The sequence below is a fragment of the Rutidosis leptorrhynchoides genome, chromosome 1, assembly GCF_046630445.1.
Source record: "Rutidosis leptorrhynchoides isolate AG116_Rl617_1_P2 chromosome 1, CSIRO_AGI_Rlap_v1, whole genome shotgun sequence".
In the NCBI taxonomy this organism is placed as follows: Eukaryota; Viridiplantae; Streptophyta; class Magnoliopsida; order Asterales; family Asteraceae; genus Rutidosis; species Rutidosis leptorrhynchoides.
The window spans coordinates 243117168-243189256 of record NC_092333.1 but is presented as its reverse complement, the minus strand read 5'-3'; the positions used below and the strand labels follow the sequence as shown (position 1 = coordinate 243189256).

At 34.1% G+C, this 72089-nt stretch overlaps 1 protein-coding gene across 1 annotated transcript; it reads right to left on the bottom strand.

Annotated features, from left to right (window-relative positions):
- Positions 1–47177: 47177 nt before the first annotated feature.
- On the bottom strand, positions 47178–52452 carry LOC139896285 (WD40 repeat-containing protein HOS15-like). Its single transcript, XM_071878887.1, has 15 exons — positions 52244–52452; positions 51732–51880; positions 51402–51633; positions 51087–51224; positions 50049–50149; positions 49904–49950; positions 49592–49742; positions 49440–49503; positions 49204–49362; positions 48995–49116; positions 48650–48724; positions 48501–48554; positions 48260–48333; positions 48089–48163; positions 47178–47642 (listed from the first exon to the last, which is right to left on the bottom strand). The coding sequence occupies exons 1-15, from the start codon at positions 52302–52304 to the stop codon at positions 47423–47425; spliced, it is 1722 nt and encodes a 573-aa protein (XP_071734988.1). The 5' UTR covers positions 52305–52452; the 3' UTR covers positions 47178–47422.
- Positions 52453–72089: the final 19637 nt, after the last annotated feature.

Genomic DNA, 72089 nt, shown 5'->3' with positions numbered 1-72089 from the left:
ATGATATAACGATTTCCATTATTTTAACCTTTAAACAAAATGATTCTTAAAAATATATTTGGTTTTGGAAAACAAAATTATTATATTTATTTGATTTAGTTTCAAACGTACAAAAATGCTTTCAGTTTAAAAAGAACTTTATTATTAAAACGTATATAACTTTTATAAATATCTAGAAACACTTTTGACAACTCATTACTTAACCAGTATGATAAAGATAACGATATTTATATTTTATTTTATTAAATATATATAACAATTTAAATTAATATTATATATATTTATACGCGTATTATATGTACATAGTTTTATACTTTTACTATACTTAAACTTTACCTTTACTTTATTTTTAATTTACTTTAACTTTAATAATTCACTTTAATAATTCATACTTTAATAATTCACTTTAATAATTCATACTTTAATAATTCACTTTAATAATTCATACTTTAATAATTCACTTTAATAATTCATACTTTAATAATTCACTTTAATAATTCAAAAATCTATTATAAATAGAATTCAATAGGTTTCATTATTTCATAGAAACTTGAAAATATTTTTCTCTAAACTCTCTCAATCGATTTACATATATATATTTACTCCGTATTATTTCAAGACATTATTAGTATACATAAAATATTACGTCAGAGTGCTGTCCGAGTGATTTCGAAATTGTTTTTCAAGTGGGATTGGATTAAGGAAATTATGGGTTATAGCTATGGAGGTGATTGGGTATGGTTCATGGGTATGCTCGTGAGGTCAATATAGTGTTTATCATCTCCGTTGCGTCTACGTACCTTTCCTGCAATATTGAATCTCAATATTGATACGTGAGTACTCATAATTTAACTTTTACATACTAATAGTGTATCCCTGACTAGTGCTCGAGTATATAGGATTATGCATGTTTGTACTTTTGATATTGCCTTTAGTTAGGTTATGTTGAATCCTGAATTAGTTATATATGCGACTGAGATAAGGTATAAGATATGCATGTCGTTGGAAAGCTAGCGAAAAATTAAGAACTTTTCATTTAGATATCGAATGATTTCGATGAACGGATTTGAAGTTATAGTCCATCGAATTTTTGTATTATTATTAAAAATGATTATTATTATCGTCGTTATTATCGTCGTTCTAGTTTTATCATATTATTATTATTATTATCTTTATCAATAAAAGGATTTATCATTAAAAATTGTTATTTTTTTTGTATTATTACTATCGTTATTATCGTTAAAGTTATAATTTGTATTATTATTATTATCCAATTATTATTATTATTATTATTATTATTATTATTATTATTATTATTATTATCATTATCATTATTAATATATATATCATTATTTAAAAATAGTTATTGTTATTGTTATTATTATTATTACTATATTATCATTATGATAATTATTAGTATTATCGTTAATAATGTTAGAGTAACTATCATTAGTAATATTAGTGTAATTAAAACAAATATTTGTAACACCTAATTATTTTGATTACTATTATTATCATTATTACGAACACGATATAAAAGACGATTAAAAGCTATTAAACGAAACGATTAGGAAATAATGGGTAAGAGTATCATGATGAAATTAAAATATTATAAGATATTGATTTAGATAAAATTATCGTTCTTATTATTTTTATCATTACTATTATTATTAAAATTATCGTTAGTATTAAAACTATCATTTTAACAAAAATTATCATTTTAATAGAAATGTCATTGTTACTATAAAATATCATTATTATTATTATTTTAAATAGAATTATTATTTTAAAGATAATATTAAAAATTATCGTAAATATTAAAGTTATCATAATTAGAATTATCGTTTTATCATAATGTCATCTCAGTAATTATAAATATTGATATTTTTATAATAATAATTATTATTACAAAATAATACAACTTTTACTTACTATCATTATAGATATTATTTTACCAAATAAATATTTGATACAAACATATTTTACTACGTGTAATAACTTACTTTAATAATACCTATCATATTATCTTTATAATATTAAATGAACCCTATAAATTTTATTACTTAATATATATAAAAGTATATTTTATTATATAAATATAATATAAAATTTTATTTATTAATAAATAAATTATATTATTTACTCTAATAAATCTTTTAAAAATATAAAACGATGATATTTAAACTATATATTAATCATGTATAGATTTTTTGGAAATTATTTTGAGTCAAATTTACTTTTGTTGACTTTTGCATATTAGTCTCGAGCATTAGGATTGTGGTACACTATGACTTGAACTAATTTGTTAGACAAATATTGACAAACACATAAATATATATAATTAATTTAGGTTCGTGAATCCGAGGCCAACCTTGCACTTGTTCAATGACGTTATATGTATTTTTACTACGAAATACAGTATGGTGAGTTTCATTTACCTTTTTACCCTTTATATTTTTGGGACTGAGAATACATGCGCTTTTATAAATGTTTGACGAAATAGACACAAGTAATTGAAACTACATTCTATGGTTGAATTATCAAAATCGAATATGCCCCTTTTTATTAAAGTCTGGTAATCTAAGAATTAGGGAACAGACACCCTAATTGACGCGAATCCTAAAGATAGATCTATTGGGCCTAACAAACCCCATCCAAAGTACCGGATGCTTTAGTACTTCGAAATTTATATCATGTCCGAAGGAGGATCCCGGAATGATAGGGGATATTCTTATATGTATCTAGTTAATGTCGGTTACCAGGTGTTCACCATATGAATGATTATTTTTGTCTCTATGCATGGGACGTATATTTATGAGAACTGGAAATGAAATTCTTGTGGTCTATTAAAATGATGGAAATAAATGATTATGATAAACTAATGAACTCACCAACCTTTTGGTTGACACTTTAAAGCATGTTTATTCTCAGTTGTTAAAGAAATCTTCCGCTGTGCATTGGCTCATTTTAAAGATATTACTTGGAGTCTTTCATAGCATATTTCGAAGAACGTTGCATTCGAGTCATTGGGTTCATCAAAGATTATTATTAAATCAATTTATAGTGGATAGTGGATATTATGAAATGGTATGCATGCCTGTCAATTTTTGATGTAAAGAAAGATTGTCTTTTAAAAACGAATGCAATGTTTGTAAAATGTATCATATAGAGGTCAAATACCTCGTAATGTAATCAACTATTGTGAATCGTTTATAATGTATATGAACGGGTCCTTTCAGTTGGTATCAGAGCGGTGGTCTTAGCGAACCAGGTCTGCATTAGTGTGTCTAACTGATAAGTCGATAGGATGCATTAGTGAGTCTGGACTTCGACCGTGTCTGCATGTCAAAAGTTTTGCTTATCATTTTGTGTCGAAAATTAACTACTTATCATCCTCAGGAAATTACCTGCTTATCATTTTTAGTCTAAGACACGTCTTGCTGCATTGATTGCAAGAATAGTGTATAGACAAAAATTCATATCTTAGCATATCTGCTAAATCATATCTTATCGTATCTGTTACTTTAAACTTTGCCTGACATATCCCGCAAATTCCTTCGTAATCTATGAAATCTTTTGATCTCTATATATAGATATCTTATGTAAATAGAATACCACCCGATAGCCGAAAAATCATTTTATATCGAAAATCCTTTATCCAATCGTACGAAATGGAATTTGTCATCAGTTCAAGTCACTCGGATTTCGAAATGGAATCTCACTCAAGTTCCGAAAGCAGTGTAACCGGAATGGATCAACCAATCAGTCATCACCTATTCTGGATGAATTGGGGATGGGTTCGTAGCCTCCTCAATCATTGGAAACAAGAAGAAGGCGATCCTTTCCATCCACCACATTGCCCTCTTGGCGAAGAACCTGAAGCACTTACCGGCGAACCTGTTCGAAACACCATTTTCTCGCTCATTTCCAGAGTATCTCGTCACGATTATATATTACATCAAATTTTAAATTTTATTTATCCGCTCGTCCGAACCGACAATCACCCCGGTGTAATAGAAGAAGTCAACGAGCTTCGCGCTCGGGTAGTGGCTTTGGAGAATATGGTGCAGAGATTACAAACACCAGCAGCAGCATCAGCAGCATAACCAGTACCACCATCATCAACGCCAACAGTACCATTACCACCTCCAACCACAACCGCGTCGTAATCCTCAACTTCACAATCTGTCCCACGAGCATCAACGTCATACGCACCATAGATACCAAGGAGTACCAACAACAATAACTGACGAAGTATTAATTCATAACTTCATTGGAGAAACATTCCGCGGCGATTATATAATCTCTAAAGTCTTAGAGATTATCTAATCTAGCCCTAACCATAAATCAGTTAAGCGAACCAAAATGATAGAAGGAAGAGTAGAAACACTGACAAAAATTGTGTGTGATTAACAAGTTAAACTTGTTTTACCAACAGCATCAACAGTACCGTCAACGTCACCAGCATCGTCAGTACAGTCAACATCAGAATCAACAACACCTATAACATCACAAACTCCGTCAGTTCAAGAATCACTGTGGACATCATTACGAATCAATAACGTGTATATTGTATCAACAAGTTATGAAGAATTAACTCATTCCCTCTGAAGAAATTATATATATATTTTATATATATATATATATATATTTTGAAATAAAAAAATAAATCTTTCCGTGCTAAGCTATTGTATGTGAATCTTAACTACTCAGTTAATTCATATTACAAATATGCTATAATGTGCGTCCCTCGCCCGCGACTTAACCATCATTAACTACAATATCTGTCTCAATTCAAAAAATTCCAATTCCTAATAAATCAAGTATATATTTGATTTTACACTTCATCATTGATGTAACCGAAACTTTTCAGATAACATCATTCGTACTTTGCGAAGTTCACAAGAATTTAACGAAAACCAACATCACATCTCAACAAATAATGAAGTATTGATTCATAATTTCAATATTATTGAAGAAATACTTATGTAACCTCTAAAGCCTTCAAGGAATTATTCAATTCTAGTTCCAACCGTAGATCGAATGAGTTTAATTTAGTATTAACTCATTAAAATCTATGTTACATCTGAGGAGAATATATACATATATATTTTCATAAAGACTGTAATAAAATTCTTATGTACAAAATATTAATTGTGAACATTTTTTAACGGGTAGGTAATACCCGAGAGATATATATCAATTCACAATTAATATGTTACATTCTTCGAATCAGATTAAGCAAATTATCAATTATACTTCCTACTTTCACAATAATATACATTCTTTCATAGAAATCAAAACAACCATACTCATTCAAACCCAATTACATATTCTGATTTTAAAATCTCAGAATTCAATTCGAGATATAACCGGTACCATCATTTTTAGATTCCTACATCTTTCAAAGCTATACTTTGACTTCAAAAGTGTGTTAGAACATCAAATGTATACAAACGATTACAATCTATGTTCAAACCCTTCGAAAATTTCTGAAGACACTTCAAATAATGAGCAATCGAGATGATGATCCAACTACATATTACCCACAGTTATGTACTTAAAAAGCTCTTGAAACCAAAGTCATAATTCAACACATATCTGTGTCAGATCTTTTGGCATTTATTAGCAAAAATAACCTTGCAATTCCTTTGCAAAGTAGCAAATTATATCACAGCTCCAGCAAGACAACTTCGATTTTTTCATTCGGAGTAGCCTTATCATAATTTTGATACATGTGATTACCCTTTTGTTACCGGAGAACCTTTCATATTCCACCACATTAGCAATAAACTTACCAACAACTTCACTGATCTTGGGCATTCCGAAGAATCTTTATATTTATCGAAACCTCATCATTTACTCATCTGCCTCTTGTAACGAGAATTGCCATACGAATCATAGGGAATTAGCAATCAGTATTTTGAAATCTCACAGCATGTTGATGCCAACAGTTATACATAACGTCTATTTCCAAGGCTTACATACTTCGAATGTGAAGTTTCTGAAAAACACTCTGAACCGCGAACTAGTTCTCGAAATGCTGATGAAGCAACAAAAACTATAAACGACCTTAGCAGTAAAAAGTTTGATGATAAAGATTAGTGTATTAACAAAGCTCAGAAATAGAGAAATTTTGGAACTGGAAAACGGATTGAGCAAAGTGTGAAGGAGGCTGTGGACAAATCACAAAGACTGAACCTGCCTTCAAAGAATCCAAATGATTCAGTATCTGCTGAAGTCATTAACGAATACCTTGCTCCTGACACTAAACCCTTACAGACAATATTCTTCATCATCCTCTGATATTAGAAATTCTAAGATATCATCGTATCTTTCATTATAAATATCCTCCATATTTCTGAAGATATTTCCATAACTATTCTTATCTGGAATCATTTATATCTTTGCGCTATCTGTATTACATCAAAAAGGAAACTGTTTAGTTCATATACTCTGTAAACCTTTGAGTTTAAAATATGAATGTTTTTGAAGTAGTGTTGGAAACTGAAGCATGAGTTAGTATAATATAATGACACTTGATCAACGTGATTATATTACAGTAATTTATGCTGAGTTTCTAAATGGAACGTGATGATTCACAGATCATAACATCATCATGTGCCATGTTATACGACTCTTGTATTCTATTTAACCTCTAAAATATCAAGAAAATATTTCTTGATGATTCGGCCTTTTCCAAGGTATTCTAGTAATTTGACAAGTCAAGATCGTGCCATCACAATTTCCTTCCTAGAACATTAACAATGTTCATTCTGAAATTCGTATCTGTGAATTCTGGACCATTACAAGCGGTGCTTAATCGCAAGAAGAAGAAACGAAAGGACAAAACTCCGAAATAGAAATTGGGGTATAAATTGCAGCAAATAAAAGAGAGCATTAACTATGGATGACAATGATTATAGAAGATAGAAACAGAGACTTTGAAAATATAAGGGAAGATATAAAGCCCAACGACAAACCAAAAATTATAAACCATATATATCGATGCATATAGCAATATAAAGACACGGGAGAACTAGAAACACTATAAAACCAAGAGTATAGTAGAAGTAAATAGATTCTTCCGGCGGTAGATGAAAAAGAAGAATGACCGATATGAAAGTTATAAGTATATCGAGAATCAGAACTGGATGGAGCATTTTGATGAATACTTTAAAATATGAGTTGAGGGGTAAAGAATAGAAGGTGATGAAACATGACTAGGAACTTAGAAATCAACAGATTTAACTCACACAATGACGGAATAAGTGAATCAAACCCTCTAGTGAATAGGTTAAGCTTTTTGGGATTAATTTAGTCATACCACAACTAAATCAAGTGTGATTAGATCAACACCTAGAGCTATTATTCACCACCTGGGTGATTTGGGTTGAGAGAGAATCGGAGGAGCTCACCAGATCTGAGTGTGTGTAACAAATGAGAGGCTTAACCTAAAATGAAGAACATAAGACTATATATACCCCTACTGTTGACTCACCCGTATGATTCATCCATCACACATACGAGTTGGCTTCATCAGCCGTACGGGTGATCACTCACTCGTGTCTTCTCATTTAGGTTGTAATTGTGACTTAGCTCAGCATCAACCGTGCGTATGAGCCTGTCAGCCGTACGAGTGAGGCTTCACTCGGACGTCTGACTAAGTCTAACATAGTCAAACATCCAAATCTCGTTCCTGCAGTTGCTGTAACCACATACAAACACGGATAGGATAATAACGAACGATCATGGTGGCCTATAAACTGTTGTACCTGCAATGGACGTGGGTAGATGTCTAGAGACTTGCATAAAATGCATCAACAGAAGGTGTGAGTTGTAAGAAAATGAAGGAGGTGAATTTATAAAAAAATCTCCGACAGAACAATTAAAATGGACGATCGCATTTAAAGCGGATCCTAATTCCTTTTGTTACCAGAGAATCAAATCTTATTACAAAGATTTTCTTCAAATCCCTTGAAATTTGGAAATCAATCATATCTACGTCAAATGATAAGATGAATCTACACTTACTCATTTCACTCTTCTATGTTAGCTTCATTCGTACTCTTCATATAAATGGATTGTTTATTCAAATTATTCGCTGATGATAAAACTCTAATTTTCAGCCTGTATGCATCATGAAAACATACTTATTATCATTCACGACCTTTCCACTCAAATTTCGGGACGAAATTTCTTTAACGGGTAGGTACTGTGACAACCCAGAAATTTCCAACCAAATTTAAACTTTATCTTTATATTATTCCGACACGATAAGCAAAGTTTGTTAAGTTAAATCTCAAGAATTTTAAATTGTGTTCATACATTCATTATAACCTCGACCAAATTCCGACGATTCACGAACCGTTATATATAAATAAATATGTATATATATGTATATATATATTATAACTTGAGAATATTAATAAAGTATTAAACGTATAATACTTTACAAGAACGTATTTGTTTAAATATGTTTATCGATGGAATTAGAAGATAATATCAAATGATTGATTTATCAGATACATTATGATATGATTACGGGTCTATGTTATGAGGTCCACTGTGATTTAAAAAATCTATTCTTTTTGACAACATTCGAAATATGGTAAAGTGATTTATAAGTAAGAACGTGAAGTGTAAATAACTTAGATGTTGGATATCGACAAGTTAAGTAACTCGACATTTTTCATTAAGATGATTTCATACGTTTATTTAACCTTTGAACTTTATCCCATGCTTCACCAACAAACTGTAATTTAAAAACTTGAAACCTATTATGAATATATATGATTCTACTTTTCTAAAACATTTTATGATATAACGATTTCCATTATTTTAACCTTTAAACAAAATGATTCTTAAAAATATATTTGGTTTTGGAAAACAAAATTATTATATTTATTTGATTTAGTTTCAAACGTACAAAAACGCTTTCAGTTTAAAAAGAACTTTATTATTAAAACGTATATAACTTTTATAAATATCTAGAACCACTTTTGACAACTCATTACTTAACCAGTATGATAAAGATAACGATATTTATATTTTATTTTATTAAATATATATAACGATTTAAATTAATATTATATATATTTATACGCGTATTATATGTACATAGTTTTATACTTTTACTATACTTAAACTTTACCTTTACTTTATTTTTACTTTACTTTAACTTTAATAATTCACTTTAATAATTCATACTTTAATAATTCACTTTAATAATTCATACTTTAATAATTCACTTTAATAATTCATACTTTAATAATTCACTTTAATAATTCATACTTTAATAATTCAAAAATCTATTATAAATAGAATTCAATAGGTTTCATTATTTCATAGAAACTTGAAAATATTTTTCTCTAAACTCTCTCAATCGACTTACATATATATATTTACTCCGTATTATTTCAAGACATTATTAGTATACATAAAATATTACGTCAGAGTGTTGTCCGAGTGATTTCGAAATTGTTTTTCAAGTGGGATTGGATTAAGGAAATTATGGGTTATAGCTATGGAGGTGATTGGGTATGGTTCATGGGTATGCTCGTGAGGTCAATATAGTGTTTATCATCTCCGTTGCGTCTACGTACCTTTCCTGCAATATTGAATCTCAGTATTGATACGTGAGTACTCATAATTTAACTTTTACATACTAATAGTGTATCCCTGACTAGTGCTCGAGTATATAGGATTATGCATGTTTGTACTTTTGATATTGTCTTTAGTTAGGTTATGTTGAATCCTGAATTAGTTATATATGTGACTGAGATAAGGTATAAGATATGCATGTCGTTGGAAAGCTAGCGAAAAATTAAGAACTTTTCATTTAGATATCGAATGATTTCGATGAACGGATTTGAAGTTATAGTCCATCGAATTTTTGTATTATTATTAAAAATGATTATTATTATCGTCGTTATTATCGTCGTTCTAGTTTTATCATATTATTATTATTATTATCTTTATCAATAAAAGGATTTATCATTAAAAATTTTTATTTTTTTTATTATTACTATCGTTATTATCGTTAAAGTTATAATTAGTATTATTATTATTATCCAATTATTATTATTATTATTATTGGTATTATTATTATTATTATCATTATTAATATATATATCATTATTTAAAAATAGTTATTGTTATTGTTATTATTATTATTACTATATTATCATTAAGATAATTATTAGTATTATCGTTAATAATGTTAGAGTAACTATCATTAGTAATATTAGTGTAATTAAAACAAATATTTGTAACACCTAATTATTTTGATTACTATTATTATCATTATTACGAACACGATATAAAAGACGATTAAAAGCTATTAAACGAAATGATTAGGAAATAATGGGTAAGAGTATCATGATGAAATTAAAATATTATAAGATATTGATTTAGATAAAATTATCGTTCTTATTATTTTTATCATTACTATTATTATTAAAATTATCGTTAGTATTAAAACTATCATTTTAACAAAAATTTTCATTTTAATAGAAATGTCATTGTTACTATAAAATATCATTATTATTATTATTTTAAATAGAATTATTATTTTAAAGATAATATTAAAAATTATCGTAAATATTAAAGTTATCATAATTAGAATTATCGTTTTATCATAATGTCATCTCGGTAATTATAAATATTGATATTTTTATAATAATAATTATTATTACAAAATAATACAACTTTTACTTACTATCATTATAGATATTATTTTACCAAATAAATATTTGATACAAACATATTTTACTACGTGTAATAACTTACTTTAATAATACCTATCATATTATCTTTATAATATTAAATGAACCCTATAAATTTTATTACTTAATATATATAAAAGTATATTTTATTATATAAATATAATATAAAATTTTATTTATTAATAAATAAATTATATTATTTACTCTAATAAATCTTTTAAAAATATAAAACGACGATATTTAAACTATATATTAATCATGTATAGATTTTTTGGAAATTATTTTGAGTCAAATTTACTTTTGTTGACTTTTGCATATTAGTCTCGAGCATTAGGATTGTGGTATACTATGACTTGAACTAATTTGTTAGAAAAATATTGACCAACACATAAATATATATAATTAATTTAGGTTCGTGAATCCGAGGCCAACCTTGCACTTGTTCAATGACGTTATATGTATTTTTACTACGAAATACAGTGTGGTGAGTTTCATTTACCTTTTTACCCTTTATATTTTTGGGACTGAGAATACATGCGCTTTTATAAATGTTTGACGAAATAGACACAAGTAATTGAAACTACATTCTATGGTTGAATTATCGAAATCGAATATGCCCCTTTTTATTAAAGTCTGGTAATCTAAGAATTAGGGAACAGACACCCTAATTGACGTGAATCCTAAAGATAGATCTATTGGGCCTAACAAACCCCATCCAAAGTACCGGATGCTTTAGTACTTCGAAATTTATATCATGTCCGAAGGAGGATCCCGGAATGATAGGGGATATTCTTATATGTATCTAGTTAATGTCGGTTACCAGTTGTTCACCATATGAATGATTATTTTTGTCTCTATGCATGGGACGTATATTTATGAGAACTGGAAATGAAATTCTTGTGGTCTATTAAAATGATGAAAATAAATGATTATGATAAACTAATGAACTCACCAACCTTTTGGTTGACACTTTAAAGCATGTTTATTCTCAGGTGTTAAAGAAATCTTCCGCTGTGCATTGGCTCATTTTAAAGATATTACTTGGAGTCTTTCATAGCATATTTCGAAGAACGTTGCATTCGAGTCATTGAGTTCATCAAAGATTATTATTAAATCAATTTATAGTGGATAGTGGATATTATGAAATGGTATGCATGCCTGTCAATTTTTGATGTAAAGAAAGATTGACTTTTAAAAACGAATGCAATGTTTGTAAAATGTATCATATAGAGGTCAAATTCCTCGCAATGTAATCAACTATTGTGAATCGTTTATAATGTATATGAATGGGTCCTTTCAAGTTTCTAGGGATATATGACGTTCCCCTAATACGAGCCGTCGTTTTCCACATTGGTTTAGAAAAATCTGGTGGTTTAGAGGTTCTCGGGTTATTGTCACAACTTAAGAAATACGGGTGTTGACGATACATATAAAGTTCATCGGGTTTGGAATCAAATTTCTCTATTTTTATGCCCTTTCCCTTATTGTTCTCTTTTACCTTATTAAATTGTGTTGGGGTAATTTCTATAACATCATCGGATTCCTTGTCGGGATCCGATTCATCGGAGAATTGGTAATCCTCCCAATACTTTGATTCCTTGGCGGAAACACCATTGATCATAATTAACTTTGGTCGGTTGGTTGAGGATTTTCTTCTACTTAACCGTTTTATTATTTCCCCCACTGGTTCTATTTCTTCTTCCGGTTCTGATTCTTCTTCCGGTTCCGATTCTTCTTCCGGTTCCGACTCTTCTTCCGGTTCCTCTTCGGGAACTTTTGAATCAGTCCACGAATTATTCCAATTTACATTTGACTCTTCATTATTATTAGGTGAGTCAATGGGACTTGTTCTAGAGGTAGACATCTATCACATAATATCAAACACGTTAAGAGATTAATATATCACATAATATTTACATGTTAATAATATATAGTTTCCAACAAAAATGTTAAGCAATCATTTTAAAAAAAACACGGTCGAAGTCCAGACTCACTAATGCATCCTAACAAACTCGATAAGACACACTAATGCAAATTTTCCTGGTTCTCTAAGACCAACGCTCGGATACCAACTGAAATGTCCCGTTCTTATTGATTAAAAACGTTCCATATTAATTGATTTCGTTGCGAGGTTTTAACCTCTATATGAGATGTTTTTTTAAAGACTGCATTCATTTTTAAAACAACCATAACCTTTATTTCATAAATAAAGGTTTAAAAAGCTTTACGTAGATTATCAAATAATGATAATCTAAAATATCCTGTTTACACACGACCATTACATAATGGTTTACAATACAAATATGTTACATCGAAATCAGTTTCTTGAATGCAGTTTTTACACAATATCATACAAACATGGACTCCAAATCTTTTCCTTATTTTAGTATGCAACAGCGGAAGCTCTTAGTATTCACCTGAGAATAAACATGCTTTAAACGTCAACAAAAATGTTGGTGAGTTATAGGTTTAACCTATATATATCAAATCGTAACAATAGACCACAAGATTTCATATTTCAATACACATCCCATACATAGAGATAAAAATCATTCATATGGTGAACACCTGGTAACCGACATTAACAAGATGCATATATAAGAATATCCCCATCATTCCGGGACACCCTTCGGATATGATATAAATTTCGAAGTACTAAAGCATCTGGTACTTTGGATGGGGTTTGTTAGGCCCAATAGATCTATCTTTAGGATTCGCGTCAATTAGGGTGTCTGTTCCCTAATTCTTAGATTACCAGACTTAATAAAAAGGGGCATATTCGATTTCGATAATTCAACCATAGAATGTAGTTTCACGTACTTGTGTCTATTTTGTAAATCATTTATAAAACCTGCATGTATTCTCATCCCAAAATATTAGATTTTAAAAGTGGGACTATAACTCACTTTCATAGATTTTTACTTCGTCGAGAAGTAAGACTTGGCCACTGTTGATTCACGAACCTATAACAATATATACATATATACTAAAGTATGTTCAAAATATATTTACAACACTTTTAATATATTTTGATGTTTTAAGTTTATTAAGTCAGCTGTCCTCGTTAGTAACCTACAACTAGTTGTCCACAGTTAGATGTACAGAAATAAATCGATAAATATTATCTTGAATCAATCCACGACCCAGTGTATACGTATCTCAGTATTGATCACAACTCAAACTATATATATTTTGGAATCAACCTCAACCCTGTATAGCTAACTCCAACATTCACATATAGAGTGTCTATGGTTGTTCCGAAATATATATAGATGTGTCGACATGATAGGTCGAAACATTGTATACGTGTCTATGGTATCTCAAGATTACATAATATACAATACAAGTTGATTAAGTTATGGTTGGAATAGATTTGTTACCAACTTTCACGTAGGTAAAATGAGTAGTTTTTATCAATCTTGTTTTACTCGACATTTCTTCGTTTCTAATCCATTTTGAGTGATTCCAGTGGTCACGGTTTCATATTGAACTTAACTTTATGAATCTAAATAGAAAAAGTATAAGTTTATAGTCAGAAATACAAGTTACAAGTCATTTTTGAAAGAGGTAGTCATTTCCGTCGAAAGAACGACATCTTGATGACCATTTTGAAAAACATACTTTCACTTTGAGTTTAACCATGATTTTTGGATATAGTTTCATGTTCATAAGAAAAATCATTTTTTTCAGAAGTATAGCTTTTAAATAAAAGTTCTTCTTAGCTTTTAATTATCCCAACCAAAACAGCCCCCGGTTTTACTACGACGGCGTATATCCAGTTTTATGGTGTTTATCGTGTTTCCGAGTTTTAAATCATTAAGTTAGCATATAATATAGATATAGAACATGTGTTTAGTTGATTTTAAAAGTCTAGTTAGAAGGATTAACTTTATTTGCGAACAAGTTTAGAATTAACTAAACTATGTTCTAGTGATTACAAGTTTATAACGTTGAATAAGACAGCTTTTTATGTATGAATCGAATGATGTTATGAACATCATTACTACCTCAAGTTCCTTGGATAAAACTACTGGAAATGAGAAAAATGGATCTAGCTTCAAAGGATCCTTGGATGGCTTGAAAGTTCTTGAAGCAGAATCATGACACGAAAACAATTTCAAGTAAGATTTCCACTCGAAATAAGATTGTTATAGTTATAGAAATTGAATTAAAGTTTGAATATGATTATTACCTTGTATTAGAAAGATAACCTACTGTAAGTAACAAAGGTTTCTTGATCTTGGATGATTACTTGGAATGGATTTAGAAAACTTCGAAGTAAACTTGCAATCTTGGAAGTATTCTTGATTTTATGAAACTAGAACTTTTGGAATTTATGAAGAACACTTAGAACTTGAAGATAGAACTTGAGAGAGATCAATTAGATGAAGAAAATTGAAGAATGAAAGTGTTTGTAGGTGTTTTTGGTCATTGGTGTATGGATTAGATATAAAGGATATGTAATTTTGTTTTCATGTAAATAAGTCATGAATGATTACTCATATTTTTGTAATTTTATGAGATATTTCATGCTAGTTGCCAAATGATGATTCCCACATGTGTTAGGTGACTCACATGGGCTGCTAAGAGCTGATCATTGGAGTGTATATACCAATAGTACATACATCTAAAAGTTGTGTATTGTACGAGTACGAATACGGGTGCATACGAGTAGATTTGTTAATGAAACTGAACGAGGATGTAATTGTAAGCATTTTTGTTAAGTAGAAGTATTTTGATAAGTGTCTTTAAGCCTTTCAAAAGTGTATGAATACATATTAAAACACTACATGTATATACATTTTAACTGAGTCGTTAAGTCATCGTTAGTCGTTACATGTAAATGTTGTTTTGAAACCTTTAGGTTAACGATCTTGTTAAATGTTGTTAACCCAATGTTTATAATATCAAATAAGATTTTAAATTATTATATTATCATGATATTATGATGTACGAATATCTCTTAATATGATCTATATACATTAAATGTCGTTACAACGATAATCGTTACATATATGTCTCGTTTCAAAATCATTAAGTTAGTAGTCTTATTTTTACATATGTAGTTCATTGTTAATACACTTAATGATATATTTAATTATCATTTAACATAATTAACCAAGTGTATCAATATCTTAATATGATTCATATGTACCTAGTAAGACGTTATAACGATAATCGTTATATATATCGTTTTCGAGTTTCTTAATTTAATAGTCTCATTTTTATGTATATAACTCATTGTTAAAATACCTAATGAGATACATACTTATAATAAAATCATGTTAACTATATATATAACCATATATATGTCATCGTATAGTTTTTACAAGTTTTAACGTTCGTGAATCACCGGTCAACTTGGGTGGTCATTTGTCTATATGAAACGTATTCCAATTAATCAAGTCTTAATAAGTTTGATTTCTTAACATGTTGGAAACACTTAATCATGTAAATATCAATTTTATTTAATATATATAAACATGGAAAAGTTCGGGTCACTACATTATAGGGTGGCGAGTTTGTATTGACTATCGTAAGTTAAACGATGCCACTAGAAAAGACCATTTTTCGCTACCATTCATTTATCAAATGTTAGAAAGACTAGCAGGAAATAGCTTTTTCTGTTTCCTAGATGGTTTTTCGGGATACTTTCAAATTCCCATCTCCCCCAAGGATCAAGAAAAGACTACCTTCACGTGTCCCTATGGTACCTTTTCATACCGCCGAATGCCCTTTGGTCTATGTAATGCTCCCACAACATTCCAAAGGTGCATGATGGCCATTTTCCATGATATGATTGAAGAATGCATGGAAGTGTTCATGGATGACTTTTCAGTCTTCGGTGACACTTTCGATTCATGCCTTCTAAATTTGGAGAAAATGCTAATTAGGTGTGAGAAATCAAACTTAGTGCTAAATTGGGAGAAATGCCACTTTATGGTTAAAGAAGGCATTGTCTTGGGGCACAAAATCTCAAGTGTTGAGATGGATCCAGCAAAGGTTGACGTCATTGCCAACCTTCCACCTCCTTCAAATGTGAAGGGTGTGAGAAGTTTTCTTGGGCATGTCGGGTTTTACCGGCGATTTATTAAAGAGTTTTCAAAAATTGCAACGCCATTGAATAAACTTCTCGAAAAAGATGCACCCTTTGTTTTCACAAGTGAATGCACTAAGGCATTCAACATTTTAAAACAAAAACTTGTTAACGCACCAATAATCATAGCTCCAAATTGGTCATTACCATTCGAGCTAATGTGCGATGCATCGGATTTTGCAGTTGGTTCAGTTTTGGACCAACGGGTTGAGAAACGTTTTCAACCCATTTATTATGCAAGCAAGACTTTACAAGGAGCCCAATTGAACTACACAACAATGGAAAAAGAGCTCCTTGCTATCATCTTTTCTTTTGAAAAATTCTGATAATATCTTGTCCTATCGAAGACAATTGTCTTCACCGATCATTCGGCATTGAAATATCTTTTCTCTAAGCCGGATGCAAAACCTCATTTGCTAAGATGGGTCTTGCTCTTGCAAGAGTTTGATATCGAGATTAAGGACAAGAAAGGTGCCAAAAATCTCGCGGCTGATGAAATGTCCCGTTCATATCGATTATAAATGTTTCATATTAATTGGTTTGGTTGCAAGGTTTTGACCTCTATATGAGATATTTTTCAAAGACTGCATTCGATTTTTAAAACAAACCATAACCTTTACTTTATCGATAAAGGTTTAAAAGACATAGCGTAGATTACCAAATAATGGTAATCTAAAGTACAATGTTTACATACGACCATTACATAATGGGTTACGATAATATATTACAATAATTTATTTTCCGAATGCAGTTTTTCTTTAAACATTATCATACAAGCATACTGACTCCAAATCTTATCCTTAATTTAGCATGCAACAGCGGAAGCTCTTAATAATCACCTGAGAATAAACATGCTTAAAACGTCAACAAAAATGTTGGTGAGTTATAGGTTTAGCCTATATGTATATCAATTTGTAATAATAGACCACAAGATTTCACTTTTCATAAACATCCATCTCATATCAGGCATTTCGCAAACTGCATAGAGATAAAAATCGTTCATATGGTGAACACCTGGTAACTGACATTAACAAGATGCATATAGAATATCCCCAAAACAGAATCCTCTCGTCTGTATAATAATAAATCAAAGTACTAAAGCATCCGTACCTCGGATGGGGTTTGTTAGGCCCATAGATCTATCTTTGGGATTCGTGTCAATTAGGGGTACTGTTCCCTAATTCTTAGGCTACCAAGCTAAAAGGGGCATATTTGATTTAGATAATCCAACCATAGAATGTAGTTTCGATTACTTGTGTCTATTTCGTAAAACATTTATAAAACTGCATGTATTCTCATCCCAGAAATATTAGATTTTTAAAAAATGGGACTATAACTCACTTTCACAGATTTTTACTTTGCCGAAAATAAGACTTGGCCACTGGTCGATTCACGAACCTATAACAAATATATACATATATATCAAAGTATGATCGAAATATATTCACAACATTTTTGTTACGTTTTAAAGATTTAAGTTTGTTAAGTTAGCAGTCCATCGTTAGTAATCTACAACTAATTGTCCATAGCTAATAGTACAGAAATAAATAAATATATATTATCTCGAATCAATCCACGACCCAGTGTATACAAGTCTCAGGCTAGATAACAACTCAAAGTATATATATTTTGGAATCAACCTCAACCCTGTATAGCGAACTCTAGCATTACAGCATATAGAGTGTCTATGGTTGTTCCAAATAATATATATAGATGACGTCGATATGATATGTCAAAACATTGTATACGTGTTTATAGTCTATCAAGATTACATAATATGTTAGAGTACATGTATAATACAATATAAGTTAGTTAAGTTATGGTTAGAATAGATTTGTTACAAATTTCACGTAGCTACAACAAGCAAAAATATCCAATTTTGTTTTACCCATAGCTTCTTTGTTTTAAATCCGTTTTGAGTGATTCAAGTTGCTATGGTTTCATAATGAACTGAAATTTATGAAAATAAACAGAAAAAGTATAAGTTTATAGTCAGAAATACAGGTGACAAGTCATTTTTGTAAGAGGTAGTCATTTCAGTCGAAAGAACGACGTCTTGATGACCATTTTGAAAAACATACTTCCACTTTGAGTTTAACCATGATTTTCGGATATAGTTTCATGTTCATAAGAAAAATCATTTTCCCAGAAGGAAAACTTTTAAATCAAAGTTTATCTAACTCAAAACAGCCCCAGGTTTTACTACGACGACGTATGTCCGGTTTTACGATGTTCTTCGTGTTTCCAGGTTTTAAATCATAAAGTTAGCATATCATATAGATATAGAACATGTGTTTAGTTGATTTTAAAAGTCAAGTTAGAAGGATTAACTTTGTTTGCGAAAAATTTTAGAATTAACTAAACTATGTTCTAGTTATTACAAGTTTAAATCTTCGAATAAGATAGTTATATATATATATGAATCGAATGATGTTATGAACATCATTACTACCTCAATTTTAGTAGGTAAACTTACTGGAAGTGACAAGAAATGATTTAGCTTTAAAGGATCTTGGATGGCTTGAAAGTTCTTGAAGTAGAATCATGACACGAAAACAAATTCAAGTAAGATTCCTACTCGAATTAAGATTGTTATAGTTATAGAAATTGAATCAAAGTTGAAATATGAGTATTACCTTGAATTAGAATGATAACCTACTGTAAATAACAGAGGTTTCTTGATCTTAGATAATTACTTAGAATGGATTAGAAAGCTTGAAAGTAGACTTGCAAACTTGAAAGTGTTCTTGAAGTTTACTTGAGTAGTTATTTTGAAAGTTGATCTAGGTTAGGATTTATGAACTAGATTGAGCTAGATTTTGTTGAAGATGATGAAAAACACTTAGAACACCAAGAGAGAACTTGAGAGAGATAAGTTTGATGCATGAAAGTTGAAAAATGAAAGTGTTTTGGTTGGTGAAGAAAAACGTGATCCTACCCTTAAATATAAGGTTCCATTAGTTTGTATTTTTTTAGATATTTCATGCTAGTTGCCAAATGATGGTTCCCACATGTTTAGGTGACTCATTAAGGCTACTAAGAGCTGATCATTGAAGTGTATATACTAATAGTATATACATTTAGAAGTTGTGTATTGTACGAGTACGAATACGGATTGAATACGAGTAAATAGTGTACTGTAGTAAACAGTGTTTTACTGTATCAAATAGTATTTTACTGTAGCGAATAGTATTTTACTGTAGCAAGCGAAAATTTACTGTAGCAAATAGTGTTTTACTGTAGCAAATAGTATTTTACTGTAGCAAATAGTGTTTTATTGCAGCAAATAGTGTTTTAGTTGTACATCTTTGATTTAATTGTATTTCTTCTTATATATATTTAAAAAAATAAAAACTTACATCATAAAAAAATTAAACGATTATATAATTATCACAAGTTATGACGTTCGTGAATCATCAGGCAAACGGGGTGGTCAATTGTCTACATAAACTCATTTCAATTAATCAAGTCTTAACAAGTTTGATTGCTTAACATGTTGGAAACATTTAATCATGCAAATATAGTTTTCATTTAATATATAATCATGGAAAATTTAGGGTCACTACATTACCTACCCGTTAAATAAATTTTGTCCCAAAATTTTAAGCAGTTGAAGATGTTGACGCATCTTCTGGAAATAGGTGCGGGTATTTCAGCTTCATCAGATCTTCACGCTCCCAGGTGAACTCGGGTCCTCTACGAGCATTCCATCGAACCTTAACAATTGGTATCTTGTTTTGCTTAAGTCTTTTAACCTCACGATCCATTATTTCGACGGGTTCTTCAATGAATTGTAGTTTTTAGTAAATTGTAATCTCAGCTAATGGAATGGTGAGATCTTCTTTAGCAAAGCATTTCTTCAAATTCGAGACGTGGAAGGTGTTATGTACACCCGCGAGTTGTTGTGGTAACTCAAGTCGGTAAGCTACTGGTCCGACACGATTAATAATCTTGAATGGTCCAATGTACCTTGGATTTAGTTTCCCCCGTTTACCAAATCGAACAACGCCTTTCCAAGGTGAAACCTTAAGCATGACCATCTCTCCAACTTCAAATTCTATAACTTTTCTTTTAATGTCCGCGTAGCTCTTTTGTCGACTTTGGGCGGTTTTCAATCGTTGTTGAATTTGAATGATTTTCTCGGTAGTTTATTGGATTATCTCTGGACCCGTAATTTATCTATCCCCAACTTCACTCCAATAGATCGGAGACCTGCACTTTCTACCATAAAGTGCCTCAAACGGTGTCATCTCGATACTCGAGTGGTAACTGTTGTTGTAGGAAAATTCTGCTAACGGTAGATGTCGATCCCAACTATTTCCAAAATCAATAGCACATGCTCGTAGCATGTCTTCAAGGGTCTGTATCTTCCTTTCACTTTACCCATCAGTTTATGGATGATAGGCAGTACTCATGTCTAGACGAGTCCCCAATGCTTGTTGTAACGTTTGCCAAAACCTTGAGACAAATCTGCCATCCCTATCAGAGATAATAAAGATTGGTATTCTATGTCTGGAGACAACTTCCTTCAAGTATAGTCGTGCTAACTTCTCCATTTTATCATCTTCTCTCATTGGCAGAAAGTGTACTGACTTGGTGAGACGATCGACTATTACCCAAATAGTATCATAACCACTTGCAGTCCTTGGAAATTTAGTAATGAAATCCATGGTAATGTTTTCCCATTTCCATTCCGGGATTTCAGGTTGTTGAAGTAGACCTGATGGTTTCTGATGTTCAGCTTTGACCTTAGAACAAGTCAAACATTCTCCTACGTATTTAGCAATATCGACTTTCATACCCGGCCACCAAAATTGTTTTTTGAGATCTTTATACATCTTCCCCGCTCCGGGATGTATCGAATATCTGGTTTTATGTGCTTCCTTAAGTACCATTTCTCTCACATCTCTAAATTTTGGTACCCAAATTCTTTCAGCCCTATACCGGGCTCCGTCTTCCTGAATATTAAGGTGTTTCTCAGATCCTTTGGGTATTTCATTCTTCAAATTTCCTTCTTTTAAAATTCCCTGTTGCGCCTCCTTTATTTGAGTAGTAAGGTTATTACGAATAATTATATTCATAGCTTTTACCCATATAGGTTCTCTGTCCTTTCTACTCAAAGTGTCGGCTACCACATTCGCCTTCCCCGGGTGGTAACGAATCTCAAAGTCGTAATCATTCAACAATTCAATCAACCTACGCTGCCTCATGTTCAGTTGTTTCTGATCAAATATATGTTGGAGACTTTTGTGGTCGGTATATATGATACTTTTGACCCCATATAAGTAGTGCCTCCAAGTCTTTAATGCAAAAACAACAGCGCCCAATTCCAAATCGTGAGTCGTATAATTTTGCTCATGAATCTTCAATTGTCTGGACGCATAAGTAATTACCTTCATTCATTGCATTAATACGTAACCGAGACCTTGCTTTGAGGCGTCACAATATATCACAAAATCATCATTCCCTTCAGGCAATGACAATATAGGTGCCGTAGTTAACTTTTTCTTCAACAATTGAAACGTTTTCTCCTGTTCATCTTTCCATTCAAATTTCTTCCCTTTATGAGTTAATGCAGTCAAGGGTTTTGCTATTTTGGAAAAATCTTGGATGAACCTTCTGTAGTAACCTGCTAGTCCTAAAAATTGGCGTATATGCTTCGGACTTTTCGGGGTTTCCCATTTTTCAACGGTTTCAATCTTTGCCAGATCCACCAGAATACCCTCTTTGTTTACTATGTGACTGAGGAATTGAACTTCTTCCAACCAAAATGCACACTTTGAAAACTTAGCGTACAGTTTTTCTTTCCTCAGCAACTCTAGCACTTTTCTCAAATGTTCTTCGTGCTCTTGATCATTCTTTGAGTAAATGAGTATGTCATCGATGAAAACAATGACAAACTTGTCAAGGTATAGTCCACACACTCGGTTCATGAGGTCCATGAGCACAGCTGGTGTGTTAGTCAACCCAAACGGCATAACCATAAACTCATAATGACCATAACGCCATCTGAAAGCAGTCTTTGGAATATCATCCTCCTTCACCCGCATTTAATGATACCCGGAACGTAAATCGATCTTCGAATAAACCGACGAGCCTTGTAGTTGATCAAATAAGTCTTCAATTCTCGGTAGTCGGTAACGGTTCTTGATGGTAAGTTTGTTCAACTCTCGGTAGTCGATACACAACCTGAATGTACCATTCTTCTTTTTGACAAACAAAACAGGAGCTCCCCATGGTGATGTACTTAATCGTATGAAACCACGCTCTAAAAGTTCTTGTAATTGACTCTGGAGTTCCTTCATTTCACTGGGCGTGAGTCTGTATGGAGCACGAGCTATTGGTGCAGCTCCTGGTACAAGATCTATTTGAAATTCAACGGATCGGTGTGGAGGTAGTCCCGGTAATTCTTTCGGAAATACATCGGGAAATTCTTTTGCGACGGGAACATCATTGATGTTCTTTTCTTCGGTTTGTACTTTCTCGACATGTGCTAGAACAGCATAGCAACCTTTTCTTATTAGCTTTTGCGCCTTCAAATTACTAATAAGATTTAGCTTCGCGTTGCTCTTTTCTTCATACACCATTAATGGTTTTCCTTTTTCTCGTACAATGCGAATTGCATTTTTGTAACATACGATCTCTGCTCTCTCCTTTTTCAACCAGTCCATGCCAATTATCACATCAAAACTCCCTAAATCTACTGGTATCAAATCAATCTTAAACGTTTCGCTAACCAGTTTAATTTCTCGATTCCGACAAATTTTATCTACTGAAATTAATTTACCATTTTCTAATTCGAGTAAAAATTTATTATTCATAGGTGTCAATGGACCACTTAATTTAGCACAAAAATCTCTACTCATATAGCTTCTATCCGCACCCGAATCAAATAAAACATAAGCAGGTTTATCGTCAATAAGAAACGTACCCGTAAAAAGCCCCGGGTCTTCCTGTGCTTCTGCCGCATTAATATTGAAAAATCTTCCGTGGCCTTGTCCATTAGTATTCCCTTGGTTCGGGCAGTTAGTCCTGAAGTGGCCCGGTTTCCCACATCCGTAACAAATAATGGTGGCATTCTTTGTTCCGACATAATTTGTTTTGACATTATTTATTCCTTTAATTCTGTTGGTCATTGGTCCGTAGACTTCACACTTTGTCGCACCATGACCAGTTCTCTTACACTTGGTGCAAGTTGTCGTGCAGAACCCAGTCGAATGATACTCTTCACACCTTTGGCATGACTTTTTCTAATTCTTGTTGTTGTTACGGTTGTTATTATTGTTGGGATGGTTGTTGTAGTTGTTGTTGTTGTGATGGTTGTTGTTGCGTTTGTTGTTGCGAAAAATGGTGCGATTGAAATTGTGATTGTTGTGTTGATTGTTGAAGCGATAGTTACTGTTATTGTTTTGGTGACTCTTGTCATTATTTTCTTCCCACTTTCTCTTGACTTGTTTCATTTTGGCCTCCTCGGCCGCCTGCTCTTTAATCCTTCCCTCGATTTGGTTTATATGTTTGTAAGCCATTCGGCTTGCCTTTTGCATTAAGGTGGGCGTGCTCGCACTTACATCCTCCTGAATTCTCTCTGGTAACCCCTTTACAAACGCATCGATCTGCTCTTCTTCATCTTCGAACACTCTTGGACACAATAAACACAACTCGGTGAATCGTCTTTCGTACGTGGTAATATCGAATCCTTGTGTTCGTAATTTCCTAAGCTCTGTCTTGAGCTTATTGACTTCGTTTCTGGGATAGTACTACTCATTCATCAAGTGTTTGAATGCTGACCACGGTAGTGTATAAGCAGCATCTTGTCCCACTTGTTCGAGATAAGTGGTCCACCATGTTAACGCGGTACCTGTGAAGGTATGCGTGGCGTACTTTACCTGGTCTTCTTCAACACATTTGCTTATAGCAAATACAGATTTGACCTTCTCAGTCCATCGTTTTAGTCCGACTGGTCCTTCAGTTCCATCGAATTCCAGAGGTTTACAGGCAGTGAAAGCCTGGTAGGAGCATCCTACACGGTTTTCTGTGGAGTTAACTCCACTGCTAGACCCTGAGCTATTGTTGTTGTTTTGCATTGCAGCCTATACTGCGGCTATGTTTGCTGCAAGGAAAGCACGGAAGTCTTCCTCGCTCATGTTCAAGTTCTGACGAGTCATCGGTGCCATTTCCTTCAAAAATAGCCAAAAGAATTGAGTTAATCACATAGAATTTTTTTAAGAGTAGTCAATAGTATTTCGTAGCGTAATATGAACTTATTTATAAAAGCTTTTTCTTCATATTAGCATTTTATAATTTTTCATTCGGGTAGTACCTACCCGCTAAGTTCATACTTAGTAGCTAACATACAATTCAACTACTACAATTCTATATGAAAAACTGATTACATTAATATTTTGCATTCAAACTTTTATACAATATTTTATAAACTTACAATACTGCTATTTTACATATAGCATGAAATATAGTACACAATAACTTTGATACAAGGCAGTTATGAAGACAATTCTAGTTAATACGCAAGTCGTTCAGCAAAGGCAATAAAGACACGTAATTCATAAGTCCAGAAACAAGTCATGCATTCGGGTTTTACTAGTATTATTTCCCATCCTTGGTCTTGTGGAAAATAATCGTTGTGATCGTTGGCTAGGCAGCATGTTGTAACGTTTTCAAAAGGACGAGGGTTACGTAATGCCCAACAGCCCCGTAATAATCTAAAAATCTTATTTCTCACCCCAACTACTGAATCCGTCACTTGTGGGAATGTTTTATTTAGTAGTTGCAATCCTATGTTCTTTTTCTCGATTTGGTGAGAAGCGAACATTACTAACCCGTAGACATAACATGCTTCTTTATGTTGCATGTTTGAAGCTCTTTCTAAAGAACAAAGTCCTATGTTGGGATAGGTAGAGTCAAAATAGGCTCTCAACCCATAGCGTAAAATTACATCTGGGTTCCCCGCATTCAATGCTTTAAAGAAAACACGGCGTAACTTATGGTCTCCCCAATGTGATATACCCCATCTATTAAAGGAAATCCTTTTATAAACTAAGGCATGCCTGGAACGTCTTTCAAATGTTTGACAAACTAATTTCACCATAAATAATTGTGCCGATGAACTCTGACTGACTCTAGACAAGATTTCATCAATCATGTCCCCGGGTAGGTCTTCTAAAATATTCGGTTGTCTATCCTTAACGTCCATTGTGTGTTTTTATACTCTAAAATAGACGAGGATTAGATTCGTAAAAGATAATTAACAAACAATACAATCAATTTTTACATATAACATGAAAATACATGTACACTACAATACATATATTACACAACATGATTACAACTCTTTATTCCGACTCACTCGTTTCTTCCTCTTCGGACTTGGTTCATTTCGCTAATTTCCTAGGGATATATGGTGCACCCCTAATACGAGCCGTTCTTTTCTCAAATGGTCTAGAAAAACCTGGTGGCTTAGATGTTCCCGGGTTATAGTGAAAGTTTAAGAAATACGGGTGTTTACGGACTGTAGTGACCCGAACTTTTCCATGTTTATATATATTAAATGAAGTTATTATTTACATGATTAAGTGTTCCCAACATGTTAAGCAATCAAACTTGTTAAGACTTGATTAATTGAAATAGGTTTCATATAGACAATTGACCACCCAAGTTGACCGGTGATTCACGAACGTTAAAACTTGTAAAAAATATATGATGACATATATATGATTACATATATAGTTAACATGATATTATGATAAGTAAGTATCTCATTAGGTATTTTAACAATGAGTTATTTACATAAGATTGAGTTTATTGAATTAAGAAACTCGAAACGATATATATAACGATTATCGTTATAACAACGTCTTACTAAATACATATGAATCATATTAAGATATTGATACACTATGTTTAATCATTCTAAATGATAAGTAAACATGTCATTAAGTGTATTAACAATGAACTACATATGTAAAAACAAGACTACTAACTTAATGATTTCGAAACGAGACATATATGTAACGATTATCGTTGTAACGACATTTAACTATATATATATCATACTAAGATATATTAATATATCATAATATCATAATATCATAATAATGTAATAATTTAACATCTCTTTAGATATAATAAACAATGGGTTAACAACATTTAACAAGATCGTTAACCTAAAGGTTTCAAAACAACATTTACATGTAACGACTAACGATGACTTAACGACTCAGTTAAAATGTATATACATGTAGTGTTTTAATATGTATTCATACACTTTTTAAAGACTTCAATACACTTATCAAAATACTTTTACTTAACAAAAATGCTTACAATTACATCCTCGTTCAGTTTCATCAACAATTCTACTCGTATGCACCCGTATTCGTACTCGTACAATACACAGCTTTTAGATATATGTACTATTGGTATATACACTCCAATGATAAGCTATTAGCAGCCCAAGTGAGTCACCTAACATATTTGGGAACCATCATTTGGAAACTAGCATGAAATATCTCATAAAATTACAAAATATTAGTAATCATTCATGACTTATTTACATGTAAACAAAATTACACATCCTTTATATCTAATCCATATACCAACGACAAAAAACACCTACAAAAACTTTCATTCTTCAATTTTATTCATCTAACTAATCTCTCTCAAGTTCTATCTTCAAGTTCTAAGTGTTCTTCATAAATTCTTTAAGTTCTAGTTTCATAAAATCAAGAATACTTCCAAGTTTGCTAGCTTACTTCCAATCTTGTAAAGTGATCATCCAACCTCAAGAAATCTTTCTTATTTATAGTAAGATATCTTTCTAATATAAGGTAATACTCATATTCAAACTTTGATTCAATTTCTATAACTATAACAATCTTATTTCGAGTGGAAATCTTACTTGAACTTGTTTTCATGTCATGATTCTGCTTCAAGAACTTTCAAGCCATCCAAGGATCCTTTGAAGCTAGATCTATTTTTCTCATTTCTAGTAGGTTTATCCACAAAACCTGAGGTAGTAATGATGTTAATAACATCATTCGATTCATATATATAAAACTACCTTATTCGAAGGTTTAAACTTGAAATCACTAGAACATAGTTTAGTTAATTCTAAACTTGTTCGCAAACAAAAGTTAATCCTTCTAACTTGACTTTTAAAATCAACTAAACACATGTTCTATATCTATATGATATGCTAACTTAATGATTTAAAACCTGGAAACACGAAAAACACCATAAAACCGGACATACGCCGTCGTAGTAACACCGCGGGCTGTTTTGGGTTTGATAATTAAAAACTATGATAAACTTTGATTTAAAAGTTGTTCTTCTGGAAAAATTATTTTTCTTATGAACATGAAACTATATCCAAAAATCATGGTTAAACTCAAAGTGGAAGTATGTTTTTCAAAATGGTCATCAAGACGTCGTTCTTTCGACTGAAATGACTACCTCTTACAAAAATGACTTGTAACTTATATTTACGACTATAAACCTATACTTTTTCTGTTTATATTCATAAAATAGAGTTCAATATAAAACCATATCAATTTGATTCACTCAAAACGGATTTAAAACGAAGAAGTTATGGGTAAAACAAGATTGGATATTTTTTTATTGTTGTAGCTACGGAAAATATTGTAACAATTCTATACAAATCATATCCTAGCTAACTTATATTGTATTATACATGTATTCTAATATATTATGTAATCTTGGGATACAATAGACACGTATGCAAATGTTTTGACATATCATATCGACCCATGTATATATATTATTTGGAACAACCATAGACACTCTATATGCAGTAATGTTGGAGTTAGCTATATAGGGTTGAGGTTGATTCCAAAAATATATATACTTTGAGTTGTGATCTAGCCTGAGACGTGTATACACTGGGTCATGGATTGATTCAAGATAATATATATCAATTTATTTCTGTACATCTAACTTTGGACAACTAGTTGTAGGTTACTAACGAGGACAGCTGATTTAATAAACTTAAAACATCAAAATGTATTAAAAATATTGTAATTATATTTTGAACATACTTTGATGTATATGTACATATTTGTTATAGGTTCGTGAATCGACCAGTGGCCAAGTCTTACTTTCCGACGAAGTAAAAATCTGTGAAAGTGAGTTATAGTCAAGGTTGAAAAAGACGCGAGACTGGGCCGAAACGGTAGCGACCTCAAAACGTCGCAACGGATAAAAGGGGCCGAGACGGGGTCGAAACGGATGCTGACTAATGTTGACTTTATATATATAAATATATATTTATACATATTTTAGAGTTAAAAAACCTTCATTGACAAGTTTGTACCTATAATTGCTACCAGCGTTAATATAATACAAAATGGAATACTAAACTAAGTCAATTTTGATCTATTTGACCGACTTATGACCGATTTTAACATAATTTCTGACTTTTGACTGGCGTTGACCCAAGTTTTCCTGCATTTGACCTGACTTTTGACCGTTGACCGGCTTATAAGAAAACGGGACGGGGTCGAAACGGTTTAGTCTCTAAAACGCCGCAACGGGCGTCGCAACAGACGCAACGGACGCCGTTTACAACAGTGGTTATAGTCCCACTTTTAAAATCTAATATTTTTGGGATGAGAATACATGCAGCTTTATAAATGTTTTACAAAATAGACACAAGTACATGAAACTACTTTCTATGGTTGAATGATCGAAGCGAATATGCCCCTTTTGCTTGGTAGCCTAAGAATTAGGGAACATCACTAATTTTGAGAATTAGTGCACGCCTAATTGACGTGAATCCTAAAGATAGATCTATTGGGCCTAACAAATCCCATCCAAAGTATTGGATGCTTTAGTACTTCGAGTTTTATATCATGTCCGATGGATGTCCCGGAATGATGGGGATATTCTTATATGCATCTTGTTAATGTCGGTTACCAGTTGTTCACCATATGAATGATTTTTATCTCTATGTATGGGATGTATATTGAAATATGAAATCTTGTGGACTATTATTACGATTTGATAAATATATAGGTTAAACCTATAACTCACCAACATTTTTGTTGACGTTCAAAGCATGTTTATTCTCAGGTGATTATTAAGAGCTTCCGTTGTTGCATGCTAATATATGGACAAGATTTGGAGTCAGCATGCTTGTATAATATTGTTTAAAACTGCATTCAAAATTTACTTTGTTGTAACATATTAATATTGTAAACCAATATGTATTGGTAGTGTGTAAGTGTGATATTTTAGATTATCATTTCTGATAATATAGGTGGTGTCCTTTTAACCTTGTCGATAAAATAAAGGTTATGGTTTGTTTTAAAAATGAATGCAGTCTTTGAAAAACGTCTCATATAGAGGTCAAAACCTCGCAACGAAATCAATTAATATGGAACGTTTATAATCAATATGAACGGGACATTTCAGTTGGTATCAGAGCGTTGGTCTTAGAGAACCAGAAATTTGCATTAGTGTGTCTTATCGAGTTTGTTAAGATACATTAGTGAGTCTGGACTTCGACCGTGTTTTCTTTAAAAACGATTGTTTAACACTTTTGTTGGAAACTATATATTATTAACATGTAAATATTATGTGATATATATTAACCTCTTAATGTGTTTGAAATTGTGTGATAGATGTCTACCACTAGTACAAATCCCATCGACTCAGCTAATAATAATGAAGAGTCGAATATACTTTGGGAAGATTCACAAATTCCCGAAGAGGAACCAGAAGAACCGGAAGAGGAGGAACCGGAAGAAGAGGAACCGGAAGAAGAGGAACCGAAAGAGGAGGAACAGGAAGAGGAGGAACAGGAAGAAGAAGAGGTTTCGAAGGAAGAAATATTGATACCTACTGTAAATCGATTAAATAAAAGAAAATCCTCAACCAACGGACCAAAGTCAATAATGGTCAATGGTGTTTTCGCCGAGGAAGCAAAATATTGGGAAGACTACCAATTTTCCGATGAATCGGATCCCGATGATGATTCCGATGATGTTATAGAAATTACCTCGACCAAATTTAATATAGCAAAAGAAAATAATAAGGGAAAAGGTATAAAAATAGAGAAACCTGATTCCAATCCCGGTGAACTTTATATGTATCGGCAACGTCCGTATTTCCTAAATTGTAACAATAACCGGGGAACCTCTAAACCACCAGGCTTTTCTAAACCATTGTGGAAAACGACGGCTCGTATTAGAGGAGCACCATATATCCCTAGAAAATTAGGAAAACGAACCAATTCTGAAGAAGAAGAAACCAGTGATTCAGATTAGAGGGTTGTAATCATGTTGTGTATTATATGTATTGTAGTGTGCTTGTACTTTTATGTTCTATGTAAAAATTGCTTGTATTGTTTGTTAATTATCTTTTACGAATCTAATCCTTGTCTATTTTACAGTATAAAAACACAAAATGGACGTTAAGGGTAGACAACCGAATATTTTTGAAGACCTACCAGAGGATATGATTGACGAAATCTTGTCTAGAGTCGGTCAGGATTCATCAGCACAATTAGTTATGGCAAAATTAACTTATCAAACGTTTGAAAGACATTCCACGCATGCCTTAGTATATAAAAGGCTTTCCTTTGAAAGATGGGGTATATCACATTGGGGAGACTTTAAGTTACGCCAAGTTTTCTTTAAGGCATTTAGTGCGGAAAACCCAGATGCAATTTTACGCTACGGGTTACGAACCTATTTTGACTCAACAAATCCCAACATAGGACTCCGATCTTTAGAAAGAGCTTCTAACCTGCAACATAAAGAAGCATGTTATGCTTACGGGTTAATAATGTTCGCTTCTCATCAAATTGAGAAAAAGAACATTGGGTTGCAAATTTTAAATAAAACGTTTCCACAAGTGACGGACTCGGTAGTTGAGATAAGAAACAAGGTTTTTAGATTGTTACGGGGCTGTTGGGCATTACGAAACCCTCGTCCTTTTGACGACATTACAACATGCTGCTTATCCAATGGTCATAATGGTTACTTTCCACAAAACCAAGGATGGGAAGTCGTCTTAGTAAAACCAGAATGCATGACTTGTTTCTGGACTTATGAATTACGTGTCTTTATTTCTTTTGCTGAACAACTTGCGTATTAACTAGAATTGCCTTTATAGCTGCCGAGTAGCAATGTTATTATGTGCTATATTTCATCCTAAATGTATAATAGCGGTATTGTAAGTTGTAAATATTATATAAAGTGTGAACGAGATATTTTATTGTAATAAGTTTTTCATATAGAAGCGTAGTAGTGAGTTGTATAGTAGCTAGTAAGTATGAACTTAACGGGTAGGTACTACCCGAATTAAAACTATAAAATGCTAATATGAAGAAAAAGCTTTTATAAATAAGTTCATATAATGCTACGAAATACTATTGACTACTCTTAAATTCTATATGATTAACTCAATTCTTTTAGCTATTTTTGAAGGAAATGGCACCGGCAACTCGTCAGAACTTGAACATGAGTGAGGAAGACTTCCGTGTTTTCCTTGCTGCGAACATAGCCGCAGTGTAGGCTGCGATGCAAAATAACAATAACTCTGGATCTAGCAGTGGAACTAATTCCGCAAGAAATCGTGTAGGATGCTCCTACAAAGAATTCACTGCCTGCAAACCTTTGGAATTTGATGGAACCGAAGGACCAATTAGATTGAAACGGTGGACCGAGAAGGTCGAATCGGTGTTTGCCATAAGTAAGTGTACCTAAGAGGATAAAGTTAAGTACACTACGCATACCTTCACAGGTACGGCGTTAACATGGTGGAATACCTATCTCGAGCAGGTAGGACAAGATGCTGCTTACGCACTACCATGGTCAGCATTCAAGCAATTGATGAACGAGCAGTATTGTCCCAGAAACGAGGTCAATAAGCTCAAGGTAGAGCTTAGAGGATTACGAACGCAAGGTTTCGATATCACCACATACGAACGACGATTCACAGAATTGTGCCTATTGTGTCCCAGAACGTTCGAAGACGAAGAAGAGAAGATTGACGCATTTGTAAAAGGGTTACCGGAAAGAATTCAAGAAGATGTGAGTTCACACGAGCCCGCCTCCATACAAAAGGCAAGTCGAATGGCTCATAAATTAGTGAACCAGATCGAAGGAAGGATTAAGGAGCAGGTCACCGAAGAGGCTAACATGAAACAAGTCAAGAGAAAGTGGGAGGAAAACAGTGACAAGAGTCACCAGTACAACAACAACAACAATTACAACCACAATCGCAACAACTATCCCAACAACCGCAACATAAATCGCAACAACAACAATCGCAATCCCAACAACAACAACAACAACTACAACAAACGTCCCAACAACAATAACAACTACAACAACAATAATAATCAGAAACAGCAATGCCAAAGGTGTGAAGAGAATCACCCGGGGTTCTGCACAACATTTTGCAACAGGTGTAAAAGAAATGGTCATAGCACGACAAAGTGTGAGGTCTACGGACCAATGTATAACAGAACTAAAGGAACAAATAATGCCGGAACGAGTAATGTCGGAACAAGTAGTGTCGAAGCAAGTACTGCCAACGCAGTCTGTTATAAATGTGGAAAACCGGGCCACATTATTAAAAATTGCCCGAATCGGGGGAATACTAATGGGCAGGGCCGCGGAAGAGTTTTTAATATTAATATGGCAAAAGCGCAGGAAGACCCGGAGCTTGTTACGGGTACGTTTCTCATTGACAATAAATCTGCTTATGTTTTATTTGATTCGGGTGCGGATAGAAGCTATATGAGTAGAGATTTTGTGCTAAACAAAGTTGCTCACCGACGCCCTTGGATAATAAATTTTTACTCGAATTAGTAAATGGTAACTTAATTACAGCAGATAATATATGTCGGAATCGATAAATTAAACTGGTTAGCGAAACATTTAAGATTGACTTGATACCAGTAGAGTTAGGGAGTTTTGATGTGATAATCGGTATGGACTGGTTGAAAGAAGTGAAAGCAGAGATCATTTGTTATAAAAATGCAATTCGCATTATACGAGAAAAAGGAAAACCCTTAATGGTGTATGGAGAAAAGAGCAACGCGAAGTTAAATCTTATTAGTAACCTGAAGGCACAAAAACTAATAAGAAAAGGTTGCTATGCTGTGCTAGCACACGTCAATAAAATCAATTCCGAAGAAAAGAACATCAATGATGTTCCTGTCGCAAAAGAATTTCCCGATGTATTTCCGAAAAAATTACCGGGACCACCTCCACACCTATCCATTGAATTTCAAATAGACCTTGTACCGGGAGCTGCACCAATAGCTCGTGCTCCATACAGACTCGCACCCAGCGAAATGAAAGAATTACAAAGTCAGTTACAGGAACTTTTAGAGCGTGGTTTCATTCGACCAAGCACATCACCGTGGGGAGCTCCTGTTTTGTTTGTCAAGAAGAAGGATGGTACATTCAGATTGTGTATCGACTACCGAGAGTTGAACAAACTTACCATCAAGAATCATTATCCACTACCAAGAATCGACGACTTATTTGATCAACTACAAGGCTCGTCATTTTATTCGAAGATTGATTTACGTTCTGGGTATCATCAAATGCAGGTAAAGGAGGATGATATTCTGAAGATAACACAAGCACGAAGCATATGTTCCAATGTTTGAATGGTTCGTTCACTTTGACCATCGGTTTGCGGATGATAAGCAGTGCTCATGTCGAGTTGAGTTCCAAGAGCAGATTGTAAAGTTTTCCAAAATCTAGAGATAAATTGACTGTCGCGATCTGAAATGATTGAAATAGGGACTCCATGACGAGAGACAATCTCTTTGATATAAAGTTGTGACGATTTCTCCATCTTGTCGGTTTCCTTGATCGGTAAGAAGTGTGCAGATTTGGTAAGACGATCCACTATGACCCATATAGTATCATTGCCGTTTGAAGTCTTGGGCAACTTGGTGATGAAATCCATAGTGATACATTCCCACTTCCACTGTGGAATATCCGGTTGTTGAAGTAAACCAGATGGCTTTTGATGCTCAGCCTTAACTTTCAAACAAGTAAGACACTTGCTCACATAATCAGCAATATCAGATTTAAGATTAGGCCACCAATAAAACTCTTTCACATCGTGATACATTTTACTAGAGCCCGGGTGAATAGAATACCTAGTCTTATGTGCTTCATCCAAGACTAGTTCTTGAAGATTTCCAAAAATTGGGACCCAGATTCGGTTATTGAAATACCTTATTCCGTTTCCCTTAAGTTCAAGTTGCTTCGTGAGACTTTTAAGTCCCTCGAGTTGGACATTCTCTTCCTTCAATGCCTCAAGTTGTGCTTCACGGATTTGAGATGTAAGATTCGTACGAATATGTATGTTTAAAGCTCAGACTCGGATCGGTTTGACACGATCTTTTCTACTAAGGGCATCGGCAACTACGTTCGCCTTACCGGGATGATATTTAAGCTCACAGTCGTAGTCATTTAATAACTCGACCCAACGCCTTTGTCTCATGTTTAGTTGCTTCTGGTCAAAGATATGTTGAAGACTTTTATAATTGGTAAACACCGTGAATTTAATCCCGTAGAGATAATGTCTCCACATCTTCAATGCGAATACCACAGCTCCTAACTCTAGGTCATGCGTGGTATAGTTCTTCTCATGTTTCTTCAATTGTCTAGATGCATAGGCTATGACTTTGTTAGGTTGCATTAAGACACATCCGAAACCTTGGTTCGAGGCATCACAATAGACTACAAAATCGTCGTTGCCATCGGGTAGTGATAGAATCGGGGCTGTGGTCAATTTATCCTTTAGAACCTTAAAAGCAGATTCCTATTCTTCGGACCACTCAAACTTCTTCCCCTTGTGAGTTAGCTTAGTGAGAGGCTTGGCTAGAATAGAAAAATCTTTGATGAATCTTCGGTAATAACCAGCAAGTCCTAAAAATTGGCGAATATGTTTCGCACTCTTAGGTACTTCCCAATTCCGAATAGCAGTAATTTTTGTTGGATCGACATGTATTCCTTCACTATCAACTACATGTCCGAGAAATTGTACGGTTCGTAACCAAAATTCACATTTAGAGAACTTGGCATATAGTTGTTCCTTCTTTAAGAGCTCTAGAATCAATCGCAAATGTTGCTCATGTTCTTTCTCGTTCTTGGAATAGATTAGAATATCGTCGATGAAGACAATCACGAATTTATCAAGATAAGGTTTGCATACACGGTTCATAAGATCCATGAACACAGCAGGAGCATTGGTTAAACCAAAAGGCATGACAAGAAACTCATAATGCCCATAGCGAGTTCGGAAAGCAGTCTTAGAAACATCAGTTTTCTTGACTCAATTGATGATAACCCGACCTAAGATCAATCTTCGAATAAATACTCGACCCTTGCATTTGGTCAAATAGGTCATCAATGCGCGGGAGTGGATAACCATTCTTGATGGTTAGCTTGTTGAGTTCTCGGTAATCAATACATATTCTCAACGTGCCATCTTTCTTCTTAACAAATAGAACAGGTGCTCCCCACGGAGACGAGCTAGGACGAATGAAACCTTTCTCCAAAAGTTCTTGTAGTTGGCTAGATAATTCTTTCATTTCAGATGGAGCTAGTCGGTATGGTGCCTTTGCAATCGGTGCAGCACCGGGAGTCAAATCAATTTGAAACTCAACCTGTCATTGGGGAGGGAGACCAGGGAGCTCTTCGGGAAATACTTCGGGAAGGTCTCTAACCACCGGTACATCTTCAATACGTTTCTCTTCCGGTTCGACTTTCTTAACATGGGCTAAGATAGCTTGATATCCTTTCATTAGATATTTGCGGGTTTTGATGCAAGAGATGATATTAAGTTTAGAACCACTTGTCTCTCCTTGAACGATTAGGGTTTCACTATTTTCTAGAGGAATGTTAATGGTTTTCTCATAGCACATGATTGCAGCTCTTAACGGGCGTAACCAATCCATTCCTACGACTACGTCAAAGCTTCCTAACACGACTGGCAAAAGGTCGATCTTAAAGTGTTTATCGTCTAGGATCAGATCACAGTTTTTATACACGTTGTCTACTTTCATAACCTTACCATTAGCTACTTCTACAAGTTGTTTAATTTCTAAGGCTTGTGATTTTTTGGTGAATAAGGCACAAAATTTAGTAGACACATAACTTCTATCGGCACCAGAATCAAATAAAACAGTAGCATAGATGTTGTTAACAAGAAACATACCCGTCATCACTTCATCATCCTCACGGGCTTCTTCAGCAGTTATCATAAAAGCACGGCTCTTAGCATTACCATTGTTACCCTGGTTCTTTGGACACTGATTGCGGAAATGTCCAACTTCTCCACAACCATAGCAAGTTGGAACAAAAGCGTTTGCCTTTGTAGCGGGAAATTTACAATACTTAGCTATATGACCAGTCTTCTTGCACTTGGTGCAATGAGCCATACACTTCCCATTATGATGCCTATCACAACGATTACATTGTGGTTTTGTCCCAGCATAACCACTTCTAGAACTATCGGCAGCTTTCTTGTTTGAACCTTGGCTTGAACCTTGAGATGGTTCAAACTTTCTCTTACCCTCACTAGACTTAGCCTCGGCTTGTTTATTAGCCGCGGCCTTTCTCCTCTTAGCCATCATCAAATTTTGAGACATAAGTATCACTGCATCTAAGGTCTCCTTACTAGCAGCAATAATGTTTCCTTGAATCTCATCAGGAAGACCCTCTATGTACCGCTCAATCTTCTTTTGTTCAGTTGGTACCATATCCAGACACAGAGAAACCAACTCTATAAACCTGTTGGTATAAGCTTCAATGTTAGTACCAATGACCTTCAATTCCCAAAACTCCACTTCTAGCCTTTGAATTTGATTCCTTGGGCAAAACTTATCCGTCATCATTCTTTTCACAACGGCCTATGGAATAGCATTAGCAGCATCTAACCCCATAGTTTAGGCATAAGCGTTCCACCAAGTCAAAGCAAGGCCACCTAAGGTGTGAGTGGCATACTTCACTTTGTCGGCTTCCGTACAGTTACAAATACGAAAGATTGATTCGACTTTTTCAAACCAACGAGTTAACTCGACTGCTTCCTCATTCCCATTGAAGGATGGAGGCTTACAGTTCATGAACTCCTTGTAGGTACATGATGTAGGTGGATTCCCTTGGTTGTTCCCTTGATTATTGTTGCCTTGAGCGGCAGCAAGCAGTTGTTGAAATTGTGCGGGTGTCAAAGTGACATTTGGAAGAGTGTTAGCACCACGAGTTGATTGAGCCATGATCTTCAATACATAAAAACAGTATTAGTTGAAGAGTTATGGTGCTAATAAGTTATAAATTGTTTAATAAATGCACAAATTTCTCACCACAAGTAATAGGGAATATATGTAAGAGAAAACAACAAGATGTAATAAAAACACTTAAATTTTATTAAACATCACAAAGATAACTAACATCTTTTATTACACGGTACGAAAACTAGAATAAACATGAAACGAAACTAAGATAGTAGTTTTAGGCAAAGCCTTTACAATGAATGAAAACACTAATACGAAAATGGAAAAACATATGCTAGAAGGACAACTATCTAGTGGTACTCTTTGAAGAAATCTTCAAAATCCTTCATTGACTTATCTTGAAGCGCTTTCATGTCAGCCATCATCTTCCCCAATTGGTCTTGGTTCTTCTCGACCTTAGTCAATCGGGCATGAACAGACGCTTGCTCTTTATCCCATAGGAGTTCTTGAACAGATTTCATGAAATCTTCAAATACTTGGTGCTTTTGCCTTTGGTACTTGATAAAATCAGACATGAAATCAAAGATGCTCTCTTGCTACTTTTCCAACCTATCTTGGCGTTTAATGATCATTGCCAAGTCGGTGGTGTCTTGTCTCTTAGAAGGACCGGGGATATCATTGGTTGGGGTCTCGGGTTCCTTCCTCTTTAGAGAGAGAGGTGAGTCAACAGAGGGCTCGGATTTGGGTTCTTCCTCCTTGTCATCCCTATCATGATTAGCATTAATGCGGGATTCTCCCATAGGAGGAGAGTGTGGAGGAGTAGCGGGCGTGTAAACAGGTGATGTGGGTGGTGTAGCAGGTTCATAAACTGGTGATGCAGGTGGAGTAGTAGGTGTGTAGACCGGTGACTTAACGGATCCTTCGGACTCGTTGTCGGAGATGATGATCGGGCTAAAGCGAAACATCCTAAAAGACACGGAAGAACTAAGTTAGGCAAGTTCTAAGGAAGACGCAAAAGCACGAATTAAAATGTAAAGGAAAGTACTTAAAAATCGAGGCAGAAAAGGTTATAGACCTATGGATTACTAAGGCACCCTAACTAACACATAAGGCACACATAAAATGCAATCCTGGTTCTCTATAACAACCTGGCTCTGATACCAATCTGTCACACCCCCTAAATAGAACCAGGGGTAATATGTGACTAACCAATATCATAACACAAGTGTAAAGCGAGAACGACTCTATATGAGACGTTTTAATTAAGAACCAATGTATTAACGCAGCGGAAAGTATTAAGTCATTACAATTTGTAAATGTAAACTAAATTGTTTTAATGCAATGATATAAATGATAAAATGCGGACTCCAAAAGCAGCAAAGCCCAAATAGCACACAAAGTCTTTAGCAATCTTCACCTGAGACAAAACATGCTTAAAGTGTCAACCAAAAAGGTTGAGTGAACAACATAGGTTTAATATATAGTTTTAGACTACAAGATTTAGTTATCAAAAGTAAATGCTGAAGTTATGATATCAAAACGTAAACAAAGTTACCCCAGGACACCTTGAACTGTTAGTGTCGTTTAATCATTATTATGTAACCAAAGACCAACGGTCAAATGGTTAGAGACGTCACTCTCAATAGCGCTATTCACAATAACTAAGCTTGCCTTTATACGTAGCAATTAACGATATCATGGTAGGGATTTAACATGAATCAAAGCATGTCAGCACAGTTAAACAGTTTTCAGGTACTTGTGTCTAAGCGTAAAACAGTTTGAAAGCAAGCATGTGTCTCACTCCAAAAGTTCAAAATAAGTATATAAAGATAGTTAAAAAGTGGGGCTATGAAGTTCACCTTAATAGCAAGCAAGAAAATCCACGCAAGTAGTATGAATGGAGTGTGTAAGCAGAGATCTCAACCTAGAGATATAATGTTCGATTAGGTAATGTCTAATAGACATAAAGTTTGTTTATTAATATAGTAAACTATATTAACAGTGACCGTTTTCGAGAAAAGTTATATTTATATGAATGATAATATACTTAGTGTTATTAAGTGTTACCATATAGGTATGTGTATAGGTTATACTAATAATAGTATTATTAATCTTTAATTATTCAACTTTTATATATACTTATCATTATATGTTACATCTATAAATATACCTCTATGTGATACATACATATACATATTCTTTATTATTATTATTATACATGTATGTGTTCATAACTATATGATATATATATATATATAGTAGGTGTATGTGTTACATATATAATAGTGTAAGATGGTACATATACATATACTTATTACTTTTCATTATTATGTTTACTAACTTATGTATCTTACATAATAAACATTCATACATACATATACACGTACATATACATACACATATACACATACATATACACGTATGCATATATTTACATATACACACACACATATACATACAGTGTATACATGCACATATGTACGTATGCATGCATGCATGCACGTACACCATGATCATAATTACTTAACTAATCACAATATCATAACTTTTATCACAATCTTAACCTAATCGATACATAAAATCACAACTTTTTACATATAATTAATCATAATTTATAATCTTTTAATCACATAAAATAATAACTTTTTAACATATCAACTAATAATCTTTTTAGCCATAATCTACTCGTAAACATAATCTTTATCTATCATTACTAACTAGTTAATAACTTTTCACATAAAATCATAACTTATCATAATACTTTTAGGTTTAACAATCCTATTACTTCATAATTATAATTCATACTTGTTATCATCTTTTAATTTTACAACTAGTTTATTATCATACATCTTTTATCATTATCATAATCTTATACTTAACAATTACTTGATCAATATCTTTATCATTAATCATTATAATTAACCTTACAACAATCTTAACTCAATCAAAACTTAGCCTTAATGCTTTAACATAATACTTATATATATAACATTAAGGGTAATTAAATTAAGAACAAATTTAACTAGAGTTTAGGCTACCTTAGGGATGATTGGAGACAAGGATTGGTGATGATGAATGGCGAAACAGAAATAGATTACAGCAGCAGCAGTATGACCCAATTGAGGTCTGTTTGGGTCAGATTAACTCGGCAGAAAGTAGCAACAGATCACGACCTACCAGGAGGTTCTTCTTGGCTTCTATGATCGACAGAAAGACAGAAAACAAGCAAACAAACAATCAAACTTCGAAAGGGCTGTTGTGGGTTGAATATTACAGCAGGAAACAGAAGCAAACTTACTTGTTTTCGTTGCACAGGAACAGCAGCAACTAGGAACAAAAACGCAGCAGGTTTAATGGCTAATTGCAGTCGATATAGGAGGCTGTTTTGGTGGCTATGTTGTCGACAGAAAACAGATGGAGCAGGTGATCTAGTTCGACAGACTATGGAGATGGTTTAGGGGTTTTTAACGATAAAAAATGGGGGGAAAGCAGGAGGTTTATGTCGACTGGATTGCAGGTTTAATTGTGGTGATTAACTTGGAAAATCACGATGCTTTTATAGGTCTTGTAGGTTTCCTAATGGCATTAAACTACTTGGAGATCAAGGAAAGAATTAGAGTTGAACTAGGATTTACCAACTTAAGAGTCAAGTTAAATTTCCTAAAGAAACCTACAGCCGAAATTTTGTGATCAATGTATTTGTTTTCCCCTTTTTTTTACACGGCTTCTTTTATTTATTTATATATATTATTTCTTTTTTCTTTTTATAATTATTATTATTATTAATATTAGGGTTATATTATTTAAATACATTTTATTTATTTATTAGACCCTAATCTTTTATTAGTTGGTGATTTGGTTCCAATTAGTCTACATATTAATTTGTATAGTTTATTTCATGTCACTTTTAAGTATTAGTATATAGTTTATATAATAAAGATAATACACGAATACATAAACTTTATATTAACAAAAATATTGATCAAAAGTTAATATTTAATCAAAGTTTATTAAGTAAGGTTCATGAGTACAAGTAATCCTATTAATGGAACAATTAACACAGAAAGTGAAAAATTGAGGGTCGTCATACAACTTGTCTTAGATTGATTGTTTACTAAACCGAACCAAGGGGGTAAATTAGATTCAAATGATTAGACGATATAGGGATGAATTGTATGAAATGAACGTTTGTACAATTATTGATAACTATGAACATAGAAGTCAAGTTTCAAGCCTTAGAACTAGTTAAGTTATCCGATTACAAATACAAGAACTATAGAGAAAAGGGAACCCTTGATCTTGTAATTGTGTTTGCATATTTGCTAAAGAGAACTCTTGGTGAATCTAATAGGTAACTTACATACAAAGTCATTCAATCAGGCCTTAATATCAAAACTTACATTCAATACCGAGGGTAAAAGATCTAGATAAACATTTCGTCTCTTTGATTTAATTCAAACTATCTTTACTTGCTTTATTTACAATAGATTAAAACTAAAAATACTAAAAACAGTTCCTTTACTTATAAAACTAGAAATCCTCTTGATTCGCCCATCGTTAAAGGGTAAAACCAAAATATTTCGTACCTTTCAATTTCATTAACTTAGTTAATCATAATATAGTTTCTAATTGTAGTTTGATACGTACAATTGTCCTTGGAACGATACACGGACTAAACCATTATCTATACTACTACACGATCGGGTACACTGCCCGTAGTTGTGTAATAGTTCTAATAACCGGTATTTTTCCTAATATAAATCATATGACACGTTCTTCACATCATTGACCCTATTATTCCTCTTCATTCGCATCGTTCCAATGCTCTGCCTAACGGGAATTTCTCTTTACGGTCGTACTATTGAGGAATCAAATCTCTGTATCCCATTTACGGAGTTCTTCCTATCTGTTCTTTCTAACTATAGTATCGCCATTGGTTAGTTGCATCATCATAGTGTCCGGAAGGTTATTACTTTCAAAATATATTTCAAGGGTCACAATCGTTGTCCGTCAATTCATATATTTAGAATCATATTTCTTCTTTCCCCGATTGGTACCACATTTTTCCATTTGCAACTTCACGGGTTTATTGGTCTGACAAAACGTCAATTGACAATTGGGTCTGAAGGACCCTTTGGAGCAGGAACTCGTTTAAATGTGAACAACAACCACATGAATGGTAGAGAGAATAAGTCAAATGGTCAACTTATATTCCACAGCTCTCTTGAATACATTGAAATTTGGTGGATAATGTTAACTAACTAGGGAACCCTGGGGATCTTTATATAGCCCTCACTATATATCCCACCATACAAGAGTAGACATGGACACATAATTGGCTCATTCCAAGGTCCTAACAATCTCCTCCATGAGTTTTTTATGTGTCAAAAATAGCTCCTTATCTAAAATATACAAAATTACATGGAAATAGATTTAACTATTAATAACTAATCCTACCCCCCCCCCCCCCCAATACACACACACACACAAATCATGTACGGTCGTTGATGTAGATCTCCTTCATGGAGTTCCTCTATCTTCAACGATTTGTTGAGTATACACAGCGGAATGCATAAGACATAATTTGCTTGACTTGAGTTGACGTGTCAAAACTCTAGAAGCTCCCCCACAAAGTACTTGGGCTCTTCGTTCAACTCGAATACTCGATCATTGGCCCTTGACCCGATCTTGAAAAAATCCTCATATGATGTAGGAATTCCTTTGAATCTCCAGCCCCGCCCCCACACCCCCAATCAATCATTTCTTTCTTGAAGTGCGAGTCTTGTAACGTATATATACAAGAGTCATCGTTATAGCATCACTTCATGTCAAAATGAATACTTCGTATTCTTGGAGGCTCCCCCCTCAAAGCATTCGTGGGCTCCTACGTGGACTAAGCACAATGTTCGAAAATCTACTTAAGTTTGAATTTTAACTAGGTTCGATATACCTCAGTAAAGAAAGATATCTTCGCCGAATTCACTTAGTTCCCTCCAACATTTGACTTGCCAAGCAAACACGGAAGAACCATAGAAACTACCCCCCCCCCCCAAAACCAAAGTATATGGGGCACTAATTTCATTCGTTATAGCGCCGTATCGATATAAGATTCCATAAATTCCCTTAAGGATGTGGAAATTTCCTTTTGTTCCCCTTACTCACTTTTCAAATAAGCAACGCTATGTGATGTTAAAACATCTCTTTGAAGTTCGACTCCTATACCGCACATGTATAGAAGTCGATGTCGAATCATCACTCGCCTTGGTTAGAAAGTTCGAACGTACTACTTGTGAATGTCCTTCTCCAAAGCACTCGTGAGCTCCTAAATCGTGTAGCAAGACTTTCACCTACTTGAACTAAGCACGACTTTAAGAATTACACAATTCCACGTCTTTTGTAATTTCTTTAGACATTTTCTAAGTTCTTTTGAGCATTTACTAACAAGAGCTCCAACGAAGACGGTTTTTCTCTTCGTTGCCTTTACTTCTCGTTTATATCAAGTAATAACTCGTCACGAACATCAACCATATCACATTCTCCTCCAAAATGATGATTATATGCAATAAAGCATCATTTTTATTGGTTGATGTGATCGGCAATCCCCAAAAGTGAGTGAAATAACGTGTATGGGATCTAGGAACCTTGCACTGGTTCCAGCCTACTTATTTGCTGGTTTTGGCTCCTATGTTGGATTATATTATGTGCTGGCAGTGTGCTGACCGGGTGGTGGTTGCCGCCTATAGTGGGTTTGTATTAGTAACTTACGGTTACCAGATGCTTTATCCGGTATGCCTCGTTTGTTTTAGCAACTTTTCCTAAGGTCTCCTGGCCAAGCTCCCCGGCGACGACAGAGGAAGCAACCCGCCCAGGGCGAAGTTACTTGGGGGTAGGAGGCGTCCGCCCTCGTTCGATTTTAAAATTTTGGTGGAAAATTTTTGTATTTTTCGACTTTGCCCCTGGTGGATTTTTTTTTTGCCCCAAAACCTTCAAATTTCGCTCAAAATTCTCCAAAATTTGCCCCCAAACCTTCATATTTTTGTCCAAAATCCTCCATATTTTTCTTAAAAACCTCATTCTTTTGCCTCAAAACCTCCATATTTTGTCAAAAAAAAGTTGCTACAGTTTTAAATTTTTTTCACCCCCGATAAAAAAAATCCTGCTTCCGCCACTGAACCCGACCGCTGTGGCGGGGCGGCTTTTTTCTTTTACAATAAGACATGGACGATTATCCCAACCCGCTGTAGCTTACTAGTATATCATTACTCACCCGGATACCCTTTTTCTTTCTTTCTTTCTTTCTTTTTTTTATTATTATTTTTTTTATTAAAAGGCTACCTAGTTACCCTTAACCAGGGGCGTAAATGTTACGGGGCGGAGGGGGGCAGTCGGCCCAAGTGGATTTGCAATTTTTAGTGCAAAAATTTTGGATTTTCGATTTTGCCCCCGGTGGAATATTTTTTTTTGCCCCGAATCTTGTATTTTCCCCTAAAACCTCCATATTTTGCTAAAAATCTCCAAATTTTGCCCAAAAACCTCCAAATTTTGTCCAAAAACCTCTATATTTTGCCCCAAAAGCTCCATAATTCGCCCAAAAAAACAATTGCTACCCTTTAACAAAATTTTCGTCCCCGGTAAAAAAAATTCCTGTATGCGCCATTGCCCTTAACCATTACCCCTTATTAGTTAGAAAGTAATACCTCATTTTTGAACCTTATTAAACAGAAAACTGCCCTGAACCTAAGCACGAACTACGAAGCATAATTGTATAGCACACCAAGTCAGGGTAGCCAGCTTATAAAATAAAATCGAGCTCAGGGTATGCATATAAAGTAAAGGTTAGGAGCCAAAAACAGTCCAAGATTGCACCATCTTGTTGAAGCAAAGACATCCTGAGTTTTAATGTTGCTGTGCTGGCTGAAGAGACAGACAGATTTTAGTAAAAATTCTCACGAAAATTATTCTACATGAGAATATTTTACGAAACAGTTTATAAGCATATAGTATTGCAAACAGATGCAAAATACAAGCAAAGCGTATCTTAAGAAAGATGCAATGAGACTGTCAGCATTTGGTAGGTTTGCTCATCAAAACGTTTCAGCTAACGCCAGTCGTATGATTGAATGAAAAAAGCACTCCACAAAAATTTACACTCGTACTGTCTTTTTATATCTTATTTCAACTTGAATATTGAGTTACCAATGATGACAACACAAAAGTCGTTAAATCATATAATCTAAGCCTAAGTAAACAAACTCCTTTTGGATGTCATATGCATCAGAAACAGACTTTGGGTGGCTTTCTCCCCCTCAACCCATTATCTTTCTAGCTAAATTTTCTAAGTATGTGGACTATTTGGCTCGTTTGAGTTATAAAACCCCGAATCAACCAATGTACTGATATTGACTCAGGGGATTAGTGAGATCATATTTAATATGAATCTAGATATCACAACCTTTTTAACCTGCACTGCACCTTCTTCGCATTTCCAACTCAGCGTCATCAGTTTGCATCACCACCAAGTTATAGTCTACCATAAACGCCACTTCCAGTTAATAAGTAAAAACGTCACCTGTTTAAGGTTTTCTTTTTACCCTGTAGATCTAAGAACGTGTACCAACACCTTCAGCATCTGAAAAAAAAAATTACTAATCTAATATATACCCTGCCATCTGTATATTTACTGCCATAATTCTCTTACAAATTGTTTGTTTCTTCCATTTTTATGAAGTGGAAGCTCACCAGTGCCCTCATAAGGACAGTAATTAAAAGCCTTAGCAGTAATCATCATACATCGCTACTTAAAAGAGCACATACATAAAATTGCCGACTTGGGGTAGCAAATCAGGCACAAGATTCAACTAATTGACTTTCACGTGGCTTGAGTAGATAAAAAACGGTCCAGTCAAGGTGATGTTATTTACCCGTTCATTTATGAATGTGTCATTTTGGGTCAAGTAAGAAATAACAGAAATGGGAACAGTTCAAACGGGTCAAACGGGCTTGCAGTAAGCCAGAATCGATTTAATGTATAAATAGTTCCTGATCGCACACAGGTCAGTTTCACCAAGGACTCAAAATTTTATGTTACCTTCATAATCAGAGCAAATAAATTAGAGAGAGAACATTAAAGGAAAATCAACAAAACCAGAGCACATACACAACCCATACATGCACAAGACTATATATCTCAAGTCTCAAACTCCAGCCCAGTTATCATTTTACATTTCAACAAGAACAATGTAAAAAGTGCATGAATTCAGTCAGTTTGAGATCAGTGTTATTCACCTTTACTACATCATGTATCAAATACACCTAAATCCATCACAAACAACTAACATCTCAATGCGAGCGAGCGATTTACATTCGGAGATCCAAGACACAAACTCGGTTGTTGTTGGTACAAGCAGCGATCTTGTCACCGTTTTTGTCCCAGCTAATATCAAATATACTCCCATTACTGGAATAGGATTTGACAATCTTGCCATCTTTTAGTGACCATACATGCATGCACCTATCCATAGAACCACTAGCCAAATATTCGCCATTTGGGCTAAACGACAGAGTATATACAGCCTCACTGTTATTCAGTAAAATTCCAACTGTTAATGAATTATTATTTATTTATTATTTTCTAGTATCAATCAATGTACAACTAGAGCATATACTCCATGGTTATATCTTAGGTTATCAATCTTTACTTAAAATATCATCACATCAGTTCTCGAATAAAACAAGTTTATGTTACTATGCATTTTCAAGAACAAATCACTATCCATTTATATAATATAGTTCCAGTACATTATGCTGCAGGGGTAATTAATGTCTTCCTACCATTTATCAATGTAACTTATAGTACTTGGTTGGACATTTTTGGTATGATAGCTTATAAGAAAATGAGCAAGTATTTGTTACTTATATTCCTAAACAACATGAAACGCATCGAAATCATCAGATATATTTTTTAGTAACGCAACAATTAATATTTATGTATCGCAAGGAAAGAATCATTGTGAAGATGTATACCGGTGAGCATTCAAGCTGCTGAGAAGATTTCCAGACTGTACATCCCATAGCTTCACTGTCGAGTCACATGATCCACTGAAGAAAAAAATAAAAAATATAATTATAATAATATTTGGTATAAGAAAAAAAAAGGCCTGGATAAGATGAAGAGGGTAAACATGAGCAACATACCTTGCCAACAATAACTGCTTATTTGGATTGGCTGTTGCAGGTCCGGTAGGACTCCATCTGATTGTGAATATTTCCTGCATTATTATTATTATTAGTATTAGTATGAAATTAAAAAAAAAGATCAGTTTGATCAAAAGATATAGTTCTTGATGTATTATGTTTCCAAACACACCACAAAGACGATTTTCTCATCAATAAGAATGAATAACCAAAGGAATCTACAATAACATGAATGAATCACCTTAGTATGATTTCTAAAATCACGAAGAGGGGAAGTTTGCTTTGAACTCCAGACCTGAACAATATTAATTCCAAGTTAAACCATAATACCATCTACGATGCTTTGGCAGCTAAGAGACACGATAAAGTTTAAATCTTTGCGAACATAACCTTTACAGTGCTATCATCAGAACAGGAAGCCAATAATGAACGATTTGGGCTCCATTTGACACAATTAACCTCACCCTGAAATCAAGTAAAGATCAAAATATCAATGATTGCTGCAAAATTATTAAGTTACTATAACCTCAACATAAAGCCTGTCAAAGATCCAAATAGTTTAGTTAAATGTGTGAATTAGTTACATGCTACTTCATAACCTAAGTGATTTCATATTTATTTCCACTTATTTGTATCACAAAAACTTTCCTTTAGTACACTATTAAAGATCCAGAAATTAAAATTTACAGAGAACAAATCTGAAAGAAAAAAAAACATGCAGTTTATATCACAAACCGTATGACCAATTAGCAGTGTGAAGTCTTGATTTGCTCCAATCTCGCAAACAGAAACCATAAAATCAGCTGATCCCGAGGCAAACGAAAGATTATCCCGCCAATCAGCATCAAGAACAGGACCTATCAAGTTGTGAAATGTGTATGGTTCAGTTTAAACTAAGACATTCAACAGATATTTGTGAAGCTACACAAGTCATTCAACAGTACCTGAATGGACTACGAATTGTTGCTTCACTTCATGTGCATTAACATCCCACACAATCGAAGTATTATCAAAGCTTCCAGTAAGAAGGTAATCACCGTCCATACTCCACTTAACAGCAACTACGGGCCCCCTATGTTTACTCAAAACACTCTTCAGTTCACCTGCGTTATATACACCCCACTATAATAACTTTAACCTGGTTATCTTTAAAAATATGTAAAAACAGCTAAAGCCTTGCCATTTTGATCCCATAATCTAGTGTTCCCATCGTTAGAACCAGTGGCAAGAAGCGTTCCATCCAACTGTAAAAAGGATCAGAATATAGCAATAAAGATGAACATAAGTGCTTTTAATAAACCACGTAAAAAGAATAATATTTTCTGCACTTACATTCCAATTAAGTGTTGTAACTTCTTTTCCTTTTGCATTTGGTCTACCTTTAGAATGATCCAGTACACACACATTCCTTATCCTATTCTGTGCACCAGCTCTGTTAGTCCTGTCTGCAACGGTCCAAATCCTAGCAGTCGAATCTCCAGACCTATGAATCATCACAACAAATGTGAATTATGTAATCAAATATCATATATTACATTATAATAGTATATTTAATCAAATGAGAAGGTGTATATGAAACATATTTGACTTTCTACAGCAACAAAAGATCGAAGAAACAATTGGGTCAATACATAACACACTCACCCAGAGGCAAGAAGTGAACCTGATGGACTCCAAGCACAAGTGCTGACCTAAGAGAATACAAAAAATGGGCCCATTCAATTCTCAAGTAAACAATCTGTTAGAACTAATAGTTATTATGTTATGACCACGAGAAAGAAGTGCAAACCTCAGAAGTATGACCTTCCAAGATCAATACATCTTCTGTAGTACGGACCCCACGAGTTCGAGGTCTTGTAGGGGTAGTAGATATACCCATTGGTACAGGTCCTAAAACATATCCCCCAAAGGATTATATACTTTGCACATGCCAATAATTGTAGACAAAATGAAACAATTAGACATATAAGTATGTATGTTGTACACCAGAAAACATAACATGAGAGTCCTCCCTTTATTGATGTCGCAACACTATAGGGTTCATCGAATCTGTGAAAAGGAGAGTGCAGAAGCTGAAAGTATCTAAATTTGTTGCTCTACATAAGTATGTTATGCATGAATATATGAGTGCGTGTTGCGAAAACTTGTTCAGATGAACATTTGTTGGTTCAAACATACCAAATCTTACTACTAGTCAAAGTACATTATATATTGAATACTAAAGTATAGTCAGTTTAATCCACAGAATGCATAAATATTAAAAAGGAAATAAGCAATTACGTAAGTATAAAAATTACAGTAAATAAATAAATAAATAATGAGAAAGATGATAGAAACGCACAGTGAATCCAATTGCCGTGGAAGAAGTATCGTGTTATGAATCATTTTCGTTCATGTCTCTCTTTTTATCCCAATCCCAGTCTCGAATCACAACTGAAACCTTAATTATTACACGACTAACTTATTGTTTTGTTTCCTTAGGTGGAAAATTTCTGACTTACCCCCAAAGTAGATACGAGTACTAGATTTCAACCACCTCATTAAAAAAATTTGAACTGGTTTAATACTAATTAAACCGAAAGGGGAACAGATCAAAGGAAGGAAAAGATAAATCATCATTTTTACGTAAAAGATAGATAGCTATTCTGCCAAATTAAGCCCCATCCTTCCAAATACGACTACAAGCGCTACTTGGTTCTAACAAGTTTGAAAGAATTGGCTTAATGTGAAGATAACTATGAAAACTATATTGGACAGATGACTACAACAAGACATATAAGAGCCAATTTACTACAACGATGATGTTACTCGTTTAAAGACAAAAGACTCGGGATGCTTGGCATGTTTCCATGCATGAACTGAAATATAGATTGACACGTGTTTGTCGAACTTGTCATATGAGAAGTATGAAATCTCGCAACGTGGTAACGATTTTCCTCTAGCAATAAATTACAATCCAACCATTCTGTGGATACAAAGCCAACAACATCCATATCAGTTTACTGAAATCGAAAATACACTATATCTTAAAATTAGTAAATTATAATTTATAAATTAGTAGACTAAAATGTACGGAATAAACCCAATATACTTTGCATATGTTTTTTATGCATATACTGTGCCCAATTTCAAGAAAACTTACCTCCCAATGTCAATTTGTCTGCAAGATTCGAGTTAACCTTACGCTTCCTTTCACTATCAGGATCATTAACAACTACAGCTTTACCCTTCTCGCGTTCTCTCTCCTTTTCAAGTTCCTCTTCAGCCTTCTGTTTCTTTTTCTCTTCAACAATTTGTTTTAGTTCATATACATCCTTAGTGAGGAGTTCCACTGGACTAATGAATGATAAATCTTCTTCTACATCAGTATCATTCTGTCAAATTAGAAAGAAAAACAGTATCAGCATTGCAATTGTAATGAATAATATAATACATGAAAATTGAAAACCGGTGAAATAGTTAACAAACTGACAACGGCCAACTCTTTTTCTAATTCGAGATACTGAATTCCTTTCTGTACGAAAGTGACAAGAGCTGATGGTGGAACCAAATTTCCATCAATACTAGTATCCTTGATCAGACCTGACTCGTTCGCAAAATTAAAAGCTGTATGTTCAAAACCTGGAATTAAGATAAATCAACATATCAATTCAACAGCATGTCCAATAAATTGAAAATTCTATTTAACCGAATTCTGATATACATAATTACACAAATCTTTATACAATTCGAAGATCAAACTGATCATCAGAAACGACATCGTTTTCAAAACCTAACAGATCAATAAGTACAAAATGCGAGTTCTATAACCAAGAGATAAGAGAAATCACATGTTTTAAGAATGAAAAACGCAATTTGAACTAACATAAGGGCAAAATCATTATCAAACAGTTAAATGTATGCACGGATAATGAAAATTTTGCATCGCGAACGTAAATCTAATAATTTATACATATGTATGTAATCATGTGATGTGACGTTTACCTGATTCATTAAGGTAACGTAAGATCATGTAGTTCAATTCGGCGGAACTGATGTTAATCATGTTTGCTGATGCAGTTTGATGAAAGATTTATGAAAAATAGCGTAGATTGAGTGAAGCAATCGTTTGTTAGATCGTCGTTTGTTATAAGTTCACTAAACCCTAGATACCGGAAAAATTGGGCAGTTCAATGAGTGATGCTGGAAAATATTCTAAATGAAACCCAAATGTATATAATGTAAGGAATTAATTTTGATATTTATTACTTTTATTTTGTTTGATCTTAAGGGATTATTTTGTTTAATGTGTGATCTTGGATATTACTTTTTGATTCATGTACATCTAATTACTTATTTATCTTTAATTATGCTTACAATAATTATATAAGTTTAACTCTTTAAATTAATTTAGAGGCATACATGTAAATTTATAAGACAAAAATATACATGGATCAAAAAGTGATGTGTAAGTATCACCTTCCTGAATCTTAAGTTATACCCTTAGTCTTGTTTGACCGGATTAATGTGATTTTAAGAATGAAATGTGTCAAAACAATCAGAATTCGAAAAGACTAAAATTCATAAATTTCATGAGATGTGAAAAGATACGTGTTTTATAATGAATTTAGATTGATATGTTCATAACATACTGTTCATAAATTTAGGTTGATAAAGAATGAATTGATATCTAATGAATTTAGGTTCATAACATACTGTTCATATAATGAATTTAGGTTGTATCATCTGCAATTTGAAGGTGATGAAGAACATGAACATTCTGTTCATAAATTTAGGTTGATATCTAAGGGATAATGTTAACCCTTAGATCAATTGCAGATGATTTCTCATCACCTTTAAATTGTGAAAAATTGCAAGCAACAGTATGTTCATGTTCTTCATCACCTTCAAATTGTGAATTCCTCTCATGATGATTCTTACAATGAATTGAGATGAAACACATGATCTATATTATAACCCTAAACCACGTTCATAATCAAATTGAATCAATAACAACAGGTTTGAAGCTTTTGATTCGTGTTCTTCGTTTTTCAAAAAGTCAAGGCGATTAGGTCTCCAGATCAATCGGGAACGATGTCAGGAAATGTGAAAATGTAAAAGTGTTCACAATCTCATCGTGAAGCTATTTGCAAAATCTCAGTTCCTAAATCGAAGAAAGGAATTCGAATTTCAAGGTCCAAGGCTCGAGAAAAAAGTCAATTGTTTGCGTTCATCATTAAATTCATGAATTATGTGATGATTTAGCTTCAGTTAATGATTCAAGAGTGTTTATGGATTGATTTTGAACATCTTTGATGAAGGAATCACAGCTTGAAAGTGTTTGATTCCAAAAATCACTTTTTAAGTTCATATGAAGACTCTCGCTCGATACGGTTCATCAACAGTACAATTCGATAAAAGTCAATCACATGTGATTATAAAAATCACATGTCCATGGCATACGGCCTACCAGTGCTTGGCACATGGGCTTGCCAGTGCCTGGGCTTGTATAACATCCCGTTTTTCCCATACATGTCTAAAGGTACATACTTAATTATTAGTACACTTATAACTTGTGCATTTGTGTGATTAAAAGACCTAAGTGCTAGTTATTGTGTAAATATATATATGAATATGTATGTGTATATATATATATATATATATATATGTTTAGAATATATGCATGTACGAGTATATGCATGGGTCCTTGTTGATGTTAAGTCTTGTGAGACTAAAAGACGAAGTTTAGACAAAGTGTACAAGTTGAATAAATCGTTAAGTTGTGTAAGTTGTCGAATGGCTCAGTTGAAGGCAATTGTCGCGCCGCTGAAGCCTTTGTCGCGCCGCGACATTGAACTCAAACCAGAGTCAGGAGGCATGATTAGAAGGGTCGAGTTTTCCTTTAAATGTCGCGCCGCGGAGAAGAAGGCCACGCCGCGACCAATAACTAGAATCTGAGTCAGGAATGATTTAAGAAAGCTCGTAAAATACGTTAATTGTCGCGCCACGATAATTGGGGCCGCGCCGCGACCCACTGGGTGAACTGGTTCCGGATTTTGTTTTTAAAATAAGTGGTTCAAGGGCAAAATTGTCTTTTCGCGTATAGATCTGATGGAGACTTTAAGTCTCAGCCACTTATCCTCTATTATCCATTTATTTTTCATTTTCTTTCTCTAATTCCCCTCAAAACTTAAAAACCCATTTGTTTTCAAGTGAGATTTGAGAGTGGAGATTTGTGAATCAAACCTTGGAGCAAGAATTAAAGTTGTTCTCCTCGTTCTTAGCTACGAGTGGATAGTGTTGGTAAGTCTTAACTCCATATTTTGAGTTTTAATTAGTTTATGCTAGGGTTTGGTTCATTTGGAACTTGTAAGACCCATTTGGGGGTAATATGGGTGGATTTGGGTTAGATTGATGAAAGTAAACCCTAATGGCCATAACCTAGGGTTTGGTCTTATGATTTGAGATGTGTAAGTGTTAATTGTGTTGTTAAGCACTAAAACACTTGTTAAATGTTAAAAGAATGGTAAATGGGTTAAGTTGACCAACTTTGTAAGTTTAAGTGTTGAAATGGGTCAAAATAGTAATGTTGACCTAGTTTGGGTGAAAGGGGTATGAATTACCCTAAGTTTGTGTTGGTTTAAGTTAGTAGACTTTAAATCACTAGTTTTAGTGATTTAATATGTGTCTTGGCCATTTATGGGCGGTTTTGGTGTAAGTGAGCTATTTAATGCTAATGGGTCATTAAATGCTCAAGTGTAAGTAATGTGGTTAGCTCCACTAGTTGTGTATTGAAAGTGTACTTAATGTATTAGGTACATTGCTTTGAAGTTCGGAAGTGCATAATCATCATCCTTGTATTAAGGTGAGTGGAATAATTATGCGTGTACGTATATAATGTATTTATTTGTGTAGTATGAATGTGGCATTGTCGCGGTGTTCAAGACACCACATTCTATGTAACGAGTAGTATTGTCGCGGTGTTCAAGACACTACTCATTGTTTGATTGACATGTTGTATTGTCGCGGTGTTTAAGACATCACTTTGTCATGGGAGTGGATGCCGTGGTGTTCAAGGCACCACTCATGATTTTGGTTGACATGTGGAATCGTCGCGGTGTTCAAGACGCCACATTGCCATGGGGGTGAGTTAGTCGCGGTGTTCAAGACATCACCCGGGGGATTAGTGATTACACGGTGTTTAAGTAACACTAATGGATGTTATGAACTCCGACGGTCTTCTACGAGTACCGTTCTCTTGTACGATTGGTTAACCATGGTTGTGTGAATTTGTATCTAGCATATTAAATTGTGAACTATATGCTATTGTTGTTGCTAGTTTCTTGTGAATTGTGGATAGTAGTTTATGCATGATGTTTTCATGGTTATCGAATTGCTAGATTGTATGCGGTATGGTATGTGATTGCAAGTAAGTAGGTTATATATGAACATGTATAATTATTGCATTCACTAAGCGTTAGCTTACCCCTCTCGTTGTTTATCTTTTTAGATGCAGGTGCGGATAAGGGAAAAGGGGTTGTTGGGCACTAGGTGTCCTTTGATGATGTTTTGTTGGAGCTTTTGGAAGTTGGCCTAGCGTTTTGGGTAGTTTAGCCCCAAATCATGCTCGATGTGTTGTTTGGATTAAAACTATCGTTTTTGGATAGGTCGAACTTGTATTAAACTTAATTAATGGCCTTCGTGCCTTTGTAAACATTTAAATTGTGGTACGTTTTAAATGGAACTTGTGGAATGATTTACATATTTAATTGGCGCGTAAATGTGTAATATAAAAAAAAATTATCGTATGGAATACGGGTTGGGTTGTTTCAAGTGGTATCAGAGCATGGTCTAAGGGATTTAGGCGACTTGAGATAGGTGCCTAGACTTAGACTTTATTGTGTATGCGCTTTTATGCGGGACTTGTAGGACTTCGGGTCGGATTGGGAATTGTTAGTGCATAGGTTTATGTGATCTAACCTTGCACTAATTGTTTTGTGTTATAGTTGAAATCATCAAGTGAGATAGACGTTGTACTAACGAGTTAATGTGACGTGCTCGCGTAGCAATGACTAGCTACCATTGTTACGGGTGCAAATCGTGTCAAACGAGCGATGTACGACGATTGTTGAGCAAGATGGGGCGGTAAGGTGTATATGTATGTATGTATGTATGTATGTATGTATATATATATATATATATATATATATATGCGTGTCATGTCTTTTCATTCGTTGTTTAACCTCTTTCATTTTATAGAATGAAGATGAGAAATGGACACGACACCGATAATGGGGGCACGAGCGAGGACCCCGAGTTCACGGCCAAAGTTGAGGCCATCTTTAAACGTCAAAAAGCGGAGTTTCTCGAAGACGTTAAGAAGATGTTTCTAGATACGATCGACGAGCAACTAGTTAATGTGGTTAGGGAACAAGTTAAGCTTGTTCTACAAGGGGATAATGTGGGGAGACGGGACTTCTTTTATAAGAATTTCAAGGACTCACAACCTCCCACCTTCGATGGTGAATGGGACCCACTTAAGAGTGCCCGTTAGATCTCCGATATGGAGGGGGCCTTTCGTACATGTGAATGCCCTCTCGATAAAAAGACGAGATATGGTTGTAGCATGTTAAGAGGCGATGCTAAATTGTGGTGGGACGCGAAAATCTAAGTCTATGGTGAAGAACAATGCATGGATTTAACTTGGGATGAGTTCAAGGCGGAGTTTTTCGATGCATACCGAACTCCGGCCGATATTACTAGGCTTAAGGACGAGTTGCGTTCCTTGAGGCAAGGGTCAATGGATTTGAACACTCTTAAATTCGTTTTCTTATCGAAGACCCAATTTTGCCCTGAGTATGTCGGGAATGATAAAATGTTGAAAGAAGATTTCTATCGAATTTTGAATGATAGTTATCAAGAGAAGATTAGTGTGAACGTGGTGAAGAGTTTCGATGAGTTATTTAATATGGCCAAAGGTTTTGAGGCGCTTGTGTTAAGAAAGAGTGGCTTTACTTTTGGCAAGAGGAAGTTCGAAGCTACAAGTCATTCGAACAAGAAGAGTAAGGGTGTAACCGAGAGTGTCGGTAGTGTGAAGAAAAGTGTTCCCGGAGAGTTCCGTTATTCTTGTCATAATTGTGGACGAAAGGGACTTATGGCCCGTGATTGTACCAACCCTCCTTCTACAACCAAACTCACTTGTTATAATTGTGGCAAAGAAGGGCATAAGTGGCCGGAATGTCCCAATTTGAACAATGATCACGTTAAGAAATTGGAGAAAGCGGTGGGTACGGCTAGGGGTCGCAACTACTTGATGACGAATGAAGAAGCCAAACAATCCAATGAAGTCGTCTCAGGTACTTTCATGGTTAACTCTAGTCCGGCACGTATACTTTTTGATAGTGGTGCTAACTTGTCGTTTGCGTCTCCAAGATTTGTGCCTAAGTTGAATAAACTGCTAACTAAGTTAAGTCATCCGGTAGAAGTCGAAATAGCGGATGGTAAAACGGTGCTAGGGGTTGATGTTTGTAAAAATTGTAATGTTGTGTTTGGTACCGAAACTTTTGAAATCGATCTCATTTCGATGACTTTGGGTGATTTTGATATTGTTGTTGGTATGGATTGGCTCGATCGTAATAGAGCCGATATTGCATGCCATGATAAATTCATTCGTGTGAAGACCCCAAGTGGGGGAGAGTTAATTATTCACGGTGATAAACAAAGAAGACTTGTACCGATATGCACTTTTGCACGGGCACGTCGTTTCCTTGTTAGTGGTGGCATGGCTTTTCTTACCCATGTAGTTGATACTCGTGATGAGCCACCACCCATTCGTGAAATTCCGGTGGTTAACGAATTTGAAGATGTTTTTCCGGATGAGTTACCGGGCGTTCCGGCGGAAAGACAAGTTGAATTTCACATTGAGTTGGTTCTGGGGGTGATGTCAAAGCTAAGGTATACGAAATAGTTTATATTTTACTAGGAAAAACTATTAAATACGATACAATTTTACACAAGATATTTATTTATTTAGAGAATGGATATACTTAAACCTTGCTACAACACTTATAGGCAGTGTACCTAATCGTACAGTAGTGTAGTTTTTAGTAAGTCCGGTTCGTTCCACAGGGAATCTTTTTTAAACAAAGCTCAACGCTATATTAGTTTACTTTTATAAAAATACAAACATATATATAAGTAATATTATTATTATAAAGGGGGGTTTTTACCGTTTAATGACCGGTTTGTCGATTTTAAAACTTTAGTCGCAGTTAAAACCTAATGTAAAATATTAAATAAATAAAAGACTTAAATTAAAACTTAAAGTAAATAACGATAATGAAATTGCGAATAATAAAAGTGCGATAAAATAAACTTGCGATAATTAAAAAGTACGATAATTAAAAGTGCGATTAAATAACAATAAATAAAAGTGCGATAATTAGAAGTGCAATTAAATATAAAATAAAGGAAATTAAATATGAAATAAAAGAATTATGCTTATTTAAACTTCCGTAATCATGATGTTCGACGTGTTGATTTTAGTTTTATGCCCATGGGTTAATTGTCCTTTGTCCTGGATTATTTAATATGTCCGTCTGGTTTTTGTCCATAACAGTCCATCAGTCATAAATATAAAGTGCGAGTGTCCTCATCAAATTATTCTTATACCCGAAGTTAAATATTCCAACTAATTGGGGATTCGAATTGTAACAAGGTTTTAATACTTTGTTTAATGAATACACCAGGTTATCGACTGCGTGTAAACCAAGGTTTTACTACTTTGTTAACAATTACACCAATTACCCTTGAATGTAATTTCACCCCTGTTTTAATTATTCTAGTGGCTATTAATCCATTCCCGTGTCCGGTTAAATGAACGATTATTCGTACATATAAATACCCCGCCCATCGTGTCCGATTGAGTGTATATGGTAATTTATAGGGACGCCCAATTGTAAATCTTTATATTAACATTAACAAACTATCATTTAGTTAAACAAATATAAAGCCCATTAATAGCCCATAGTCTAATTTCCACAAGTGTCGTTCTTTTGTCCAAACTCCAATTATGGTACAAAGCCCAATTACCCAATTTTAGTAATTAACCCAACATCATGATTACTTCGTTTTAAATAAGCATAATAATAACTTAGCTACGAGACATTAATGTAAAAAGGTTGAACATAACTTACAATGATTAAAAATAGCGTAGCGTTACACGGACAGAATTTCGACTTACACCCTTACAATAATCGCTAACATACCCTTATTATTAGAATTATAATTAAAATTAAAATATAAATTATAAATATAAATATAAATTTTACGTATGAATGAGGAAGAAAAAAGATGGATTTTACGATCAGAATTCGGTTGGCTTTATAGGCATAATTTCATTTTGGGGCTCCGCGACTCGCGGCATATTTTGCCTTCAAACTCCGCGAGTCGCGGAGTTTGAAATTCCAGCTCACACTTTGGAGTCTTTCTCTGCCGACGGTTTTTATTTATAAATATAATATATATATAATTAATATAATTAATTATATATTATATTATATTTATATACATAGTTAACTTGTAATTTTTAGTCCGTTGCGTCGAGCGTTGAGAGTTGACTCTGGTCCCGGTTCCGGATTTTCGAACGTCCTTGCGTACAATTTAATATCTTGTACTTTGCGTTTTGAATCTTGTACTCTTGTAATTTCGAGACGTTTCTTATCAATAATTGGAACCTTTTTGATTGTCTTTTGTACTTTTGAGCTTTTTGGTCGTTTGCGTCTTCAATTCGTTGAATCTGTCTTTTGTCTTCACCTTTTATTATTTAAACGAATATCACTTGTAAATAGAACAATTGCAACTAAAAGCTTGTCTTTCTTGAGGAATAATGCTATGAAATATATGTTCGTTTTTAGCATTATCAAATATTCCCACACTTGAGCGTTGCTTGTCCTCAAGCAATATCGTTTTGAAATACTAGAATCACTTCTTTATTCTTCACACTTTGTACATCAGTGATTTTCTATACGGCGGTATAAACAATGGTAGTAACGATATGGTTTACAGTCCCACATGACTATAAAAATTTAGATCCATTAAGGAAATTGGATCTTTATGAAAATATTTGATCTTTTGAAAATTAAATCTAGTTTTTACCCTAGATAAGTTTTCCGGGATAACCCTTTACCGGTGTTTGCAAAATATTTTTGTGGGTTTGGTGGGTTTCAGAATTGAAAATTTTAGCTCAAAACTTGCTGTTTTGTGTCACCCACTTGCTAACCTTGTATTTGGAAAGCAACACGTCCAGTTTACTTGTCCCGTATATTACCTTTCGATAAACTACCGTCCGGTTGTAAAGGAAAGCGTTGAACAAGCAACTGTTAAGGCAATGTCCCCTGACATGCTTTTAATTATGGTCTATAATGTGTCGGACGCAATTACTATCCTTGGTAGGAGCAATAGTAAAGCTCACCCTTATAATTTTTCGGTATGGCACAAGGTCCTGTCTTTGACCATGCTATGCAACCACCGTTCTTACGGTTGACACCCGATTTGGTTCAGGTGACCTAATGAATTCCAGGTGAATTCCTAGGATTTTACGTTCAATGGTAATGAACGCATTGAAAATGGGTTTTCAGAAAACAAATCGGTTTATAATTTTGATCAAAATATTTTCTCGTTCAAGCTCGAGTTTAGATATCATTGAATTCCATGAGTTTGAATTCTCAATCTTTAAGGTCAATCTCTAGGATTGAGTAATATCAGTCTTAAAAGCTGATTTTTAATCTTTAAGGAGATTATCCTTTCTGGGGATCTGATTCATTAGTCTTATCCAGCTAATTTGCATGGTGCCCCCCATTGTACGAGATAAATCCTTCTCATGGTTAGGATAAATCTGACCACTTGGCGACCCTGTTTAATGCTGAGGTCCGTGGATTTCCTGCTGATTTTAGTGATGACTTTTCTAGATTTTTCGTCAACCTACAGCTGGTCTGGACGACAACTTCATGACCTAAATCAAGAAGCGCGTGTCTTTTTCGGAAGACTTTACTTCCTTTTAATGATGGAATTGATTCATCGTGTAGATCCATATCTTCTTTTCTTTCATCGGGTAAAACAGTTTAGTTTAGTCCAAAGCAAAAGTATTTTCAGTTATTTGTTACAGATATATGTGATATATGTTTTGAATAACTTGGAGAATTTTCCCACACTTGGCTTTTATTTTCCTTTTTATCGTCCTCTATTCCATTTTAAATGAATTTTAACTTTTTGGTTTGTTTCTCAATTTATGTCCTTTCCGAGGTTACAATAATTTCGGTGTTAAAACCTAGTTTTATCGTTCATAAATATGTATAAACATGATTTTGAGTTCATTTAATTGAAAATTTTGAAAATTTTTTACTAGAATTGGGTAGTCAGTATATAAGACCAGGGCTGTTCTTTATTATCAGAGAGCACTAGATTCTAATACAACTACTGCTTTACTAGTATTTTTAATGGTAACCAAGTGTTTAAGATAAAAATTTTAAAATCCGAAAGAATTTAACCCCTTCCCACACTTAAGATCTTGCAATGCCCTCATTTGCAAGAAATCAGTAACAATTTAAATTATTGAGGGTGATTTGTGTGAAAATGATTAAATTTTTACCAAAGTTTCCAAATATATTGGCGTTTGTTTGCTGAATGATAAATGGTGCACATCATTTGTTCATTCCGTCTTGTTGTTATTTCACATATATTTTGCATCTTGTCGTCAAAATTAGTTGCTTTTGCTGAACTTAATGCCAGTCTTTGAAAATGCGTTGTTTTACCCTGTTGTGTACATAAGATAAACTGCAAACATATATACATATTTTTGAAGTTTGGTATATTACCCCACATTCAAAAATTATTAAAATCTAAGAATAAAAGTTAGATAATTATAAAAATGATTACAATATTAACAAAAGTATTAAACGTATCAATAATTACAAATTACAAAATAAAAAAAAATAATAAGTAAACTAAGGATGATATTGGTACCAATAGGGGTTCCAGGCATAACCATAGGTGCTATAGAATGCTTCGGCAGGGTCATACGTAGGATATGGTGGCTGCATCTCTATAGACCAAGGAGGGAAGATGGGTTTCGGTGTAGGAATATAGTTTCTACCTATATGTTGGCAATGAGCTATGATCTGGTTCTGATGAACTTGCCAATCTTCAAATGCTCTCTGTCTAGCATTTTCGTATTCCTGAGAAGCTATAAACCTATGCATTTCTTGCATCTCATTCCCCCCTCCTACATTACCTTGTTGTTGGTTTCTCTCCACCTGTGGATGTCTACCATGGTATCGTACTGCGGCGTTATTTCGCCTTTTCAAAACTTTCGCACCATGGTATACATTTAAACCTATAGTATCGCGGGGTTCTGGTTCTTCTACTAATAATCCCCCCGACTTATATCCACACCGAGATATTCACCAATCAAAGTAATAAAAATACCACCTCCTATTATGCTATGCGGTCGCATCCCCCGAACCATAGCTGATAAATAATAACCCACACAATATGGTATACTTACAGCGCTTTGTGGGTCTCGAATACACATATGGTAAAACAAATCCTGTTCATTTACTTTTTCCTTGTTTTTACCCCTTTGTGTAATCGAATTAGCTAAAAACCTATGTATCACTCTTAATTCGGCTCTATCTATATCCAAATAAGAGTAATTTCCCCCTTTGAAACGGTGATGGCTTGTCATTTGACTCCACACACCGTGTGTATCAAAATTTTCATCTATCTTTCTACCGTTTAGTATCAATCCTCTACAATCGGCAGACGCTAACTCCTCAGGCGTATATATACGTAAAGCCTGAGCCATGTCCAGTAAAGACATGTGGCGCATCGAACCGCCTAACAAAAATCTAATAAAAGAACGATCGGTTAAACTAGCTACCCGATCATTCAACTCTATACTACATAACAATTCTTCACACCATACTTTATATACAGGTCTACGCATGGTGAATAAACGTACCCAGTCATTAAAAGAAGAATTACCATACCTCTGTACAAGTAATTCCCTAATTGGCCCGGCCAATTCTACAGCTTCTAAGGGTCCCCATTCTATGACCCTCGGTACCTCAACAACCTTAGAATGAAGAGTATGCAAACCCCGTTAATATTTTGGATAATCTATCCAAAGTCTGTCAAATCTCAGGTTCGGGTGCAACTCTTCCAAGTGCATATCGGAAAAGGTCATGACTGGATGAGGTATATCCTGCTTGTAGTAGTTATCCACCTCCTGTTGTTCCAAATTCTCAGCAGGAGCATTGCGGGCTTGGGATGAAGATTCACCCCTTTCATTCTGCAAAACACATTAAACACAATTTTTGTGCATCCAAATATGCATTAGTTTCAGCAAAATCATCAATCAAAATAATTACAATGACATTATCAATTTATATCAAACTTTAGCTCATTTTCATATTTTCATCAAATCTACACTTTTTCAAATAAGCAATTACGAAAATGTTCGCCAAGTTCATAATCATTCAACTCAAATAACATGTCAAAATAATCATTACTAGCAATTAAACAAGTTTCAAATGGCATTATCTTTCAAAAATCAAGTTCATGAATTTTAGACTTGAAAAAGTCCACTTTAATTCTCAAAATCATGTTTAGGCTCAAAGTTTGGATCATTCAACTACCTAGACATGTTACACTACTTATTTTAGCAACAATTCATGACAAAAATCGGCCATAACCTGTTTATATCAAAAATCCCCAAATTTGCTCAAGAACACAAACCCTAGATTATTCAAAATTTGAAGTTTAAGGCTTCTAATTATGTTAAACAGCATCAATCTAAGTTATACAAGCATAATACATAAACAATTTAAGTTTAATTACACTAAAAAGCATCAAAATCAAATTGGGAAAAAAATGACTCAAGAACACCAAATTTCGGATTAAATGGTGTTTAGGTGTAGAAATTTACCATTTTTCTTGAGTAATTCTTAGATAGCATCCTTCTCAACATGATTTTAGCAAAAGATTTGGTGATTAACGGTTAAAAATTGTGATTTTGGGGGTTTTTTCTCGGGTATTTTCGGAGTATTTCGCAGCTATTTTCTGTTTTGGGTGTGTGAAACTGAGCTGTTGCAGCTCTTTATTTTTTTTCTGTAATCCGACTCTCCCGCGAGTCGCGGGGATTAACCCTCCAAACTCCGCGACTCGCGGAGTTTGGTATTTTTTTTTTTTTATAATCATTAACTTATTAAAACAATTAAGTAATTAATTTTAAAATTTTGTTTCCCTTGTTATTTAGGACGAGGTCGTTTCGGATCGATGTCCTAGTCCGTCCTTCGACAAAATTTTAAAATTTGTCTTTTTGTAGCGATTGTTTTAAAAGCTAAGATTTTTGGGTTTTTTCAATGTTTTTGGCATACTTTAATTCAATAAGATTAAAAATAATGATATTAAAAGTTCTCGTCCCTCCCTCGGGTAAAGCAATTTCGGTTCAAAGACCTAGTCTTCAACTTACGATGAATTTTAAAAATCATATTCTTAACTTAATGAGATAAAGTAAATTTTTGTTTTTAAATTCACAAAACTTAAATATAAAATTCAAAATTAATATTAAAAATTCACACCAAACTCAAAATTTGAAATGCATAAAATTAAAAATTCATATTTTAAAAATTAAAAGTTCACACCAATATTAATTTAAAAATTTATATTATAAATTCACACCAAACTTATATTAATTTTTTCAAATATTTACAATTTTAAAAATATTGATTTTACAAAGTTTACAATATTTATAAAGGGTTCAAATATTAATTTTTTTTAAAAAAAAACATGGTAAAAATAAAATTAAAAATATTTTTGTCTTTTTATCCCACTTTAATCAATCAAATATTATCAAAAATATGCGCCCCTCTTTTCGGTAAAGTAATTTCGGTTCCAAGACTTAATTTAACTCATGACGAATTTTTGAAATATTTTGTGTTGATTGATTCAAGATATTTATACCTTAAGAATAAACGTTAAATTTCGCAGTGATGTAATAAATTTTTGAATGATATCAATAATTTCGGTCGCCAAACCTAATTTTATTTAATACCAATTTAATACTTTTTAGCGAACAAATTAGCGTTTATTATCAAAAGGTTAAAAATAAAAATAAAAACAAAAACTGTACAGACATACCTGTGGAATAGATTTCTTAGTTATATGATCTATCCCATTCATAAGATAGTCGGTTTAATTGATTTTCCATGGCTACATAGGCGTAACCTCGAGCATTCAGTGTCTTTTCTTTTAAACATATGAACGGTCCGTCTCTGCATAAAGTAACAAATTCGGTATTTGAATAGGTTTGATTATTTGAACATTTACCTCCATGTGACCATTTTCCGCATTTGTGACATCTTTCTAGGTGTCGTGCTCTTCTTTTCGCTGCGGATTTTGATTTTCCTTTACCAAATTGTAACTTATTATCTTCGCATCTGAATTCTTTTCTAACTCCGTCCATTCTTTTTCTGATTACTGATACTATTTCACTCGGTAGTATGTCATTATTACGTTTAGTGATCAAAGCGTGTAGCATTAGACCATGGTTTAGCTCACAGGCAGTCTTCATTTTGTAAAAACCTAAAAAAAATAAAAATTCAGAATGGGGGGAGAAGACTAGTTCTTTAGGGTCTGTTAGGGAAAGACCATTCGGGTTCCATTTTCGAGAACTACACGAAAACAGATAATCTAACTCTAACAGAAATACATATTATCCTTTAAAGACTTGATTCTCCCCACACTTAGTTAGCTGTGGTGTCGAAATTGTGATTAACTTCGTTGTCGACTTCCATCGGACCATGTATGTAATGTTTAACTCTGTGACCATTAACTTTAAATTCAATCCCATTTGAATTTATTAATTCTATCGTTCCGTATGGGAAAACTCTTTTGACTATGAATGGTCCAGACCATCTTGATTTCAATTTTCCAGGAAATAGCTTGAATCGTGAATTGAAAAGAAGAACTCTGTCTCCTTCTTTAAATTCTTTTGAACTTCTGATTCTTTTATCATGCCATTTCTTCGTTCTTTCTTTATAGATTAACGAATTTTCGTATGCTTCATGTCTTAATTCTTCTAATTCGTTTAGTTGACTTAATCGTAGACGTCCAGCTTCATGTAAATCAAGATTACATGTCTTCAAAGCCCAAAATGCTTTGTGTTCAATTTCTACTGGAAGATGACATGCTTTTCCATAAACAAGTCTAAAAGGTGTGGTTCCAATTGGAGTTTTGTAGGCTGTTCTAAAAGCCCAGAGTGCATCCTCCAATTTAATGGACCATTCCTTCGGATTTGATCCTACGGTTTTCTCTAGAATACGTTTTAAAGCTCGGTTGGTATTTTCAACTTGTCCACTTGTTTGTGGATGATATGCGGTGGAGATTTTATGAGTTACTCCATATCTTTTAAGAACTTTCTCAAGTTGATTATTACAGAAATGAGTACCCCGATCACTTATTAAAGCTTTCGGTGTTCCAAACCTTGCAAAAAGACGTTTTAAAAAGTTGACTACAACTCGTGCATCGTTAGTTGGGAGAGCTTGTGCTTCCGCCCATTTAGATACATAATCAATGGCTACGAGTATATATAGATTATTATGAGATTTTGGAAATGGACCCATAAAGTCAATACCCCAAATGTCAAATACTTCACATACTTGGATGACATTTTGTGGCATTTCATCACGTTTACTTATTTTTCCGGCCCTTTGACATGCATCACAGGATTTGCAAAGAAGGTGTGCGTCTTTGTAAATTGTAGGCCAATAGAATCCAGCTTCATAAACTTTTCTTGCTGTTAGTTGAGGCCCATAATGCCCTCCTGTTGGTCCTGTGTGACAATGGTTTAAAATTTTACTAGCTTCATCTCCAAATACACATCGGCGTATTATTCCATCGGGACAACTTTTAAACAGATGTGGATCTTCCCAGAAATAGTGTTTTATATCACTGAAGAATTTCTTTCGTCTTTGGTACGATAATCCTTTTTCAAGGAATCCACAAACTAAGTAGTTTGCATAGTCTGCAAACCATGGGATTTCTTTATAATCTATCTTCAATAGATATTCATCAGGAAAGTTGTCTTATATGGCCGATTCATTCAGAACTTCTAATTCGGGATTTTCAAGACGAGAAAGAAGATCAGCGGCGAGATTTTCTGCTCCTCTTTTATCTCGAATTTCAATATCAAACTCTTGTAAGAGTAAGATCCAACGGATTAATCTTGGTTTAGCATCTTGTTTTGAAAATAGGTATCTAAGAGCAGAATGGTCGGTATAGACCACCGTTTTTGCTAGAACGAGATATGAACGAAATTTGTCAAAAGCAAAGACAATAGCAAGGAGTTCTTTTTCAGTAGTTGTATAGTTCGTTTGTGCTCCTTGTAACGTATTACTAGCATAATATATAGGTTGAAATCGTTTTTCAATCCTTTGTCCTAAAACGGCTCCCATTGCAAAATCACTTGCATCGCACATTAGTTCAAATGGTAGATTCCAATTTGGTGTTATCATGATCGGTGCATTAGTGAGTTTCTCTTTAAGAATATTAAAAGATTTGATACACTCATCTGAAAAGATGAATGGAGCATCCTTTTCTAGGAGTTTATTCATAGGAGTGGCAATTTTTGAAAAATCTTTTATGAAACGTCGGTAAAAACCGGCATACCCTAGAAAACTCCTAACTCCTCTAACATTGGTGGGATGTGGAAGTTTAGCAATTACATCTACTTTAGCTCTATCCACTTCAATTCCTTCTTTTGAAATTTTATGTCCAAGAACGATGCCTTCTTTAACCATGAAATGGCATTTCTCCCAATTAAGTACTAGATTTGATTGTTCGCATCTAATTAGCATTCGTTCCAGATTAACTAGACATGATTTAAATGTATCACCGAAGACTGAAAAGTCATCCATGAATACTTCCATGCATTCTTCTATCATGTCGTGAAAATTCGCCATCATGCACCTTTGAAAGGTTGCAGGGGCGTTACAAAGTCCAAATGGCATGCGTTTGTAAGCAAAAGTACCATAAGGGCACGTGAATGTGGTTTTATCTTGATCCTCGGGTGCTATTGGAATTTGAAAATATCCGGAAAATCCATCTAGAAAACAATAGTAACTATTTCCGGCTAATCTTTCCAACATTTGATCTATGAAAGGTAAGGGAAAGTGATCTTTTCTGGTGGCGTCATTTAATTTTCTATAATCAATACATACACGCCATCCTGTTACAGTCCTAGTAGGAATAAGCTCATTTTTCTCATTTGTAATGACAGTCATGCCACCCTTCTTAGGCACGCATTGAACTGGGCTTACCCATGGACTATCAGAAATTGGATATATCAAACCTGCATCTAGCAGTTTAATAATCTCTTTCTTAACTACATCTTGCATATTAGGATTTAGTCTTCGTTGGTGTTGCACATACGTTTTATGACCTTCTTCCATAAGGATTTTATGTGTGCAATACGAAGGACTTATTCCTTTAATATCATGAATCTTCCATGCAATGGCTGGTTTATGAGCTTTTAACACAGAAATGAGTTGTGATTTCTCATTTTCAGTAAGAGAAGATGATATTATTACAGGTAATTCAGATTCACCATGTAAATAAGCATATTCCAAATGGTTTGGAAGTGGCTTTAACTCTAATTTCGGAGGTTCTTCTATCGATGATTTATATCGATATCTGTCTTCCTCTTTTAGCATTTGAATTTCTTCTGTTGTTGGTTCATATCCATTAGCTATAAGTGTAGCTAACATTTCAGCTTCATCAATTGGTTCATTACCTTCTCCTAAAGAACATTCTCCTGTTCCTTGTAATTCTGGAAATTCTTCTAATAATTCTGCATGTGCATCTATAGTTTGAATATAATAACATGTATCATCTGCAGATTGTGGTTGTTGCATTGCTCTATCAACTGAAAAGGTAACACTCTCATCCTCTATACTTAGGGTCAGTTTCTTACCGAACACGTCTATCATTGCTTTAGCCGTGTTTAAGAATGGTCTTCCTAATATGAGAGGAACTTGAGAATCTTCTTCCATGTCCAAAACAACAAAATCTACTGGAAATACTAAAGTACCAACTTTAACTAGCATGTTCTCCATTATCCCTCTAGGATATTTTATTGATCTATCGGCTAGTTGTATGCTTATTCTGGTTGGTTTCAATTCTCCAAGGTCTAGTTTAGCGTATAGTGAATACGGCATTAGATTTATACTAGCACCTAAGTCTGCCAATGCTTCTATTGAACTAAGACTACCCAGAAAACATGGAATTGTGAAACTTCCTGGATCAGATAGTTTTTCTGGTATCTTATTCAACAGCACTGCTGAACAATTAGCATTCATAGTAACAGCCGAGAGTTCTTCCATTTTCTTTCTATTTGAGATTAGATCTTTCAAGAATTTAGCATATCTTGGCATTCCTGAAATCACATCAATGAAAGGAAGATTTACATTTATCTGTTTAAACATATCCAAAAATTTGGATTGCTCGGCTTCAAGTTTCTCTTTCTTCATTTTACTCGGGTAAGGAAGTGGTGGTTGGTATGGTTTAACATAAGGTTTATCCTTAACTTTGTTATCTTCATTAACCTTCTCAACTACCGGTTCTTTTTCCTTATCTTGATCAGGTTGTGGTTCTTGTGGAGTAGGAATAGTTTCATCAGAAGTTACAGGTATTTCAGGTGGTTTAAGTGTTGTACCACTTCTTGTGGTAATGGCTTTAGCTGTTTCATTCCGGGGGTTAGCATTTGTATCACTAGGTAGACTTCCCGGTTTTCTTTCACCTATTAACCTTGCTAGGTTACTCACTTCTTGTTCCAGATTTTGAATAGAAGCTTGTTGATTTCTAAATGCTTGAGCATTTTGTTCATTGGTTTGTTTCTGAGATGTGAAAAACTGTGTTTGAGTTTCAACTAGCTTTGTCATCATATCTTCTAAATTCGGCTTTTTATCATCGGTTTGTTGTGGTGGTTTGTTTTGAAAATTAGGTCTTTGCTGGTTGTAAGTATTATTGGATACTTGTTGATTGCTAGGACCTTGTTGGTTGTTGTATGGAATATTTCGGTTATAATTCTGGTTTTGATTGTAAATCGGTCTTGGCGGTTGATAATTATTCTGATAATTATTTCCAGGCCTTTGGTTTATGTATGAAATATTCTCTCTTTGTTCCATTGTTAATTCAATACTGAGACAATCTTTTGTCAAATGTGGTCCTCCACACTGCTCACAACTAATTCGTATTGAGTGAATATCTTTAGTCATCTTTTCCATTCGTCTCTCTACAGCATCTATCTTTGCGGAAATGGAATCTAAGTCATGGCTAGAATCGGCTCTAGCTGCTTTAGATGATCTAATGATGTCTTTTTCTTGGTGCCACTCATGTGAGTGGGAAGCAGTATTATCAATAATTTTGTAAGCATCAGTTTCGGTTTTCTTCATAATAGAACCACCAGCTGCTATATCTATGTCTTTTCTTGTAGTGATGTCGCATCCTTGGTAGAATATTTGTACTATTTGACAGGTGTCTAAACCATGTTGCGGACATCCTCTTAACAACTTTCCATATCTAGTCCACGCCTCATATAGAGTTTCATTTGGCTTCTGTGTGAACGTAACAATTTCTGCTTGAAGTCTTACGGCTTTAGATGCAGGAAAGAATTGTTTAAGAAATTTGTCAACTAAAACGTCCCATGTATCAATCGCCCCTTCAGGTAATGATTCCAACCAATCTTTGGCTTCTCCCTTTAAAGTCCAGGGAAATAACATGAGATATATCTGTTCATCCTCCACTTCTCGGATTTTAAATAGTGTGCAGATCCTATTAAAGGTACGTAGATGTTCATTTGGATCTTCCTTAGGCGCACCACTAAATTGGCATTAATTAGTCACCATGTGTAGAATTTGTCCTTTGATTTCATAATCTGGTGCATTAATGTCTGGATGAGTAATTGCGTGACCTTGGCCAGTGCGTTTAGCTCTCATTCGGTCTTCCATACTTAAAGGTTCCAGATTCTCCATAATTGAATTTGTTGAATCGGTATCACTAGATGATTCTGATTTAATGGTTCGTTCCTCAACACTCTCTGTTTGAATGATTGGTGGCTCCGGAGAAAAGTTTAATGGTTCAGGATCTACGAACCGTTCCTGAATATTTTCCGGATTCTCAATTGTGAGGTCGGGTTCAAAAAATGGATTATCGGAAATTTGAACTGAAGTACTTGGTCTACTGGATGACGATTCTAAAGAAAAATCAACGGTGGTTATATTTGCTAAATGTCTTGATCTAGTTACAGGTGGTGAACGTACAAAAGTTGATGAACGTCTTGCTCGGTGCATTCACTGAATATCCTATTAGTTTTTAAAAGGAAAGAAAAATTATAATAAGTTATCCAATTAATAGACTTTTCTGATTTTGCCCACGTTTCGAATACCCAAAAGATGCAGCAGAGGGGCAGGATTCGTTTGGTCTCAATATAATTGAGGACTGTTTGGCTCCAATAACCCGGTCCATGTACAAATCCAACTATTACTACGAACCAGAAAATTTTGATGTCTATTAATTTAACCACTTAAAATAAATTTTCGTAATTTTAAGAAAGTTTAGATAAGAAGTAGAAAAAATCTATGTCCTAAAACTAGAATAGCGAGAAATGAGAGAGAAAAAGAGTTCGTCGCAAAAGGTCGAAAAAGAAAAAATGGTTGAAAAATAAAAGGTGACGGAAAAATAAAAGAAACTTATAAAAACTTAAAAATACTTGACTAACCTAACCTTATTACTA

Coding starts and splice junctions, on each gene's coding strand:
- LOC139896285 (XM_071878887.1), bottom strand. CDS start 52,304: ATGATTAACATCAGTTCCGCCGAATTGAACTACATGATCTTACGTTAC. Junction 51,881..52,243: donor ACGTTACCTTAATGAATCAG/GTAAACGTCACA, acceptor TCTTAATTCCAG/GTTTTGAACATACAGCTTTT. Junction 49,363..49,439: donor TAGATTATGGGATCAAAATG/GCAAGGCTTTAG, acceptor TATATAACGCAG/GTGAACTGAAGAGTGTTTTG.